Consider the following 72,089-nt stretch of genomic DNA (forward strand, 5'->3'; position numbering starts at 1 on the left):
TGCAAAGTGCACACGGATCTGAATGTAGCAGACCCGCTGACTAAACCTCTTCCATGGCCAAAACATGATCGACACCAGAACTGTATGGGTGTTAGATTTATTACAATGTAATTCACATGGTGATGTGAGGGCTAGATTATTGACTCTAGTGCAAGTGGGAGACTGTTGGAATTATGCCCTAGAGGCAATAATAAATGTATAGTTATTATTATAATTCCTGTATCAAGATAATAGTTTATTATCCATGCTATAATTGTATTGAATGAAGACTCATTTACATGTGTGGATACATAGACAAAACACCGTCCCTAGCATGCCTCTAGTTGGCTAGCCAGTTGATCGATGATGGTCAGTGTCTTCTGATTATGAACAAGGTGTTGTTGCTTGATAACTGGATCACGTCATTAGGAGAATCACGTGATGGACTAGACCCAAACTGATAGACATAGCATGTTGATCGTGTCATTTTGTTGCTACTGTTTTCTGCGTGTCAAGTATTTATTCCTATGACCATGAGATCATATAACTCACTGACACCGGAGGAATGCTTTATGTGTATCAAACGTCGCAACGTAACTGGGTGACTATAAAGATGCTCTACAGGTATCTCTGAAGGTGTTGGTTGAGTTAGTATGGATCAAGACTGGGATTTGTCACTCCGTGTGACGGAGAGGTATCTCGGGGCCCACTCGGTAATACAACATCACACACAAGCCTTGCAAGCAATGTGACTTAGTGTAAGTTACGGGATCTTGTATTACGGAACGAGTAAAGAGACTTGCCGGTAAACGAGATTGAAATAGGTATACGGATACTGACGATTGAATCTCGAGCAAGTAACATACCGAAGGACAAAGGGAATGACATACGGGATTATACGAATCCTTGGCACTGAGGTTCAAACGATAAGATCTTCGTAGAATATGTAGGATCCAATATGGGCATCCAGGTCCCGCTATTGGATATTGACCGAGGAGTCTCTCGGGTCATGTCTACATAGTTCTCGAACCCGCAGGGTCTGCACACTTAAGGTTCGACGTTGTTTTATGCGTATTTGAGTTATATGGTTGGTTACCGAATGTTGTTCGGAGTCCCGGATGAGATCACGGACGTCACGAGGGTTTCCGGAATAGTCCGGAAACGAAGATTGATATATAGGATGACCTCATTTGATTACCGGAAGGTTTTCGGAGTTACCGGGAATGTACCGGGAATGACGAATGGGTTCCGGGAGTTCACCGGAGGGGGGCAACCCACTCCGGGGAAGCCCATAGGCATTTGGGGGGGTCACACCAGCCCTTAGTGGGCTGGTGGGACAGCCCACCAATCCCCTATGCGCCAAGAGAGAAAAAATCAAAGGAAAGAAAAAAAAAGGAAGAAGTGGGAAGGGGGAAGGACTCCCTCCCACCAAACCAAGTAGGACTCGGTTTGGGGGGGGAGAGTCCTCCCCCCTGGCTCGGCCGACCCCTTGGGGATCCCTTGGACGCCAAGGCAAGGTCCCCCTCCCTCCTCCTATATATATGGGACTTTTAGGGCAGATTTGAGACGACTTTCTCACGGCTGCCCGACCACATACCTCCATAGTTTTTCCTCTAGATCGTGTTTCTGCGGAGCTCGGGCGGAGCCCTGCTGAGATAAGATCATCACCAACCTCCGGAGCGCCGTCACGCTGCCGGAGAACTCTTCTACCTCTCCGTCTCTCTTGCTGGATCAAGAAGGCCGAGATCATCGTCGACCTGTACGTGTGCTGAACGCGGAGGTGCCCTCCGTTCGGTACTAGATCGTGGGACTGATCGCGGGATTGTTCGCGGGGCGGATCAAGGGACGTGAGGACGTTCCACTACATCAACCGCGTTCTCTAACGCTTCTGCTGTGCGATCTACAAGGGTACGTAGATCACTCATCCCCTCTCGTAGATGGACATCACCATGATAGGTCTTCGTGCGCGTAGGAAAATTTTTGTTTCCCATGCGACGTTCCCCAACATCCTCGGGCAAACCTGCAAGCTTAAATAAACCACAAACTTCGTCTACATAGATCAGATGCAAGTCTGGATATGAAGATCCATCTCCTGTGAAAGGATTAGCCAACAGTTTCTCAAGCATACCCGAAGGAATTTCATAAAAGATATTTTCAGTAGGTACCTCAGGTTGAGGAACAATTCCTCGTGCTTCCGTTAGTGGTGAAGATACCCCGTACAAACTCCTCAAAGGAACAGTTTCCATAGTGACAAGTGACAATAAATTTCAGCACAGTATATAAATGTTTCCTTACCAATTTCCACTTACCAAAGGCGCTTCACTCCCCAGCAACGACGCTAGAAAAGAGTCTTGATGACCCACAAGTATAGGGGATCAATCGTAGTCCTTTCGATAAGTAAGAGTGTCGAACCCAACGAGGAGCAGAAGGCTCTGATAAACGGATTTCAGCAAGGTAATAAATGCAAGCACTGAAAGTAGCGGTAACAAGTGATTGTGTAGTGAGGTGAAATGTAGCGAGCAAAAAGTAACAAGTAACAAGTAGTAGCAATGGTGGAGCAAGTGGCCCAATCCCTTTTGTAGCAAGGGACAAGCCTGAAGAAAGTCTTATAGGAGGAAAAACGCTCCCGAGGACACACTGGAATTTCTGTCATGCTAGTTTCATCATGTTCATATGATTCGCGTTTGTTACTTTGATAGTTTGATATGTGGGTGGACCGGCGCTTGGGTACTACCCTTACTTGGACAACCATCCCACTTATGATTAACCTCTCTCGCAAGCATCCGCAACTACAAAAGAAGAATTAAGACAAAGTCTAACCATAGCATTAAACTAGTGGATCCAAATCAGCCCCTCACAAAGCAACGCATAGACTGGGGTTTAAGCTTCTGTCACTCCAGCAACCCATCATCTACTTACTACTTCCCAATGCATTCCTCTGGGCCCAAATATGGTGAAGTGTTATGTAGTCGACGTACACATAACACCACTAGAGGAAAAGACAACATACAACATATCAAAATACCGAACGAATATCAAATTCACATGACTATTATTAACATGACTTATCCCATGTCCTCAGGAACAAAAGTAACTACTCACAAAACATAATCATAATCATGATCAGAGGTGTAATGAATAGCATCAAGGATTTGAACATAAACTCTGCCACCAAGTAATCCAACTAGCATCAACTACAAAGAGTAATCAACACTACTAGCAACCTTACAAGTACCAATCGGAGTTGCGAGATGAAGATTGGTTACAAGAGATGAACTAGGGATTGGAGAGGAGATGGTGTTGATGAAGATGTTGATGAAGATGCCTCCCCTCCGACGAGAGGAGTGTTGGTGATGACGATGGCGACGATTTCCCCCTCCGGGAGGGAAGTTTCCCCGACAGGATCGTCCTGCCGGAGCTCTAGATTGGATCTGCTCAAGTTCCGCCTCGTGGCAGCGGCGAAACCACGAAAAAGCTCTCGTCTTATTTTTTTTCTGGACCAAGACCCTTCATATAGCAAAAGAGGGGGGCTAGTGGGTCGTCAGGGAGCCCACAAGCCCCCACTCCGCCACCAGGGGGGTGGTGGCGGTGGCAGGGCTTGTGGCGCCCTGGTAGCCCCCCTCCAGTACTTCTTTCGCCTAGTATTTTTTATATAATCCCAAAAAAATCCACGTAACTCTTCAGGGCATTTGGAGATGTGCAGAATAGTGGACTAGGATTTGCTCCTTTTCCAGTCCAGAATTCCAGCTGCCTGAATTCTCCCTCTTCAAATAAACCTTGCAAAATAAGAGAGAAAAGGCATAAATATGGTACCACAAGTAATATGACAGCCCAAAAAGCAATAAATATCAACATGAAAGCATGATGCAAAATGGACGTATCATGTGGCTGTAAGCTTTATGTTATACTATCGCCAGATGGCAAGTGTATGCCCTACTTGTCATTCTTTAGTTATGTAATGTTATGATTATCTCGCTTGCGAAACGTTTAGATGCGCCCCTTTCCCTTTTGAGGCATCGCCCCCAAAATAGGAAAGGGTCGCATCTTAGTCGTTACACCTATGAAGATGCACTTTTCCGCTTCGGGTTCCAGCTTTTCAGGCTGAAGCTTTTTGACATAAGCATCACATCCCCAAGCTTTAAGAAACGACAACTTTGGCCTCTTGCCATACCACAGCTCGTATGGTGTCGTCTCAACGGATTTTGATGGTTCCCTATTTAAAGTGAATGCAGCTGTGCTACGGCAACAGACAACAGTGCCAGAAATTGACACGTTGACGGAGGCTGGGCTTGCGTTTGTTTTTCCCTTGAAGAGGAAAGGGTGATGTAGCACAGGAGAAGTAAGTATTTCCCTCAGTTTGAGAACCAAGGTATCGATCCAGAAGGAGGGTCTCGTCAAGTCCAGAGTACCTGCGCAAACACAAACAAGCTTGCACCCAACACTTCACACGGGTTGTCAATCCCTTCAAGATTGTTTGCAAAGTGAGATCTGAAGGCGGAAAGTGCAACGAAGTAAAAAAAGTGTAAGGCTGAAAATATGGTGTGGATTAGACCCCGGGGCCATAGTGTTCACTAGAGGCTTCTCTCAAAATAGCAAATATCACGGTGGGTGAACAAACTACTGTCGAGCAATTGATAGAACCGCACAAAGTCATGACGATATCTAAGGCAATGATCATACATATAGGCATCATGTCCGAGACATGTAGACCGATACTTTCTGCATCTACTACTATTACTCCACACATCGACCGCTATCCAGCATGCATCTAGTGTATTGAGTTCATGACGAACAGACTAACGCCTTAAGCAAGATGACATGATGTAGAGGGATAATCTCAACCCAATGATGAAAACCCCATCTTTTTACCCTTGATGGCAACAACATGATGCGTGCCTCGCTACCCCTTCTGTCATTGGGTGAGGTCACCAGACGGTATGAACCGAAAACCAAGCACTTCTCCCATTGCCAGAATCATAGATCTAGTTGGCCAGACAAAACCCACAACTCGAAGAGAATTACAAGGATATGAAATCATGCATAAGAGAGATCAGAAGAAACTCAAATAAGATTCATAGATAATCTGATCATAAATCCACAATTCATCGGATCTCGACAAACACGCCGCAAAAGAAGATTACATCGGATAGATCCCCATGAAGATCATGGAGAACTTTGTATTGAAGATCCAAGAGAGAGAAGAAGCCATCTAGTTACTAGCTATGGACCCATAGGTCTATGGTGAACTACTCACGCATCATCGGAGAGGTCATGGTGTTGATGAAGAAACCCTCCGTGTCCGAATCCCCCCTCCGGCAGGGCACCAGAACGTGCCTCAGATGGGATCTTGCGGAGATAGAAGCTTGCGGCGGCGGAAAAGTACTTTCGATGATCTCCTGATTTTTTTTGGGATTTTTAGGGAATATATAGGCGCAACCCCTAGGGCAGAGGGCGTCCAGGGGGCCCACAAGCCTGTGGGCCGCGGCCTCCCCCTGGCCGCGGGGTGAGGGCTTGTGGGGCCCGTGGGCCCCCCTGCCTTGGCTCTCAAGTCTCCTGACCTTCTTCCGTTACGGAAAAATTGTTTTCGGGGAATTTATTCCGTTTGGACTCTGTTTCAAAATCTCCTCTAAAAGGGGTCAAAAACATGGAAAAAAATAGGAACTCGCACTTAGCACTGAGTTAATAAGTTAGTCCCAAAAAATATATAAAAGGCATGCAAAACATCCAAAGTCTGACAAGATAATAGCATGAAACCATCAAAAATTATAGATACGTTGGAGACGTATCAAGTAGTCTCTAATGCATAACCCCAAAACGATAACGGCAAATCAGTAAGAGACATCATAGATTGCACCATTTCTAACAAAGTACGATTACGACGTTCGGACACACCATTACGCTGTGGTGTTCCAGGCGGTGTTAAATGTGAAAAGATTCCACATTGTCTCAAGTGAGCACCAAACTCGAAACTCAAATATTTACCCCCATGATCAGAACGTAGGAACTTGATCTTCTTGTTACGATGATTTTCAACTTCACTCTGAAATAACTTGAACTTCTCAAACGCTTCAGACTCCTGCTTCATCAAGTAGATATAACCATACCTACTCAAATCTTCAGTGAAGGTGAGAAAATAACGATATCCGCCGCGTGCCTCCACACTCATCGGATTGCACACATCGATAAGTATGATCTCCAACAAGTCACTTGCACGCTCCATTGTTCCGGAGAACGGAGTCTTAGTCATCTTGCCCATGAGGCATGGTTCGCACGTGTCAAGTGATTCAAAATCAAGTGACTCCAAAAGCCCATCAGAATGGAGTTTCTTCATGTGCTTTACTCCAGTATGACCTAAGCGGCAGTGCCACGAAAACATGGCGCTATAATTGTTAACTCTACATCTTTTGGTCTCAATGTTATGTATATGTGTATCATCACAATCAAGATTCAATATGAACAATCCTCTCACAATGGGTGCATGACCATAAAAGATATTACTCATAGAATGTGACAGCCCGAGACCGACGCTCCAGAAGATTCCCCCTTTATTCCGTTTCCGTCGTGTGGCTATTTTATATTGTTGGTTGCATCATCATGTAGTTTGCATCATGGCATTATGCATGGCATCATGTCATCCGTGTTATTTGTTGGTGTTGCTTGTTGCCGTGTTGTTGGGTGTTAGTGCTTTGTGAGTGGTGTTGTTTTGGAGTGATGAGAGTGGGTGAGTTAGAGCCACCTCAAAGCCATGTTTCACCGCGAACCTCTCCCCTCCTCTCCTCTTGTATTTGTTTTTGCGGTTTGCTAAAGTTTCCATTTTAACCCCTACTTAAAAAAGGTTTGTCTTCTTTTAAAGAAAATCCTTTTATTAAATGTGGGGGCAACCCTTGGGTTTTTATTTTATTTCTCCTTGTGTTTTATTTTAAAACTGTCTCATTTTATTTTCTCTTTTAAAGAGCTTTATTTTATTCTTTAAATAAAAGGGGTTTGGTTTTATTCTTTTGTAAGAAAAGGGTTTATTAATTTCTACGAAAAGGTTTCATTTTTTATTTCTTTCAAAATGCCCAATCTATTTCTTATAGTTGGGGTATGTTTTTAAGGAGTCAAAAGGTATTTTTTTTATTTTGTTTAATTCTTTTCTTTGTGTGAGTTTTCTGTTTAAAAAAACAAAAGAAAGGGTTGAGGAGGAGCCCAGCTAGCCTGCCAGAGCCGGCCCAAGGCCTAGCTCGCCTCCCCTCCAACCTAGCGACAAGGGCGATCCCTCTCGTTCCCCCCGCGCCATCATCCTCCCTCTCGATCCCGTCCTTCTCCTCCGAGCGACCTGCCATGGACCCTCGTCCCTCCCCACGTCAGCCATGTCGCGGCTCCCCTTGTCGCCCTGGCCTCCCGCAACTTGCCTCGCCCCGTGCCTCGCCTCCTGGCCTCCCCTGCCGGAGCGCCCGCCGCGCCGTTCTCGCGCCCTGCGACCTCGCCTCCCGCAGCCATGGCCTGCCCCGGCTTGCTGCGCCGCCTCGTATGCCAGCCCCCTGCCACTGTCCCGCCATGGCCCGACCTCCTCCTCCGCCGAGGCCCTCTGCCGCGCCGCTCGCCCTGCTGCCGCCGTTCGCCCTCGCCCCTCCTCCTCGCGAGCTCGCCGCGCCGCTTCGCTGCCATCACCGGAGGTCCCCCGCGCCGTCCCGCCGTGGACGTCGTCCCTCGCCCTCGGTCTCGCCTCGCACCGCCATGGTGTTCCTCGGGCGCCTCCCCGAGCTGCCGCCATGGCCTTGCGCCGGCGTCCCTCGTCCCTCGCCCCCTATCCGCGCCGGCTTGCTGAGCCGCCGGCGTTACCCGGCCTCCTCCTCCTTGTCGCCCGCTGCCGTGCCGAGTTGCTGTTGCCTGATGGTTGTTGTGCTTGCTAGTTGCCAAGCTGCTGCTGATGTGCTTGCTTGCTGTAGCCGCATGCTGCTGCTGCCGCCTTGGCCTCTCCCATGCTGTGCCGTAGCGTAGCCTGGTTGCTGCTGTGTTGGTTGCTGCTGCCATGTTGCATGTTGTGTTGCTGCCGCCGAGCTGTGTCGTTGCTCGTTGCTTGCTTGTGTTGCTGCTGCCTGATGCTTTGCTAGTTGTTGGTAGCTAGCCGATGCTTGCCTGCTACTGCTGTTGTTCCTGCTGCCTGCTAGTTGATATGCTAGCTGCTGTAGTTTGTTGCTTGTTGTTGCCCTGTTGCCGATGCATCGTGCCGCTGCCTGTGCTTGCTTGCCTGCATGTGCTGTTGTTGTTTGCCTTGCTGGCTTTGCTAGATGCAGCTAGGTGTAGTTGCTAGGCTAGGTTATTGTTGCTAGTGCTAGTTGCCGCTTTGCTAGTTGAAGTTGCTGATGTGTCGCGTGCTGTCGCCGTGTGCACCATCCCCGCTGTCGTGGGTCATCGACAAGATTCACGATCACGACGACGTCCTCGACGACCCCCGGAACCGTGTTCAACTCCCGACACCGAAGACCGTGAACCACGACGTCGAGCGAACGACTACCGTCGACAAGACCCGAGTACCACGACTTCCACGACGACCACGACTTCCACGACGTCCGCTACGAACCGATCCGCTCCGTTATGCACGCTTCAAAGGTATACCGATGGAACGTTGTCGTGAACCGGACGAATCTGATGTATGAGTTGAATGTATGTTGCACCGTATGTATGCCCGTTGCACGTTGTCTTTTGTTGTGCCCCGACACATGGGAACCCGATATACGGGATCACCCCATCGTTATATTAGCATTCCCGCACACGCTTCCTATTCGTTGGCACGTTACCTCGATGAGTTATCGGGATAGGAACGTTGCCGTGGAATCGTTTCTGACTTGTCGCCATGGTTCCCTCTCGCTCGCCGTGGCGACACTTGTTTCTGTCTCTTCTTGCCGTGGTGTTGATGAACTCTCAAGCATGACACATTCATGGCATATTTTCTTGTGTTGCATGTTCTTGTGTTGTAGCTCCGTTCTATGTTCCGTGAGTTAAACCGACTAGGATGACACGTAGGATCATCGCTTCACCCCTTGCCATGTTAACAACATTTAATATTGCGTGTTAAATAATCGGGAGTGAAGTAAATAATCAATCATGGAGTTTCGTCGATATGCAACCCGTTGCATATCGAGCTTCATTTAATGTGTAGTGTTTGAGTCAGGTGAATTTCCATGCCATCCCTTGCATGTTGAAATGATCATGTATCATATTAGGGTGTGCATCATGTCTTGCATTTGCCGTGGTGAATATCTGTGTTGATGTTGTTTCCGGTTTGCCCGTCTCGATAGAGTTCCGCAAGCGTGTCGGAATGTGAGGACCCGTTCGACTACGTTGGTTCGCCGACTCCACGGAGTTGTTCTTCTTCCAAGCGGGATCTCAGGCAAGATGACCATTTCCCCAGATACCATTACTATCATTGCCCTGCTAGTTTTATCGTTTCTATCGATTATGTCTCGTTGCCTACCACATGTTAAATATCAGCCTCTCAACAATGCCATGATAACCTTCAACCTGTTCGACCTAACAAACCACTGATTGGCTATGTTACTCCTTGCTTAACCATGTTGTTAGCGTTGCTAGTTGCAGGTGCTTTGCTTCCATGTGATAACATGGGTTCCTTGTCATATCACCATATATAAATGCTATTTAATTTAATGCACCTATATATTTGGTAAAAGGTGGAAGGCTCGGCCTTTCTAGCCTGGTGTTTTGTTCCACCTTCGCCCCCTTAGTTTCGGCTACCGGTGTTATGTTCCATAAATGAGCGCTCCCAACACGATCGGGGTTGTTATGGGGACCCCCTTGATAATTCCTTTTAGATTAAAGCTGGTCTGGCAAAGCCCAACTTTGTTACTACATTTGCCTAATAACTAATGAACTGCATAGGGAGTAATTAACCCGAGGATAATTTAATCAACCCTCGGGCCAGTGCTCCTCGTGAGTGTTGGTCCAAATTGGCAGACTACGGGGCCACCGTGGTGCAACCCGAGGTTTGGTATCTCCTAGTGTGACCCATCCGTCGTGTCCCGAGAACGATGTACGCGACTCCTATCGGGATCGTCGACACGTCGGGCGGCCTTGCTGGATTAGCTTTACCTTTGATGAGATATCTTGTGCATCGGGATTTCGGTGATCTTTTGGGTAATCTCAGAGTTGAGGTTTTCCACTAGGGAATCCGACGAGATCGCGAGCTTCGTGATTGAGGATTTCTATGCGGCTTGTGGTAATTTGTGATGGACTAGTTGGAGCACCCCTGCAGGGTTAAATCTTTTCGGAAAGCCGTGCCCACGGTTATGTGGCAACGTGGAAAACTTTGTTTAACACTGGTTCTAGATAAGTTGAAGTTAACTTAATTAAAATATGCCAACTGTGTGCGTAACCGTGACTGTCTCTTTCGTGAGTTCCTTCTCCGATCGAGGACACGGTGGGGTTATGTCTGACATAGGTAGGTGTTCAGGATCATTCATTTGATCATCAGTAGTTCACATCCGTTATGCGTAGATCATCCCCCTCTTATTTCTTGTACTCGTAAGTTAGCCACCATATATATGCTTAGCCGCTGCTGCAACCTCACCACTTAACCATATCTCACCCATTAAGCTTTGCTAGTCTTGATACCTTTGGAAATGAGATTGCTGAGTCCCCTGTGGCTCACAGATTACTACAACACCAGTTGCACGTACAGGTAAAGGTTACTTGACGCGAGCGCGTTGATTGTTCATTTGGAGTTGCTTCTTCTTCTTCTTCATCGATCTAGGATGGGTTCCAGGCCGGCAGCCTGGGATAGCAAGGATGGACGTCGTTCTTCTTTTCTCGTTTGTTTTCGTCCATAGTCGGACCTTGCTCTTACTCTTGATGATTATGTAATGTACTGATGTGATTCTGATGTAGCTTGTGGCGAGTGTAAGCCAATTCTATATATATATATATATATATATATATATATATATATATATATATATATATATCTTCTTTTAAGTACATGTACTTGTAACAATATCCATTCTTGCGACACGACGAGATGCGCTTCTATCCCTGACGAGGCCTTCGTGTCAAATTTAGGATAGGGTCGCATCTTGGGCGTGACAACTTGGTATCACAGCAGTACCGACCTAGGAGCCCCCTTGATTGATCGAACTTGGCCGAGTCGAGTCTAGTGAAAAAACTGCTTTGAGTCTAGTCATATATCGGAGAGTAGGATTCTTTTTTTCTCCTCTTCTATGCTCTGGTGAGGAATCTTGACGTAATAATTTAATTCTACTCCTCTTCTCACTCAAAAAAAATTTAGGATCACGCGGATATTTTTGGAACCTATATGATGCCGATGTGACGGAGTTCTGTCTTGGTGCCTCCTATCTGCTTTGAGTTTCAGGGGAGTTGAGCTCTAGGGGATTCTTGAGCACATCGTTATCATTCAGATTTCTTAGTATCTCAGAACGAAGGATGTTCGTAATTGCTTCAATACTAGTAGTGGCGAGATAACCCCGATGTCCCCAGTACTGGTGCAGATTGTTCGGGAGTACTGCCATACTTTGTATAGTTGTGATCACGAGGGTCTGTTGTAGATGAAGGTCCGAGATTCTGGTTGTGTGTTGACGGATGTGATACAGGTGACGGGTTAGTATAGGAGTTGTGTGAATATTACTCCTTGTATCCGTGCACCAGATTGCATGACCAGATATTTCGGGAATTCATAGGTGGGAATTCAAGTAGTTGCTTATAGGACAATCTTCCAACAAATGCATGATGTTAGGTTGGGGTTCGACATCTAGTGGATTCGTTTGTTCACGGTCGACTTACAGCGGTACACGTTGTATCTTAAAGAGTCCTTGTAGCTTGCTACGACTCGGGGACGCTTCGTATGTCGGGTGCACTGCCTTGCATTTGATGGCTACTGTAAAATCGAGCCCGTGCGATCCTGTCCACAAAAATATCGGAAGAAATCTTTCTCATGAGTTTGTTCTGGCTTGTTTCATAAGCCGCATCCTTTGTTTTGTCGAAATATGGTAATTTGTGTTGCTTCGATGTCAAGTGGTGATTTTAGATCTTTTCTAAGAGGTGTTCTCATATTTTTATGTGAGAATGCAAATTCTTTTGTTCGTTCATTTGTCATGTCAATTCTTGTCAACCGGAGTTGTCATGTCATTTCCTTTTCAACCGGAGTCATCGTATCAATTCTTTTCCACCGGTGTGCTTCTCTTCAACTGAATTCAATCCTCTCTAAATTGTTGCAGATCATTCTCTGAATTCTTTCCGGAGTTATCTCATCTGTCACTAGTTGTCTTTGTTTTACCCCGCCCTCCCACCCGTTTTCTTCAATGATTCAATTTTCATCCAAGAGTTTTCTTTTCATTGTGCTTCCGCTGTCTGTTCTTTTCTCTCTTACCCGGTGATTCGTTGTGAAGATTCTCAGGAGATTCGTGTCATATTTGTTCATTCGTATCATCCTTAACGGTGAATTTAATTCAGCTATCCGTGTTCATCATATCCCAATTATCCTTGTAATTCTTTTTCATGTTGGAGATTCTTTTCAGCCTATCTTGGTTATTCATTCCTCTCTTTTCTCTCCGGAGTTTTGAAGATATCTCGGAAGTTTCGTCTTTTCAATTCTTTTAATTATTTCGAGGTTCTCAACCTCATTTAGTTCTCTTCATACCGGTGCAATGTCTCTCTTCTAAGCAATCTTTTCTAACGGTGGTTTCTTTGAGTGGGCCCATAACCCACAGGTTTTCCCAGGATCTTTCCTGGCTCTTTTAATCTTTTCCAGAGACCTCTAAATCTTTTCAACTATGGTGTAACTATGATTTCCATCAGTCATATTACTTCTTCAAGAGCTATTTGAATTAAATCTCATATTTGGCTCAACCTTTCATTCTTCTCTATTCCGGAGTGTCTCGGTAATTCTTGGTGTTGTTCTCGTCATCATTCTCAGCTTGCAATTCGAAGGAGTGTTTCTCTCAAATCTTGGTCCGTGTTTTTTTAAGATTCATCATTTTAGCTTTGTGCCATCACCTTATTTGTTCCAATCATGAGTAATCTCTTTCTTGCTACCCGGTGCATTTCTCAGTTGTTTTTATTTCTCGTTCCTCCGAAGGCCATCATTTCAGAAGATTCTTCGTTCTCAGCTTTCAGTCTTCATCCTCGATTCTTCTCAATTGTTGTCTCTTCGTTCGTCTCTCGATTATCTGGTGCCTTGTTCTAGTTTTTCTCTCGGGTGGCTTATGATCTCTTTATTCTCATGTTTCTCCACTGATTCTTGGTTTTCCATTCAACTGTGATTTCTTACCGGTGCTTCCTTCAATTATGCCTCAAGTGGTGCTTATCTCTCTGCCTCTTCAAGATTCATTTCTAGTAGAATAAGTGATATGCTAAATCCGTTGCTTGTCATCATTTAAACTTGATGAAGGATAAGCATAACATAATTCTTATTCTTGTTCTTCCTTCTTCCATAGTGGTTTCAATTCTTGTTCCGGAGTGGCTCATGATATCAATTCTTTTCTCAAGTGCTTATCTTTCTTTTCTGAAGTTCCAAGTCTATCAGTATCTCTTCGTGAAGCTTCATCGAAGTCTTGCAAGGCTTCAATCTTATTCTTTCATCCTTCTTATCTTTGCATCATCCTTTTCATACGGAGGCTCGTCATGGTGATTCTTCAAGGGTGTGATTTTTTCTCAAGTGTTCTTCAACATTCCTGTTGGACAACCTCAAGCATTCTTTCCCTTACATTTCATATGCATTTCTTCTCCTTTATTCTTTGAGGTGGTATTATAGCATTCTTGTTAGTGTAGGAGCCTCGAAGAGTTTTCCTTTCAAGAATGAGATAATTAAACCCACCAATTCTTTGATGATGAGATATTTTCAACCCATGATTTCTTCATTGAGCTATTTTGGGCTGGATTTCACCTAAAGCTTTTCCTATGGATTATGTTATCATGGTGCTTGTCATTGATCCAAGTTCTCAAGGTATCCTCTTGGTGTAAGAAATTGTTCATATCTTGTTTCTCCAAATCTATCCTTGTTTCTTTTAGTGGTTGGTTGTCACCTCATATATGTTGAGATGATCTTCATAAGCCCACTAATATCTTGTTCTTTTCGTTGTTGGTTTTCCAACCACTACATCAATTCTTTGTCCGGAGGCTCTTCAATTCTATTGTGATGATAGTTGGCATTCTTTCTTCATTCTCTTCTTCCGCTTGAGCTAGTTCATATTCTCTTGTTTCGGAGGCATTGGGATGTTGCTCTTTTGGGTCTATTATGTTGTTCTATCAAGATCATGGTGCTCCCTTGTTCTATTTACTTGTTTGTTGTGAATTCTGTCTAATGATCTCTTCTTATCGAATTTTTTGTCCCTTTTTCCTACCGAAGTGCTGCCGAAATTTTCGTGAATTCTTGCTTCTTTCTCATATCAGTCCTCATCTCTTTGCAACCTTCAAGGATTGTTGGTTTCACTCGTTTGTCAAAGAAGCGACTAAATTTTACCTCTTGTTCCTTCTCATCCTCTCCCCCCTTTCATTCTTGGATCTCGGGGCGAGATCCTCTTGTAGTGTAGGAGAGTTGTGACAGCCCGAGACTGATGCTCCAGAAGATTCCCCCTTTATTCCATTTCCGTCGTGTGGCTATTTTATATTGTTGGTTGCATCATCATGTAGTTTGCATCATGGCATTATGCATGGCATCATGTCATTCGTGTTATTTGTCGGTGTTGCTTGTTGCCGTGTTGTTGGGTGTTAGTGCTTTGTGAGTGGTGTTGTTTTGGAGTGATGAGAGTGGGTGCGTGAGAGCCACCTCAAAGCCCTGTTTCACCGCGAACCTCTCCCCCCCTCTCCTCTTGTATTTGTTTTTGCGGTTTGCTAAAGTTTCCATTTTAACCCCTACTTAAAAAAAGGTTTGTCTTCTTTTAAAGAAAATCCTTTTATTAAATGTGGGGGCAACCCTTGGGTTTTTATTTTATTTCTCCTTGTGTTTTATTTTAAAACCGTCTCATTTTATTTTCTCTTTTAAAGAGCTTTATTTTATTCTTTAAATAAAAGGGGTTTGATTTTATTCTTTTGTAAGAAAAGGGTTTATTTATTTCTATGAAAAGGTTTCATTTTTTTTATTTCTTTTAAAATGCCCAATCTATTTCTTATAGTTGGGGTACGTTTTTAAGGAGTCAAAAGGTATTTTTTTTATTTTGTTTAATTCTTTTCTTTGTGTGAGTTTTCTGTTTAAAAAAACAAAAGAAAGGGTTAGAGGAGGAGCCCAGCTAGCCTCCTAGAGCCGGCCCAAGGCCCAGCTCGCCTCCCCTCCAACCTAGCGACACGGGCGATCCCTCTCGTTCCCCCCGCGCCGTCATCCTCCCTCTCGATCCCGTCCTTCTCCTCCGAGCGACCTGCCATGGACCCTCGTCCCTCCCCACGTCAGCCATGTCGCGGCTCCCCTCGTTGCCCTGGCCTCCCGCAACTTGCCTCGCCCCGTGCCTCGCCTCCTGGCTTCCCCTGCCCGAGCGCCCGCCGCGCCATTCCCGCGCCCTGCGACCTCGCCTCCCGCAGCCATGGCCTGCCCCGGCTTGCTGCGCTGCCTCGTATGCCAGCCCCATGCCACTGTCCCGCCATGGCCCGACCTCCTCCTCCGCCGAGGCCCTCCGCCGCGCCGCTCGCCCTGCTTCCGCCGTTCGCCCTCGCCCCTCCTCCTTGAGAGCTCGCCGCGCCGCTTCGCTGCCGTCACCGGAAGTCCCCCGCGCCGTCCCGCCGTGGACGTCCTCCCTCGCCCTCGATCTCGCCTCGCACCGCCATGGTGTTCCTCGCGCGCCTCCCCGAGCTACCGCCATGGCCTTGCGTCGGCGTCCCTCGTCCCTCGCCCCCTATCCGCGCCGGCTTGCCGAGCCGCTGGCGTTACCCGGCCTCCTCCTGCTTGTCGCGCGCTGCCGTGCCGAGTTGCTGTTACCTGATGGTTGCTGTGCTTGCTAGTTGCCAAGCTGCTGCTGCTGTGCTTGCTTGCTGTAGCCGCATGCTGCTGCTGCCGCCTTGGCCTCTCCCATGCTGTGCCGTAGCGTAGCCTGGTTGCTGCTGTGTTGGTTGCTGCTGCCATGTTGCATGATGTGTTGCTGCCGCCGAGCTGTGTCGTTGCTCGTTGCTTGCTTGTGTTGCTGCTGCCTAATGCTTTGCTAGTTGTTGGTAGCTACCCGATGCTTGCCTGCTAGTGCTGTTGTTCCTGCTGCCTGCTAGTTGCTATGCTAGCTGCTGTAGTTTGTTGCTTGTTGTTGCCCTGTTGCCGATGCATAGTGCGCTGCATGTGCATGCTTGCCTGCATGTGCTGTTGTTGTTTGCCTTGCTGGCTTTGCTAGATGCAGCTAGGTGTAGTTGCTAGGCTAGGTTATTGTTGCTAGTGCTAGTTGCCGCTTTGCTAGTTGAAGTTGCTGATGTGTCGCGTGTCGTCGCCGTGTGCACCATCCCCGCTGTCGTGGGTCATCGACAAGATTCACGATCACGACGACGTCCTCGACGACCCCTGGAACCGTGTTCAACTCCCGACACCGAAGACCGTGAACCACGACGTCGAGCGAACGACTACCGTTGACGAGACCCGAGTACCACGACTTCCACGACGATCACGACTTCCACGACGTCCGCTACGAACCGATCCGCTCCGTTATGCACGCTTCAAAGGTATACCGATGGAACATTGTCGTGAACCGAACAAATCTGATGTATGAGTTGAATGTATGTTGCACCGTATGTATGCCCGTTGCACGTTGTCTTTTGTTGTGCCCCGACACATGGGAACCCGATATACGGGATCACCCCATCGTTATTTTAGCATTCCCGCACACGCTCCCTATTCGTTGGCACGTTACCTCGATGAGTTATCGGGATAGGAACGTTGCCATGGCATCGTTTCCGACTTGTCGCCATGGTTCCCTCTCGCTCGCCGTGGCGACACTTGTTTCTGTCTCTTCTTGCCGTGGTGTTGATGAACTCTCACGCATGACGCATTCATGGCATATTTTCTTGTGTTGCATGTTCTTGTGTTGTAGCTCCGTTCTATGTTCCGCGAGTTAAACCGACTAGGATGACACGTAGGATCACCGCTTCACCCCTTGCCATGTTAACAACATTTAATATTGCGTGTTAAATAATCGGGAGTGAAGTAAATAATCAATCGTGGAGTCTCGTCGATATGCAACCTGTTGCATATCGACCTTCATTTAATGTGTAGTGTTTGAGTGAGGTCAATTGCCATGCCATCCCTTGCATGTTGAAATGATCATGCATCATATTAGGGTGTGCATCATGTCTTGCATTTGCCGTGGTGAATATCTGTGTTGATGTTGTTTCCGGTTTGCCCGTCTCGATAGAGTTCCGCAAGCGTGTCGGAATGTGAGGACCCGTTCGACTACGTTGGTTCGCCGACTCCACGGAGTTCTTCTTCTTCCAAGCGGGATCTCAGGCAAGATGACCATTTCCCCAGATACCATTACTATCATTGCCCTGCTAGTTTTATCATTTCTATCGATTATGTCTCGTTGCCTACCACCTGTTAAATATCAGCCTCTCAACAATGCCATGATAACCTTCAACCTGTTCGACCTAGCAAACCACTGATTGGCTATGTTACTCCTTGCTTAACCATGTTGTTAGTGTTGCTAGTTGCAGGTGCTTTGCTTCCATGTGATAACATGGGTTCCTTGTCATATCACCATATATAAATGCTATTTAATTTAATGCACCTATATATTTGGTAAAAGGTGGAAGGCTCGGCCTTTCTAGCCTGGTGTTTTGTTCCACCTTCGCCCCCTTAGTTTCGGCTACCTGTGTTATGTTCCATAAATGAGCGCTCCTAACACGATCGGGGTTGTTATGGGGACCCCCTTGATAATTCGTTTTAGATTAAAGATGGTCTCGCAAAGCCCAACTTTGGTACTACATTTGCCTAATAACTAATGAACTGCATAGGGAGTAATTAACCCGAGGATAATTTAATCAACCCCCGGGCCAGTGCTCCTCATGAGTGTTGGTCCAAATTGGCAGACTACGGGGCCACCGCGGGGCAACCCGAGGTTTGGTATCTCCTAGTGTGACCCATCCGTCGTGTCCTGAGAATGAGGTACGCGACTCCTATCGGGATCGTCGACACGTCGGGCGGCCTTGCTGGATTAGCTTTACCTTTTACGAGATATCTTGTGCATCGGGATTTCGGTGATGCTTTGGGTAATCTCAGAGTTTAGGTTTTCCACTAGGGAATCCGACGAGATCGCGAGCTTCGTGATTGAGGATTTCTATGCGGCTTGTGGTAATTTGTGATGGACTAGTTGGAGCACCCCTGCAGGGTTAAATCTTTTCGGAAAGCCGTGCCTGCGGTTATGTGGCAACGTGGAAAACTTTGTTTAACACTGGTTCTAGATAACTTGAAGTTAACTTAATTAAAATATGCCAACTGTGTGCGTAACCGTGACTGTCTCTTTCGTGAGTTCCTTCTCCGATCGAGGACACGGTGGGGTTATGTCTGACGTAGGTAGGTGTTCAGGATCATTCATTTGATCATCAGTAGTTCACGTCCGTTATGCGTAGATCATCCCCCTCTTATTTCTTGTACTCGTAAGTTAGCCACCATATATATGCTTAGCCGCTGCTGCAACCTCACCACTTAACCATATCTCACCCATTAAGCTTTGCTAGTCTTGATACCTTTTGAAATGAGATTGCTGAGTCCCCTGTGGCTCACAGATTACTACAACACCAGTTGCAGGTACAGGTAAAGGTTACTTGACGCGAGCGCGTTGATTGTTCATTTGGAGTTGCTTCTTCTTCTTCTTCATCGATCTAGGATGGGTTCCAGGCCGGCAGCCTGGGATAGCAAGGATGGACGTCGTTCTTCTTTTCTCGTTTGTTTTCGTCCATAGTCGGACCTTGCTCTTACTCTTGATGGTTATGTAATGTACTGATGTGATTCTGATGTAGCTTGTGGCGAGTGTAAGCCAATTCTATATATATATATATATATATATATATATCTTCTTTTTAGTACATGTACTTGTAACGATATCCATTCTTGCGACACGACGAGATGCGCTTCTATCCCTGACGAGGCCTTCGTGTCAAATTTAGGATAGAAGCGTACTACAACACCAGTTGCAGGTACAGGTAAAGGTTACTTGACGCGAGCGCGTTGATTATTCATTTGGAGTTGCTTCTTCTTCTTCTTCATCGATCTAGGATGGGTTCCAGTCCAGCAGCCTGGGATAGCAAGGATGGACGTCGTTCTTCTTTTCTCGTTTGTTTTCATCCATAGTCGGACCTTGCTCTTACTCTTGATGGTTATGTAATGTACTGATGTGATTCTGATGTAGCTTGTGGCGAGTGTAAGCCAATTCTATATATATATCTCTTCTTTTCAGTACATGTACTTGTAACGATATCCATTCTTGCGATACGACGAGATGCGCTTCTATCCCTGACGAGGCCTTCGTGTCAAATTTAGGATAGGGTCGCATCTTGGGCGTGACATAGAAATAGAACAATCATTATTCTCTAACTTAAACGAGTAACCGTCTTGCAATAAACAATATCCAGATATAATGTTCATGCTTAACGCACGCACTAAATAACAATTATTTAAGTTCATAACTAATCTTGATGGTAACTTAAGTGAGACTGTGTCGACGGCGATTGCATCAACCTTGGAACCATTTCCCACGCGCATCGTCACTTCATCCTTCGCCAACCTTCATTTATTCCGTAGTTCCTGCTCCGAGTTGCAAATATGAGCAACAGAACTGGTATCAAATACCCAGGCACTACTATGAGAGTTAGTTAAGTACACATCAATAACATGTATATCAAATATACCTGATTTTTCTTTGGTCACCTTCTTATCATCCAAATACTTGGGGCAGTTGCGCTTCTAGTGACCCATCCCCTTGCAATAATAACACTATGTTTCCGGCTTAGGTCCAGCCTTGGGTTTCTTTGTCGGATTGGCAACAGGTTTGCCGCTCTTGTTGGAGTTACCCTTCTTGACTTTGTCGTTTCTCTTGAAACGAGTGGTTTTATTGACCATCAACACTTGATGCTCTTTCCGGAGTTCTGACTCTGCGACTTTCAGCATCGCGAATAACTCGCCGGGTGACTTGTTCATCCCTTGCATGTTATAGTTCAACACAAAGCTCTTATAGATAGGTGGTAGTGATTGAATAATTCTGTCAGTGATAGCCTCTTGCGGGAGTTCAATCCCCAGCTCAGCTAGACGGTTTGAGTACCCAGACATTTTGAGCACATGTTCACTTACAGACGAATTCTCCTCCATCTTGCAAGCATAGAATTTATCGAAGGTATCATACCTCTCGATCCGGGCGTTCTTATGAAAGATAAACTTCAACTCCTGGAACATCTCATATGCTCCATGACGCTCAAAGCAACGTTGAAGTCCCGGTTCCAAGCCATACAAGACTGCACATTGAAATACTGAGTAGTCCTCCTTACGCGATTGCCAAGCGTTCAAAACATCTTGGTTAGACGTAGCGGGTAGTTCATCTCCTAGCGCAGCATCAAGGACATAATTCTTTTTCCCAGCTCGTAGGATGAGCCTAAGATTACGTGCCCAGTCTACAAAGATGCTTCCATCATCTTTCAACTTAGCTTTCTCTAGGAACGTATTGAAATTCAGGGTTTCTACTGTGTGAGCCATTGATCTACAACATAAAATATTGCAAAGTGGACTTAGACTATGTTCAGAATAATTAGAGTTTAACTAATCAAATTACTTAATAAACTCCCACTCAAAAAGTACAAGCTCTAGTCATTTGAGTGGTACATGATCCAAATCCACTAACTCAAGTCCGATCATCACGTGAGTTGAGTATAGCTTCAGTTGTAAGCATCTCTATGCTAATCATATCAACTATACGATTCATGCTCGACCTTTCGGTCTCTTGTGTTCCGAGGCCATGTCTACACAAGCTAGGCTCGTCAAGTTTAACCCGAGTGTTCCGCGTGTGCAACTGTTTTGCGCCCGTTGTATGTGAACGTTGAGTCTATCACACCCGATCATCACGTGGTGTTTCGAAACGACGAACTGTCGCAACGGTGCACAGTCGGGGAGAACACAATTTCATCTTGAAATTTTTGTGAGAGATCACCTTATAATGCTACCGTCGTTTTAAGCAAAATAAGGTGCATAAAAGGATTAACATCACATGCAATTCATAAGTGACATGTTATGGCCATGATCTTGTGCTTCTTGATCTCCATCACCAAAGCACCGGCACGATCTTCTTGTCACCGGTGCCACACCATGATCTCCATCATCGTGCCGCCATCGAGGTTGTCATGCTATCTATGCTATTACTACTAAAGCTACGACCTAGCAATATAATAAACGCATCTGCAAACACAAACGTTAGTTTAAAGACAACCCTATGGCTCCTGCCCGTTGCCGTAGCATCGACGTGGAAGTCGATATTAACTATTACAACATGATCATCTCATACATCCAAGATATCACATCATGTCTTTGGCCATATCACATCACAAGCATACCCTGCAAAAACAAGTTAGACGTCCTCTGATTTGTCGTTGCAAGTTTTACGTGGTTGCTATGGGTATCTAGTATGATCGCATCTTACTTGCGCAAAAACCACAATGGAGATGTGCAAATTGCTATTTAACCTCTCTCCACGGACCGCCTCGGTCAAATCCAATTCAACTAAAGTTGAACAAACCGACACCCGCCAGCCATGTTTATGCAACGAGTTGCATGTCAGTCGATGAAACCAGTCTCTCGTAAGCGTACGAGTAATGTCGGTCCAGGCCGCTTCAATCCAACAATACTGCTGAATCGAGAAAAGACTAAGGAGGACAGAAAATTGAACATCAACGCCCACAAAACCTTTTGTGTTCTACTCGAGATAACATCTATGCATGAACCTGGCTCTGATACCACCGTTGAGGAACGTTGCATGGGAAACAAAAAATTTCCTACACACACGAAGACCTATCATGGTGATGTCCATCTACGAGAGGAGATTAGATCCACATACCCTTGTGGATCGCTAAGCGGGAAGCGTTAAGAAACGCGGTTGACATAGTGGTACAGCTTCGTGATTCAAATCACCATCGTCCCACGATCCGTTCTGATCTAGCGCCGAATGGACGACACCTCCGTGTTCAGCACACGTACAGCTCGATGACGATCTCAGCCTTCTTGATCCAGCAAGAGAGACGGAGAAGTATATGAGTTCTCCGGCAGCGTGACGGCGCTCCGGTGGTGGTGATCATCTACTCCTGCAGGGCTCTGCCCGAGCTCCGTAGAAATCCGATCTAGAGGAAGAACTACGTGGTATAGGTTTGAGTTGCATGTGGCAAAGTTGTTTCTCAAAAGCCCTAAAACCACCAATATATATAGGAGGAGGGGAGGGGCTAGCCTTGGGGCTCAAGGGAGCCCCAAGGGCGCCGATCGATTGGGAGAGGTGGACTCCCACCCCAATTCGGTTTGGGGGAAGGAGTCCACTCCTTCCTTCTGACCTCCCTCTTTCCTTTTTTCCCTTTCCTTTGGTATTTTTCCCTTGTGGCGCCATAGCCCTCTTGGGCTGGCCTCACCAGCCCACTAAGGGCTGGTGCGCCACCCTAGGGTCACTGGGCTCACTCCCAGGTGGGTGGCCCCCTCCCGGTGAACATCCGGAACCCATTCGTCACTCCCGCTACATTGCCGGTAATGCCCGAAAACTTTCCGGTAACCAAATGAAACCATCCTATATATCAATCTTCGTTTCCGGGCCATTCCGGAAACTCTCGTGACGTCCATGATCTCATCCAGGACTCCGAACAACCTTCGGTAACCACACATATAACTCAACTATACTAAAACATCATCGAACCTTAAGTGTGCAGACCGTGCGGGTTCGAGAACTATGTAGACATGACCCGAGACAATCCTCGGTCAATATCCAATAGCGGGACCTAGATGTCCATATTGGATCGTACATATTCCATGAAGATCTTATCGGTTGAACCTCTTTGCCAAGGATTCATATAATCATGTATGTCATTCCCTTTGTCCTTCGGTATGTTACTCGCCCGAGATTCGATCGTCGGTATCCGTATACCTATTTCAATCTCGTTACCGACAAGTCTCTTTACTCGTTCCGTAATACAAGATCCCGTGACTTACACTTGAGTCACATTGCTTGCAAGGCTTGTTTGTGATGTTGTATTACCGAGTGGGCCCTGAGATACCCCTCCGTCACACGGAGTGACAAATCCCAGTCTTGATCCATACTAACTCAACGGACACCTTTGGAGATACCCGTAGAACACCTTTATAGTCACCCAGTTACGTTGTGATGTTTGATACACACAAGGTATTCCTCCGGTCTCAGTGAGTTATATGATCTCATGGTCATAGGAATGAATACTTGACACGCAGAAAACAATAGCAATAAAATGACACAATCACATGCTACGTTCATAGTTTGGGTCTAGTCCATCACATGATTCTCCTAATGATGTAATCCAGTTATCAAGTGACAACACTTGCGTATGATCAGAAAGATTAACCATCCTTGATCAACTGGCTAGCCAACTAGAGGCTTGCTAGGGACATTGTTTTGTCTATATATCCACACATGTATCTATGCTTTCATTCAATACAATTATAGCATGGATAATAAACGATTATCTTGAAACAGGAAATATAATAATAACTATATTATCATTGCCTCTAGGGCATATTTCAAACAGAACTGGGTACGCTATCCATTCATGTGTCACGCGTCCCTAGCATAGCGAACATGAAACATTTCCATCCTTTTTGCGTGTTCGATAGTAGCTAGAGACCCGGGAAATATAATCTGATATTTTCTCGGTTTGACTATGACGGATGATACTACGTTAGCTCATGCCTAGCCGTGCATATTTCCATGTCATGCTTAGTGTTGCACATGTGTTTATATTTATTGTTTCTCCCCCCTTCTTACCGCTAGATCCCGAGACTGATGCTATTGCCGGGTACAACTACCCTTCTGACGACCAACCCTTTGTCGTAGAGCAACAAGGCAAGCAAACCCCCCTTGATCATCCCTATATCGCCTATTTCTTTCTCCCTCTTGCTTGCATTAGAATTTTTCTACTGTTGTAGATAGATCCTATTCTGATTAGCCTGTTTTTGATGAACTGCTACTTTACTGTACCGCAATCTAAACTGTTTAGTATAGGTGGATCAGTCATCCCCTTTTCCCCCTTAGTCCAGTTGCCCCTGCTTTATCGTCAAGTCTCGATCACTGATCGACGAGCCAAGACCCGACACAGCACTCACAGCCCCCTTAGTTGTAAGATGCTGCAGAGCTACTATAGAGTACCGAGGTGACACCTCGTTATGTACTCCGATGTTAGCGTCGTAGTGTAGTTGACCGGCGGTGGTTCTCGGAGGGTGAATCCTCGTTCACCACTTCCGATAACGACTCTGTCGTACAACCCATCAAGCGTGGCCCATCGAGGGTGATTCCTCCTTGGCCATCTTGACGGTTAAATCGTTCGGAATCCAACGAGGGTGATACCTCGGATCCCCTGGTGTTACAACCACACAGTTACTTGACCGTGTTACTGGGAACATTGATGAATAATGTTTGGCGGGTGGATTCCCGCGTGTATGTGTGATTTAATTAAAATGCTAAGGATTTGGGTATTTGATCTGGGTTGGTCGGAGACCTTTTCGCACTAACCGGCTACGCGGGAGAAGTTATGGGTACTCAACGTCGTGGTATCAGCCGAAGCTCTTCAGACGTTAGCAATGGAGCGGCGCGCCCGAGTGGTCTGGATTATAACTGTTCTTGTATAGGAGGTGCCAGGACTGACATCGGCCTCCCTCGCATCGTGCAGGAGCGCAAAGGATGATGGGCCCATGACCCCTGCGTGCTTAGGATTTAGACCAGCGGGCTGGCCTCTCTGTGAGTCTAGGTGGGGCTGCGACGTGTCGATGTTTCGAGGCCGGGCATGACCCAGGAAAGTGTGTCCGGCCTGAGTTTATCGAGCGTGACGGGAAACTTGGTGCATCCCTACAGGGAAGAAATTAACTATTCGAATAGTCGTGTCCACGGTTACACGACGACTTGAAGTTGTGCCCCGATCTTATACAACTACAACTGTTACTTAACTGGAATGTTTGCTCCGGGATTGCTTCCTCGTAGGGAGTCGAGGAAGAATCTCTGGGCGTGACTTTAATTAATATTGCCGCAACAATATGACTATTAATTGTGTTACTTGCTCTACTCTCGTCTATTGCTGCAAGACCCCTGAAGATGCTAGTTTTCGATAGGACTAGGCCTTCTCTCTCTATTCTCGCATTGCTGCAGTCAGTTCACATATAACCCCTTCCCTTGATACTGATGCATACTTAATATAGTTTTGATGTCAGTCTGGCGAGTACTTTGGATGAGTACTCACCGTTGCTTTGCTCCTCCTTTTCCCCTTGATCCGTTGCTGCGACCAGATGATGGAGCCCAGGAGATGGCATATCCCGCCGCCGACGACTGCTACCCCGATGGTGCCTAGTACTACGTGGAGGCCGCTGACGACCGGGAGTAGTTTAGGAGGTACCCAGGCAGGAGCCCTCGCCTCGTTCAATCGTGTATCTTTTGTCCTAGTCTTCTCTAAGGAACCTCATGTTTCATGTATGTACTCAGATATTTGTTGTTTCCTCTGACTTGTGTGTTTATCGAACTTCCGTATTCTAGCCCTCGAGGCCCCTCGCTTATAATATGAAGCTTGTATGTTTTTTTATTTGCGTCTAGAGTTGTGTTGTGATATCTTTCTGTGAGTCCTTGAGCTTGGTCGTACGCATTTACGTGTATGATTAGCGTACGATGAAATCGAGGGCGTCACACCAGGGCTAGGCCTACCCTGACGATGAGGGGCCTCGCGAGGTAGCTCCTCACGAGGCGGCTTCTTCCGTAGCGGCCATGGCCAAGCCATCTCGTGCGGGCCGGCCTAAATGTCGTCTCCTGGGTCAGTGACAGACTGACCGTGGTATCCCGGTTCTTATTGGACCGACACCTACTATAACTACAAATATTTCGATATAGAATGCATTTGAACGTCAACTAATTTCAGACGGAAAAAGTAATTTTTTTTTCTCTCTCTATATATTTCAAAAAAGGCTAACATACAGATACTCCCTCCGTTTCATAATATAAGACGTTTTTTGACACCACATTTATGTCAAAAAGAAAAGTCTTACATTAATGTCAAAATTTTAAACGCCACTTGCTCCGGATCGATCAATCAATCGGCCTAGATTACTCCTAGAGCCGTAGAGCGTAGCAACCGATTTCAGTTTCAATTTCAATCACAGCCCAGCAAAGTCGGCGAGAACGCCGCCCCCGCTTTCAAAAACCCACCCCGGTAACAAACACCGTACCTCTCCTCCCCCCCCTCCTTCGCCGTCCCCTTCCTCCTCCCGCTCCTCCCCTTTCAAATCCTCTCCCCTCTCCCTATAAACCTAGGGGAGGGAGCGGCCGCAGACCACTCCCAGAGCCCAGATCTATCTGGCCCCTCTTCGATCGCCCCGGCTTCCTCGTCCATGGCGACTCCGCCGTCGCCGCCGCCGCCCACGCGCGCCTCCTGCGGCTCCTTTCTCCAGGAACTGCAGGTACGGTTCCGCCCCTCCTGTGATTCCAGTTCGTGGCGCTCGATTTACTGCTAGTTTCCCGGGGAAAGGGCCGACCGGGTCTTCGTCTCGTCGCGTGCTGTGATGCGTTGTTTGCCGGAAAGTTGTGGCGAAGGCGGTTCTAGGCGCGGCGGACGGAAATCGGCTTTCTTGGTTCTTGCTTGAAATGGGTGGACGTGTGCTCCGGTTCAGAATGTACGTCTGTGCGAGGGATCGAGTTCCTATTGTTTTGTTTTTCGGTTCCTAACGGTGGATCCTAAGGACGTGCTGCAATCTGGGGTCGATTTTGTGTTTCTTTATGCTTTTCTTGGTAATAAAAGATCTTGGTTATTGCGCTGCTTAGTCCTCGAATTCGGTTGTGCCATAGGCATCCCCCGGTGCTTATTTTATGCTTGTGGTAGTTAATTGCGCCGTGGTTATGATTCTGGCAAGCCGTTGTCTAAAATTACCCCCCTTTTATATTCATGCTTGCGTCAGTACACATGCAGTGTGGTAGTTAACTGGGCCGTGGTTATGATACTGGCAATCCGTTGTCTGAAATTTCCCTTTTTATATTCATGTTTTGCCCCAGGATCAGTATCTTCAGGTGTTAAGTATCCTTATGTTTCTTTATGCATCACATCTCATGTAGTTGCCGTATGTACTATATCAACCTTCTGCTAAAGATTGCATTTGTTGATTCAGGAATTATGGGGAGAAATAGGCCCGGATGAACTAGAGAGAGATAGGATGATCTTGCAATTGGAGGAGGACTGCCTCAATGTTTACAGGAAGAAAGTGGAACAAACTAGAAAGCAAAAGACAGACCTGCTTCAAGTGATGTCCTTGGGTGAAGCCGAGATAGGAAAGATCCTTTCTGCTCTAGGAGAGCGTGAATCCTTTTCCAGGGTCAGTGAATTTCTTTTCTGACCCTTTAAAATAATAATTCTTTCCTGATCCTTTCCATGCTTTTTGCTGATACCATGCTCCAGTCTTATGTGTCATTGCTGGCTTTTGTTCTTTATTTGTTTATTAGGCGGAGAAGCTCGGGGGTACATTAATGGAACAACTTGCAAAACTGGAACCAGTTCTGGACGATCTGAGACGGCGGAGAGACGAGCGCATAAATGAGTTTTTGGCTGTTCAGCTGCATATTGTTCGTCTACAAGCTGAGATTTCAGGAACCATTAATCACGGGGATCCTGCAGCTCCTTTAGTGGATGAGACTGACCTATCTACAGGAAGACTGGCTGAACTGAAAACTCAGCTTAATGAGCTCCAGACAGAAAAGGTTAAGCACCTGGTATAAGCCTCTCATTTCCTGAATCTTTCACCTCTGACGCTTAAATTGTTTGTCCTGATGTTTTCAGAATCTCAGACTGCAAAAGATTGATGGTCAGATCAAGTGTATTAATGAAATGTGCAACATGATGTCTCTTGATCTTAAGAAGACATTATATGAAGTCCATCCCAGCTTTGTTGAATTGGAAAGAATCAAAGCCATGAGTATAAGTGATAGCACACTTGATAGGCTTGCAGGAAAAGTTCATGCACTAAACCAAGAAAAGAAACAGAGGCTCCGGAAGGTACTGATGTTCACTGTTCATGTTATAGTCATTTAATAGAAGTATGGGTCTGTGTGTATCTTTAATGTATTCACCTTAGTGTATATGTTTTACTGTTGACCTTTGGTATGGGCCTGATATTTGATTTGAGTACTTGACCTGATAATGTGATTCAGCTTAGCAAATCATATCATGATTCTTTTTTCTGAACTGTTGAATATCTTGTCTTGGTTGTCAGTCTGATTCATTGTACCTGTACATTTAATAAAAGCATGAGTCTGCATGTATCTTACTTCAAAGCTTTCACCTTGGTGTATATTGCTTTACTATTTGACCTCCAGTATGCCGGGCATTGAATTTGAGACTTGACATTATAATCTGATTCAGCTTAACAAAGCATATCATGATTTTTTTCTGAACCTTTTGTAGTACGATTTCTTTGGTTTTGTGTATATACACTATACATGGCATTGCCATATATCTATTTGTTTATTGGGCAATGCTTAATATCTTCAATCAATCATTGATTCATACTGTAATTGCCATCCTAATTCAGCTTTATTCCTGACCAGTGCATGGTTAACCGACTTTACTGTTTATATGATTTCTCCCAATAATGTAAGATGTGCTTGTGCATTTTAGCATGCTTTCCTTTCCACTTCTGCTAAATATTATCCCATATTTATTTGTATCGAAGATCCACATTGTTGAAATCTGCATTGTCTATTGCAGCTACAAGATCTTGGAAGCACACTCATTGAGTTATGGAGTCTAATGGACACACCATTACATGAACAGAAATGCTTTGATCATGTTACTTCTTTGATTTCAGTCTCACCCAATACAGTGATGCCCCAAGGATGCCTTGCACATGACCTTATTGAGAAGGTTATAATTTATTGTGTCTTTATTTTTTTTGGATTCTCTATCAAGCTAATTTCTTTAAATTATATTAATTTTGATGTAAAATTCCTTTGCCCCCCTAATTTAGGTAGAGGTTGAGGTTAAGAGACTGAAGCATTTGAAAGCTAGTAAAATGAAAGAGCTTGTCTTGAAGAAAATGACTGAGCTTGAAGAAATCTACAGAAGTGTTCACATGGATATTGATAGCGATCATGAGTGGCGGATTCTCACCGAACTTATTGATTCTGGTCCACTTCTTTCCCATGCCTTTCATCCTGAAAATACACAACTGAAGTTATTATATGCACTTTTGTTTTCCATTAAGTCCCACCTGATGCATGATTTAACTGGTGTTCCTTAGTTATATTACGTTGCCATTTCTGTCTCACCTTAAAATTCTGAATTTCATGGTTAAATGCAATGCTAGTTTCTGCAACTGTCTTTCAACTTTGTATCTTCTAGTATCAGCTTGTATACATAGACAGATCAATTTGACAGAAAAATTGAATAAGCTCTTGCGAAAAACAAAAGATTGGATAAGCTCTTGCCATTTCTGTCTCACCCTAAAACTCAGTTATGTCACTTCTAACATATCCATCATAGCAGCTTATTTCCCTTGGCAACTGACCCACCATGATTACATAGTTCTACTAGACTCTGAGCAACTGTGCATTGAATCTACTTGATCGGAACATTAAGGCATAAAAGTTATGGAGCTTTAATCATGGTCAAAAACATCTCCAGAAACTAGTGGAGTTATCATCAAAATAGTCAATGGTAATGTAGAAAATATCATAGAGATATAAAAAGTCAATAGGCAAAAAAAATGGCAATGCTCAATTCTAGAAGTAAATGCTGATAATACTCAAAGTGCCATTTCTTGTAATGCTACTGTATTACATAGTTCTACTAGACTCTGAGCAACTGTGCATTGAATCTACTGGATTGGAAACTAGTGGATTTGATCATCAAAATAGTCAATTGTAATGTAGAATATCATAGACATATAAAAAGTCAATAGTCCAAAATAAATGGCAATGCTCAATTGTAGAAGTAAATGCTGATAATATTCGAAGTGCATTGAATCTACTGGATTGGAACATTAAGGCATAAAAGTTATGGAGCTTTAATCATGGTCAAAAACATCTCCAGAAACTAGTGGGTTTAATCATGAAAATAGTCAATGGTAATGTAGAAAATATCAGACACATAAAAAGTCAATAGTCCAAAATAAATGGCAATGCTCAATTCTAGAAGTAAATGCTGATAATACTCAGTGCCATTTCTTGTAATGGTAGTAACATGAGTGCTATTTTTTGAAGTACTCAGTTGTTTTTACTAGGTATTTCAATAGTAGTTTCCTTAAGGAAGATATATTACTGTTACCAAATTGTTCTTAGCTTATTCCTTAGTAGCACTGTACTGTTATCTGTTGAATTTGACAGTGTATGAACTTTGTTGTGTAGGTAGAGCAGATCTCTCAGAGCTGCTTACGGATATGGATGACCGAATTACAGAAGCAAGAGATCTTGCTCTAAGCAGAAAGGACATTCTAGAAAAGGTGGAAAAATGGACATTAGCAACTGAAGAGGAGGGTTGGCTCGGTGAATATGAGGGGGTAACTTGACATTTTCTCTTACCATTAAATGCTCTTTTGCCTTTTCAAATGGTTAATCGATCAGCTAGTTATCTTTAGTCAAAGTATTGCATTGTTGCATCTGCTATAGACCATTTATATGGTTTCAACTTCAGGATCAAAATCGCTATAATGCTGGTCGAGGAGCTCACATAAATCTCAAGCGTGCGGAGAAGGCAAGGGTATTGGTCAGCAAAATTCCATGTAAGCGTGTATATTTTTGTGTGTTTCTACTAGAAATTTCTACTGTTTGGATGAGCGTTCATGTGATTATTGTTTTGGATTGCTTGAATTATACTCCATCCGTTCACAAATATGAGAAGTTTTGGATATTTCAATGTGGACTCATACGGACTGAAATGAGTGAACAAACACACTAAAACGTGTCTATATGCATCCAATTCAGAAAAAATAGAACATCTTATATTTATGAACGGATGGAGTAGCTGTGAGTTGGACGTAACTGAAGCTTTATTTAAAATGTTAAACAATGTGAAATCTTCTAGAAACATGCTTATGGGCCATTTGATGTGCCTGTTAGCCATGATACACCCAGTTAGTTAAATTTACAATGAGCATGGTAATTATAACATTTTAACTATCTCCGACACTCACTTTCTTTCTGTTTTCTGGTGTTTGGCCTACTGATGTTTAGGTTTGATTTCACTAACAGAAGTTTTTGTTGATATGTTTCTCAACTTCATTATATTTTACCATGTAGCCCTGCTGGAGAATTTGACTGCTAAAGTTAGAGCTTGGGAAAAGGAGAAGGGCGCGCCATTTCTGTATAATAAGGCAAGTTCAGTTAGCCAATGCTCTTCTCAAATGAATACGTTTCAATTTGCCAATTTCATCTTAATTATATTTTAACATTTGCCGCACACGTTTACAGATGAGGCTTTTGGATAGCTTGGACAAATACACCTCTGAAAGGCAACAAAAGGAAGAGGAAAAACGCCGATCACGGGTTGGTTCATATTTTCCATGCCTCTTGTTCCACTCAATCCTTGTTCATCAGTGTGTCCGGTCATTGTGGATTGCCTCCTTTTTTAGCTTTCTGAACATTTCTGGAGATATATTCTAACCTCTTGTTCCACTCAATCTGTCACAAGTACAAATGATACAACATGGAAGTAATAGTTGGTTCATATTCTCCATGCCTCTTGTTCCACTCAATTTGTCACACTCATCAGTGTGTCTGGTGTCATTATAGGTTCCCTCTTAGAATTCTCATTCGCCATATCACATGTTAGATGTTTTGCTCTCTTCCCCTCACCACTTACTTGGGGAGTTGATAGGAGAGTTAGGATAGGTGTTTTACCATGTAGGTTGGTTTTCCTGCTACGAATTTCAACTCTAATGGGTTGCTGAAATGTTTTAACTATCTTCAGGAACTTAAGAAACTACAAGAGCAGTTTGCAGCAGAACAAGGTGCAACCTATGGAGCGAAGCCTAGTCCTATGCGCCCGCTTTCGGCAAGGAAACCTCTTGGGCAGAGTACTAATGTCAACATTGTTGGTGGAACTCCTAACAACCGGCGTGTGTCTACCCCAATTTCACGCAAGGGAGGCTTGTCTTGTGGAAAGATGAAGGACACTGGCAAGACAGCTGCTTCTATACCGGCAAATTATGTTTCTCTTCCCAAGGATTGCTCCGACAATTCTTGCATGTGAAAATGTAATCACCCATCCGACAAGTTGGTCTCTAGCTTGTAATTTCATACGTTTGATCTGATATAGGTTTAACTGCTTGTTAATGCTTGAATTGTTGATCTTAACTTCTGATGCAAAACCTGTGCTGCTTTCAGCTTTCTGCAGAATAGCAATTTGATCCATGTCTCAGATATTTGCGCACAAGGAGCTTTCTGTTTTATATGATATTCATTATATATAGCTATTTGCCCACAGTTCTTGCTGGTCCAGTCAGGGTCAGGATTCAGGAGTTTGTTGCCTTATCCAAAAGCCTTCTAGTGGGAATGTTTAGTGACTTTGGGAAAATTTGGAAATACGGCATAGTGAATTTGAGATTTGCCATTACATGGACCGGATAATCTCATGTTCCTTCTGAGTCGTGGATCTTTACTCACATGCACAGCCTGTTAGTTGCCCGTGCTTAGTACCACCAGTATAATGATCTCACTCAAGCACACTACCTGTTAGTGTGCCTTGCCGGATCATTCCATTGACTGAAAAGGCAGTTTTGGTGCTTCATGTCTACTCCCCTCTTTGCTCTCTTGCTGCTATTCCAGCGGGTAAAGTCACAGTAAATCTCCAGCTAAAGAATTCAGTGACATAAGCCCACAAGATCCGATCCCAAAGTAGCATTGATCTAGTCGGCATTTTAGTTGAAGTTATGGGTGTTCCTTCAGTGCAAAACCTAATATAATGTGACCCTGGAACCAAGAATAGTGCTCATTGTTAATTACCACTAGGTTTCAACTTAGAAATTGGAAGAAATTACCCCTTCCCCCACAAGACGACTACCTACCGACTTTTTAAAAGACAACAGTGATGTTAATCATCGAGAAATACTCAACTGAAAGTGCTTTCGATGTTAGTTAAAGTACTGAGCATAAGTTGTTCTAGTCATTTTCACAAAGTTAAATTACGAAGACTCCTAGTAGACGATGTTACTTGCTAAGTTAAAAAAAACCAGGTGTTGGTTAAAGTACAAAAGCTCTATCCTTGTTGAATGTTCGCCTAGTCATCTACGAATCTCTTCTTTTATTGGCTCTGGGTGATACTGATTTTACAATAACTGCATCTCCGCAGCTGTGCTGGAGCTTATGGCACACCAGACATGCACGCTGTTTGAAACACTCCTGGTGCCTGCTCATAACATATCAAGAGATAAAAACCAAGGGGATTCGGGTTTATGGGTATCGTATATTTTGCAATTTGAGGTGGTCATGGTTTGGCCTCTGGCATATCACCATCTGACGATTCGTTGTTATTTTTATGCCCATGCCGTATCATTTTCTGGTTTGGAACAAGGTATCTTAGTAAGGTCACGACCTCGTGTAACGCTCTTTATTCTATTAGCATTTCTGCCCCTGTTTTTAGCATTCTGCTGAGGTTACCTACCTGCCACACAGCAAGTTTCATTGGTTTTCGAAGATTAAGCGAATTGTTGCGTGTAGGCTGAGTGTAGAAACACTAATTTTATGAGTGTGGTTGGCTTTATGCTAAGCATTGCCTCTCTACACATACATGGCTTTCTGTTATTCCAAGACGTTGACAGATGTTGGTTGGCACACATTCCCTGGCTGATTACAGGGGGATAAGCTCAGAGACTCGCTAATCGTCTCCTCAAAACCAACTGGAGCAAGCATCTTATACGCTAAGTAGCCAGACATGTTACAAGTGTGCGTTTTTTCTTTGGTGCTGTCTTAGTTGAAAAAAGGAGCTAATAAAGCAGAACTGCAATTTGAAACTTATCTTGCATATGTGTAGGCATAGGTAATGCGTTTTCAGACAAATCGAACATGCATTTTTTTGTCGTCTTCTAATGTCTTCCCAAGATGCTATATCGATCGATCATCACGCGTTGTGTGATTAGAAACTTGTCATTATATGTACTGTTATTGTTGTAGTTCTTCTTCTTCTTCTTCTTCTTGAGGTAATGATCTGTCTGAAAACATGAACCACAGCCAGGACAAGGAGTGATATACACCCATCACCTTGGGACAATTCACATTAAGTAGCAAGCGATGCAGAACCCGTTAACTTGCATTGGCCGTGCCGAGGATTGAAACGACGAGAAGACAGAGCATGGGAATTTTGCTTGGGAAAGGTGGAGGAGGAGGAGGCAGGCAGGCAGGGGGCACATGATTCAGATGACTGTTCTTGTTCCTGGCCCCGGGGCTTTGGGGCGCCAACTTGCTCGGGGATGGGACCTCGGATTCCAATCTTTATTCCCGGCTAAAAGAGATTCATGCTGGTTTAAGACTTGACACTGAATCTTTGCGAGTGCGCGCTAACTAGGATTCCATGCCTTTTCTTTTCTGGGGGAATGTTTATTCCTAGCTCCCGTCACCAGTTAACCAATCCTGCTTCTTTAAGGCCGTAGTTGCCAATTACTTAAGACAGAGGGTTCTTGGAATCACTACCACATACTATCACATGTATGGTGGGAGCATTATCTTAACCTCTCAAGATGCAATGGGGGCAAAGTTCCTGAATAATGTAAGATATATGGCTATGCGCCAACCGCCGCATCCGCAACGATACGTAGCGAAAACGCACATTTGACAAATATATAGAATTGAAAAGATATGGAAAATGCAGAAAGAGATTTTATTTTATGGCGTAGTGTCACTGTGTTATTGCTCTTTCAGAGTTTGAGGAGTGCTGCCTGCCTGCCTGCCCACAAACCCCACGTCCAATCAATCATGTGAGCCCAAAGACTATGATTCCTTTTGTGCACTAGGCATGAAGTTAGGAAGCACAGGATAGCCTGACATGATCAAGCACTTTCCTCATATAGGATTGGGAGAGCTGAGGTATAGCATAATCATGGCTCATATATATGTCATAATTAACTTCTGATGGGGGTAGCTGATACAAGAGATGCAGAGTAGATAAGACATGCTACCGCAGACTGAAAGCATGGGCTTATAATTAGCTAGAGTGGTTACAAAGCTCTCCCCTCAGCCCTCACAGCATATATATTACCAGGGCACCACCAGCTATACTGTTACTGTTTACTACCACCACTGCTTAGACCACCACAACACCACGCGCATCAAGATCCACGGATCAGTTCTCGCCGTCGACGCGCTGCATCGGGGCTTCGCCGGCGCCGGCGGGCATCGAGATGGTGACCGCCTTGCCGTTGGCCTGTGCCTTCTCCAGCTCCACCTCGTCCAGCTCCACAATGTCCATGATCCTGCCGTTACCCTCGACGCCCTTGATCGCCACGGGGATCTCCGTCGCCTCGATCTCCTTCTTCTCCACGTTCTCCTTGTGTTTCCCCCAGAGCACCGAGTAGAGGCCGGCCACGATCAGGACGGACCCGATGATCCTGAAAATACCAAACAGCAAGAATAATGTAACTGACTGATGCTCGATCTTACCTCTCATGGAGACGAGGATTGATGCACGTACCCTCCGAGGTAGATGTTCTCGGAGAGGATGAAGGAGCCCATGATGGCCACCACGATCATCATGAGCGGGCTGAAGGCCGAGGCGAAGACCGGGCCCCGGCTCTGGATCACCAGCCCTTGCACGTAGTAGGCAATGCTCGACGTCACAATACCCTGCACAACTATACCTGATCAGTATACTATGCCATGTTTGATTGATGTCTCTGATGGCGCTACCATGCAAGTATGGTTTGTGATGAGGTTTACGTACGGCGTAGGCGGCGGCGAGGAGGTTCATGTCGAAGCCGATCTTCCAGACGTCGGTGGTGTGCTCCATGGCCAAGGTGACCACGATGGCCTGCAGGGTGCCCACGAAGCAGATGAGCGTCGTCAGGGTCAGCGGCGCGTTGTACCTCGTCAACGTCGGGCCCTGCATGCACGAAACGCCAACTGTTAGGATTCTCGGCTCAGCTCATGCATGCATGATGCATGGTCGCATGGGCGGGAGGGAAAGGTGAAGCCAGCTAGCTACGGAGTATATATGGACCTGGAGGATGAAGAGGGAGGCCCATGCGAGGGTGGCGATGATGAGGAATATGGAGCCCTTGAACCAGTCCTTGGCGGCGGCGGCGGCGTCCTGGTGCGGGCCGGCGGGGAGGTGCGCGTGCCTGGACCAGACCATCTGGACGGCGCGGCCCTTGTAGAGCGTCATGAGCATGGCGCCGGCCACGGTGACGAGCGTGCCGGCCACCTTGGCCAGGCACCTGGCCTTCTTGAGGTCCACCTTCTCCATCCGGAAGATGACCGCCATGACGAAGGTCATGGCGGGGAGCATGTTGCTCATGGCGCAGGAGAAGGTCGGGGAGGTGTACTTGAGCCCCGCGTAGTAGAAGTTCTGGTCTATGACGGGGCCCATGAGGGCGAGGAGGAAGATGTTGAGGAAGACGAGGGGGGTCATCCGCGGGCGGACCTTGCTGCGCTCCAGGACGAGCGCGAAGGGCGCGATGGAGAGGGTGGCGAAGGCGTGGCGGTACACCACCAGCACGTAGTGGCTCATGCCGTGGTTCAGCGACACCTTGGTGATCACGTTCATCCCGGCGTACCCGAACTGCAGCGAGATCATCGCCACGTACGGCTTGCACCGCTGCATCAGCGTCTCCCCCTCGCCTCCCTGCTGCTGCATCGCCATCGCCATTGCTGGCTAGGTACGTGAAGTGCTGGCGGGGAGTGGAGTGGAGTGGAGTGGAGTGGAGCGGAGGAGCTAGTGTGGCCGTTGCTCCTTCGCCTGAGGAATTAATGGCAAGCGGCGCGGGCTCGTATTTATAGCCGCCGTTCCCCTGGGTTGTGGGGGCCGGAGCTTACGTACGTAGGTGGCGGGGCCGGCCGCCGGCGCCGGTCGGCTTCGCTCGCTGCATGGATGCTCTTATTCGTCCCCACACTGGTGCAAGTGCTCGCGTGCCACGTACTGGTGCGTGGTGACTCGCTAAGCGTTTTTGCTACTGCCTGAATGGAAGAAGGTGGATCACTTGATCGATCGGATGAACTTATCCATATATATGCAACTTCAAGTAGCAAACATATCCAATTTCATGTGCATTTCTGCTTCACTTTTCGCTAACTGCATCATCTTTTATGTTGTTGCGAAATAATCATCTGATCCACTTCCTAGTGGAACTTTTAAAAAAATTTATATTTAGGAACGAAGGGAGCAGTAACAAGAGTAACAACAGCAAAAAGAAAAAACCAATTGGTAACAAAAATTACAACCACATACATGGAGTCCAGAAGAGATTGCGGTAGACGACCAAGTCGATGGTGCACGGACGCACAACCGACCATGACAACTACAAATAGACATCTGCCCGATGAGGAGAGGACAGCTCGGGGGATTACAACAGGACGTCCAAGATGTGGGACATTATAAGGAACTAGATGATGCCCGCACGATGCAGCGAGAACTATGGTAAAAGAAATGAGTAAATAATTGCTACAAAATAACTAAAACTAATATGAAACACATATATGTTTAAGTTTTTTACAAATATGAAGCATATAAAAATTAGTTTTTAAGTTGTAGTCAAATAATGTTAAATATGTATGTTGCACTACATTAGTGTATGATATCGCTCAACACATATACTTTCAATATGAAATAGAATGAAAAATAATAAAATATGTGTCAACGCTGCATATACATGCATACATAAATACATAAGGTGTAATGTAATTGTACTAACATGCATGACTTGCTCGTGTGGCATGTTTGCATGTCTAGCAAAATTAGGTAGTGGGTTTTAACTATTTAGAAATAAAAGATAAGAATCTTCAAAACCCAAGTATCCATGAAAAACACTTTGTACACCACCATTGATATAATATGTGATACAATCCAATATAAAGCAGAAATAGGGTTGTCACTCGCATCACGAAGGTCTGAACTTGGGCGAAATCAAGGTCCCGTCTCCTTGGTCTAACATGAAATAGAAACTAAAATATATCAAAACACATAAGTATACAAGAAAGAATGAATTAGTGGCATTAGTATTATCCTTTAAGAAGAAAACAAATGAAATAAAAACTAACAAAATCAATGGCATTGATATTACCATTGAATAAGAAGAAAATGGAATAAAAACTAAGATAAAATCAAAATAATGAAGATTTACTAAAAAGAATAAAATAAATAACTAAAAGGAAATCAAAATAATGAAGTTTACTAAGAATTAATGAATTAGTGACATTGGTACCATACATTAAAAGGGAAAAAAGAGGAGAAAAAAGAATGACATAATTTGCAGAAAGTTGACTCCCAAATTATTTTTTATAATATGCAAGAAAAAGCGATAATAGTGAAGTTTCGGTTTAAAAAGTTTCTTAGTAAGGATTGAATTAGTGGCATTGGTATTACCCATAAAGAATAAAGAAAATGAAATGAGAACTTAACAAATCAAAATAATGAAGTTTATTTAAAAAAGAATGAATTAATGTCACCTTTCAAGAAAAGTAAATAAAAACTAAAACAAAGTAAATATAGTGAGGTTTTTCAAGGAAGACTGAATTAGTGGCATTGATAGTACCCTTTAATAAGAAAGAAAGTGAATTAAAAACAATGGCACTATTTGCGCATAATATACACAAAAAATTACGCTTTTACTAATATACAAGAGTAAAGATAGTATACTAGTGATTTTTTTACAAAATAAGTTTTCTAAAGAGGAAAATTAGTGACATTAGTATTAAACTTAAAGTAGAAAGAAACTAAAACAATAACTGAAAAACAAAATAATGGGATTTTATAAGGAACAATGATTTAGTGTCATTGGTATTACTCTTTGAAAAGAAATAAAATGAAAACAATATAATAGAACTTTCGCACAACCTTGGAGTAAATTGCAATTTTTTTGAAAGTATGCATAGAGTAATCATATAATAATGCATTTTTCATATATTTTATAGTACATTTTGTATACATTTACACTCACCTAAAATCCCAAAAGTACCTGGAAAATAAAAAAATGACTAATTAAGAAAAAATAATTAAAAATATAAGAACAATGGGATAGAGGTGATGGGTCGGTCGCATGGATAACGGCTTCAGTCCGTTAAGAAATTGACTGACCAAAATATGTGATGATTTTTCAAAAAACCCAGTCCAAAACAACTCACAGAACATAACAGAAAAATGAGTATGAATCTGAAAGCAAAAATCAATGGCCAAAGAAATTTACAGATGAAAATTTATTTTTAGTAGACTTACATATAGCTAATGCGAGACCAAAATATCCACCAAAGAAAGGAAAAACAACTAAAATTTAAAAAAAATCAAAAGAAAAAATGCATACGAACAAAAAAACATGCAACGAGTTACACCAAACAAGGGCAAGTCTAAAATTCAGCTTAAGATTTTTTTTTGACTTACCCCAAACATGGGCAAGTCAAAATTCAGGCCTAAAAACCTACTTACAACAAATAGGGACAAGTTAAAAATCCAGCCAAAGGAAATTTGACTCACTCCAAACAGGGACAAGTCAAAAATCTGCCTAAGTAGTTTTGAAAGAACACAAGAAAACAAAACACAAATCATAAAACAAAAAACGAATGTTTAAAAAATTGACTTAACCAAATTTAAAAATCAGACGATTTACATACAGCTAAAGTGGAAAACAAAGAGCCCAAATAGTTCTTTCACATTCAAATTTTGCTTTTTTCTGTCACGATCTCATAGGATGTTCAAACTGCATGAAAGTTTAGACGCATATATAGCATTCTATCTTTTTTGATGCCCATATATATTTGAACCTTTTTGTACTTAATTTGAATTTACAGTTCATGCCCGTAGAAGATGGCTAGATAAGAGCATCTACAGCCGGACCCATCATACCTTCCTTAAACGTCCGGACACGGCGTGTAGCCATTGATCGGTCAAGAAATTTCGACCCAACCGAACCTCTCAAACCGGACTCAAACGTCCGGACTGACCGACACCTCTCGTATACAACCCAAATATGGGGCGGACATGGGAGATCCGGGCACGCTCGCCGGGCCCGCGCTGGCCCGTATCGACCCACATATATGCATCTCCATTCGCTCACTGGACCAAACCCTAGCCAATTCACTTCATTTCCCTTCACTCCCATACGTCACCCCAAGCTCACCTCCGGCGAACTCCGGCCTTCTCCGGCATGACGGGCAACGGATCAGAGTCCTTCACCTTCAGATCCGTCAAACACGAGCTCATCCCATGGGACCTCGAGGAGGAGATGATTGTCCGTCTTGCGCTCCACCGCTCCCGGGAGGCAGCCGCCCTTTGAAAGCACTCCCACTCGCAATATCGAAAATCCATTGCGTCGATACATCCGGCGCCTGGATCCGGTGTCACTGCCTCACCAGAGGCGGTGCGGTCCGTCTAGTGTTCGAATGTCGTGGTGGATGCGCGACCCCTCCGTTTGTGGGATCATTAAAAGAGATGTCTAGAGGGGGGGGGGGTTGAATAGACTACTTGCATAAATTAAAACCTATCATTTTCCTAATTTTAATTGTTGGAAGATTTTACCAATTCTAACAAGTCTAGTGCACCCTACACATGCTAATGACATTGCACATGTAAAGTAAGAAGTAGAGTTTAGGAAGATCAAACACAAAGATGGACACGATGATTTTTGGCATGGTTCCGATAGGTGGTGCTATCGTACATCCACGTTAGTGGAGACTTCAACCCAGATAGGGTAACGCCTGCAGGAGTCCACCGAGGTCCCCACCCACAAGGGGTCCACGAAGAAGTGGCCTTGTCTATTCCACAATAGTTTACGTCCATGAAGGACTAGCACCATGACTCCTCGCTGATAGCGTTGGTTTTCCTCCAAGCTTAAAGGGTGATGTAGCACATCAACGACAAGTATTTTCCTTAGTTATCAATCAAAGGTATCAATCTAGTAGGAATATCCACAAGACTATGTAAGAGGTACCTACACACAAATAACAAATCCTCGCAACCCGCGTGCGTAGGGGTTGTCAATCCCTCGTGGCTAAAGTATAAGTATAGATTGATAGATGCAAATAAAGTGATGAGAAATAAAATGCAGCAATTTTTTTGGGTTTTTTGATAATATAGATATGAAAATAGAAGAGAAAATAAAATGGAAACATGAATAGCAAAATAGAGATTGCAAATAGATGGTGTGGAATAGACCAGGGGCGTAGGTTTCACTAGTGGCTTGTCTCGAGAAAATAGCAAACGGCGGGTAGACAAATTACTGTTGGGCAATTGATAGAAGAGCAAATAATTATGACGATATCCAAGATAATGATCATGTATATAGGCATAACGTCCAAGACAAGTAGACCGACTTATGCCTGCATCTACTTCTATTACTCCACGTATCGACCATTATCCAGCATGCATCTACTGTATTAAGTTCATGGAGAAACGGAGTAATGCGTTAAGAACGATGACATGATGTATACATGATCTTTTCGTGTAGGAATAGAACCCATCGTTTTATCCTTAATAGAAACGATACATGCGTGTCATGTCTCCTTCTATCACTGAAATTGAGCACCGCAAGATCGAACCCATCACAAAGCACCTCTTCCCATTGCAAGATAAAATATCAAGTTGGCTAGACAAAAACCAAATATAATAAAATAAATACCAGGCTATAATAATAAAGAATGGGTATAATTTCATAGAACTGATCACAAACTCACAATTCATCGGAGCCCAACAAACACACCGCAAAAGAATGGGTTACATCAAAAAGATCTCCAAGAGACCATTATATTGCGAAGCAAATCGAGAGAGAGAGAGAGCCATCTAACTAGTGCCTACGGACCCGTAGGTCTGATATGAACTATTCACGCATCATCGGAGGAGCACCAATGAGGATGATGAACCCCACCGTGATTGTGTTCCTCTTCGGAACGGGCTCTAGATTGGATTTCGTGGCTTCTGGAATTTGCGTCGCCTAAAGCAATTTTTCATCACCTCCTCTAGGGTTTCTGGAATATTGGGGTATTTATAGAGCTCACAGGTCGTGGAGGAGGTGCCCGAGGCCCCCACTAGCCACCAGACCATGCTAGGGCCCCTCGACGCGCCCTAGTGTCTAGTGGGCCGCGTGGGCCTCCTCTAGTGATCATCCTTGGTCCCCAAGTTTCCTTCTGGTCCAAAAAAATCTCCAAAAAGTTTCATGGCATTTGGACTTCATCTGGAATTGATTTTTTGCGAAGGAAAAAACAGCAACTAGCACCGGGCACTATGTCAATAGGTTAGTGCCAAAAAATGATATAAAGTTGCTATAAAATGATCATAAAACATCCAACAATGATAATATAACAGCATGGAACAATCAAAAATTATAGATACATTGGAGACTTATTAGCATCCCCAACTTTAATTACTGCTCGTCCTCGAGTAGGTAAATGAAAAAAACATAATTTTTGTTGTGGAATGCTGCCTAACATGTTCATCATATTCTTTTTTCTTTTTAGAAGGACATATGGACTTGTAGATGATGCAAAGCAATAGTCTATAATTTGACATGAAAACTTCAATACTCAAGCATATCAACAAGCAACCAAGTCTTTCAAAATATCAACGCTAATGAACGTTATCCCTAGCCCATCATGCTCCATCATTGATCCATTCATGCAACACACCCAAATATTAGCTACACCCAATGCTCAAGTATGATAATAGTGTTCCTTAGTTGGTGCTTTATAAGAGAAGATGGAGACTCAAATTCAAAAATAAAAATTGCATAAAGTAAATAGACAGGCCCTTCGCAAAGAGAAGCATGGATTTGTAGAGGTGCCAGAGCTCAAAGTGAAAAATTTAGAGATAAAATATTTTGGGTGGTATGCTTTTCCTATGAACAAAAACGGCTAGGAGTTTACAATATCTCCCATGCTAAAAAAAATCATAGGCGGTTCCCAAACCGAAAATAAAGTATATTCCTTTTCCACCATTCTTTCACATTCCACGGCTAGCCGCATCCACGGGTACCGTGCATACCAACACTTTCCAAGGAATTTATTATTTGACAACATAAAATAATTTTTCTTTGCATTTTGGGACTAGGAATCCATATTACCGCGTGAAAGGACGTGGATGTCGCCTAGAGGGGGGTGATGAATAGGAGCTTTAAAATAGTTATGGTTTAGGCTTGAACTAATGCGGACTAAAACTAACGTTTAATTTGTCAAGCACAAAACCTAAAACAACTAGGCTCACCTATGCTAAGAAAGATAAACAACTAAGTGATAGCAAGATATACAGCGAGAAACTATATAGCTATCACAAAGTAAAGTGCATAAGTAAAGGGTTTGGGTAAGAGATAACCGTGGCACACGGAGATGACGATGTATTCCGAAGTTCACACCCTTGCGGATTCTAATCTCCGTTTGGAGCGGTGTGGAGGAACAATGCTCCCCAAGATGCCACTAAGGCCACTGTAATCTCCTCACGCCCTCGCACAATGCAAGATGTCGTGATTCCACCAAGGGACCCTTGAGGGCGATCACCGAACCCATACACACATGGTTGGGGAAATCTCCACAACTTAATTGGATTCTCCCAACAACACCATGAAGCTTCACCAGAATGGCATATGTCTTAGAGGTGACCACAAATGCTCGGGGCAATCTCCACAAGTTAATTGGAGACCACGACGCTTTCCCGGAGCTTTAAACCTCAATGATTGAGCTGTGAGGCACCACAAAGCTTTTAGGATACCAAAGCATCCACGAAGAACAATCTCTAGGGGTACCAAGTACCCAAGGGAAATAAGCTTCTCAACTTCTCACTTCCACGAATCACCGTGGAGAACTCAAACCGATGCAACTAATGCAATGGCAAGAACACACGAAGTGGTCAAGTCCCTGACACTCAAATCCCTCCACAACAACAAAAGCTATGGAGAAATATGAGAGGAAGAACAAGGAGCTGACAAAGAACTCCAAGATCAAGATCCAAGGGGTTCCCCTCACATAGAGGAGAAAGTGATTGGTGGAGATGTGGATCTACATCTCGTCTCTCTTTTCCCTCAAGAACTAGCAAGAATCATTGGAGGGATTGAGAGTTAGCAAGCTCTAAGAAGGTCAACAATGCGGGAAGAACACGAGCTCAACAGATGGACAATATCCAATGGGGGAAAGAATATGACCATTACCCCCACTCATAGCCCGAGCAGAGCGGTACTACCGCTGCTAGGAGCGGTACTACCGCACGGTAGGTTCACAAACCACGGTAGTAAAAAGTTACTACCATGCCTACCACTGCTGAGGCAAAAAGATGCGCAAAAAGTCCGAAGGAGTGGTAGTAAAAAACTACTACCGCTCAGAGAGCAGTAGTAAAAAACAACTACCGCTGGCCACTGAAACTGCCACAACTTTCGCATACGAGCTCCGAATCAAGCTTGTTGGATTGAGGATGACAAGACCTATCCAAACAGCGACTGTAAATCTTAAGAACATGCAACAATGAAAATGGCAATGATATAGAGATGTGAAACCTCTATGAATAATGAACCGGCAAAAACTTCCAACATTCAAAAAAAAATAGAAGATGCATATGGACACCGTTTTCGATGAACTCGAGCTTGTCATGAAGATGACCATAAGCTCTAAAACTCACAAAGAGAAACACCAAAGAAGTACTAAGAAATATGATGCAAGGTTGCAAATGGTTTGAGCTCTCAACGAGCGATATGATCAAGCTAATCACTTGAGATCACCCCTTGACAGTAAGCAATCTATCCTAAAACAGAAAACCTATCAAGGGCAAACCTATACCTTGCACCTAGTCCTCTTGAGCTCGATGATGATGATATTGGCTTCCTCAAGATGGACCGCCTTTCTTCATTGCGTCGGTTTGATGAAGACTAGTTGATTGCTCCCCCATACTCACTATGGGTGAGCCACTCTTCAACACATCTTCACAAGTCCATTGCCACCAAAATGGACGGCAAGCTTCAAGCATGATATCTTCGTGATGTTCCACTTGAACTGGCACACTATCTTGATGACGATCACCACTTGATGTCATCGTTCATAGGTTGAATGAGATCTTCCTCTTGACGCAAACCCATGGAAACACACCCAACCCCACATAGAACTCTCACAAAGACCATGGGTTAGTACACAAAAGCGTTATGGACAATGCTTACCATACCATGGGATCACTTGATCCCTCTCGGTACATCTTGTACACTTTGTGTGTTGATCATCTTGATTTAGTCTTTGCTTAGTCTTGATCAACCTTGTGTTTTCATGACCAATCTTTGGATAATACTTTGAATACCACCTTGGTCATCATATAAACTCCTTGAAACCAACAGATGGACTTCAATAAGTGCCTATGGACAAATCCTTCAAATATAACTCAATGCAACCATTAGTACATAGGAATTGTCATTAATTACCAAAACCACATACAGAGAAATATGCTCTAACACCGCCATAATCTCGTGCGATGACATGTGAATAAATACTCATCTTGAGAATAACCTATTTAACATGGAAGATACCGGCTACTCCTTGCCGCTTCATGAGCGGTAAGAGCACACAAAACAACAATTTATTTTGAACATTAGAGTTGGCACTTGCAAATTTACTTATAACGACAATGAAATACCGCATATTGGTAGGTATGATGTACTCATTTGGCACAACTTTGGGTTTAGGATTTGGATGCACTAGCAGTATTCCGCTTAGTACAAGTGAAGGCTAGCAAATAGATTGAGAAGCGCCCAACGAAGGAACAAAAATCATCATAAGAGAACATTAAACATAACTAACACCGAATAATGCAACACAAGTAGGATGTAATTTCATAGCATAATTATTGACTTCAAGTGCATGCATAAGGAATCACAAACCTTAACACCAATATTCCTACTAAAACATAATTACCCATCAACATAACTCACTTATCACTATCTTCATTTTGCAAAACTATTGCAAAGAATCAAGTTTAATATCCAATGATCATCGTGAAAGTTTTTATTATATCTCCCCTGGATATCTATCACTTTGGGACTGATTTTCATTTAAAGCAAATTTCCATTGCAAATAACAAGCTCTCAAACAAATATAAGTGAAGAACGAGCGCTCAAGTTTCTTTAAAATTTTCAACTCTCAAAATAATATAAGTGAATCAAGAGAGAATTTATTCAAAATTTGTACTAACTCTGAAAATAATCTAAGTGAAGCATGAGAGCAAATTTATTCAAAATAAAAGCACCACCGTGCTCAAAAAGATATAAGTGAAGCACTAGAGCAATTCCATGGCTCTAATTTTTTTAAGTGAAGCATAAAGAGCGATTCTAACAAATCATAGCATAATTTGGCTCTCTCAAATAGGTGTGTCAAGAAAATACTGGTATAATACAAGACGCTCCAAGCATAACTCATGATATGTGGCGAATAAAAATATAGCTCCAAGTAAAATTACCGATGGTTGGTAGAAGAAAGAGGGGATGCCTTCCGGGCATCCCCAAGCTTAGTTGCTTGGTACTCTTTGGATATTACCTTGGGGTTCCATGGGGCATCCCCAAGCTTAGGCTTTTATCACTCCTTATTCCTTCATCCATCGTGATCTCACCCAAAACTTCAAAACTTCAATCACACAAAACTCAACAAAACTTTCCTGAGATCCGTTAGTATAAGAAAAGCAAACTTTACTTTAGGTACTATTGAAATCCCATTCCAATTTTTGTTTTTCATTATACCTAATGTATTCTAACTATACCATGTCTTATACCCCCTGATACAAACCGTAGACTCATCAAAATAAGGACACGCCGCAAAGAAAACAGAATCTGTCAAAACAGAACAGTCCGTAAAGATTTGAATTTTACTCATACTTCTGTGACTCCAAAAATTCTGAATAATTAGGACAACATAGGGAATTTGTATATCAATCCTGTGTAAAAACTTTAGACACTTTTGACTCTTCTATGATTTATTTGAATTATTTCTACTGAACACAAAAGTTTGTGTTTTTCAACAAGATTAAAGCAACTAACACCCCACATGATCCTAAAGACTTTAATTGGCACAATCACTAACTAAAACATTAAAAAAGCAATCATAACAGTAGCATAATTTTGCAAATACTCAAGAACATAAAGCAAAAGTGAAATATAAATTTTATTCATTGGGTTGCCTCCAAACAAGCGATATCGTTTTACACCCCCTAGGTAGGCATAAAGCATAAATTTCAAGTATTGTCATCTTTAGTGATTGATCCATAGGTTTCCCTCATGATTGATTCATATGGTAATTTAATCTTAGTTCTAGGGAAGTGTTCGATACCATTTCTTAGTGGAAACTGAAATTTAATATTCCCTTCTTTCATATCAATCACGACCCCTATAGTACGCAAGAACGATCTACCAAGAATTATTGGACTAGGCGGATTGCAATCAATATAAAGAACAATATAATATATGGGCAAATAATTTCTGTTTGCAAGAATAAGAACATCATTAATTCTTTCCATAGTCTTTCTAATAGTAGAATCCGCCAAGTGCAAATTGAGAGAACATTCTTGAATATTGGTAAGACCAAGCACATCCCAAAGATATTTTGGAATTGTGGAAACACTAGCTCCCAAATCACATAAAGCATAGCACTCAATTTTTTTACTATTTATCTTAATGGTGGGTTCCCATTCATCATATAATTTTCTAGGACTTGAAATCTCCATTTCTAACTTTTCTTCCAAATATTTTATTACCGCATCCGATTGTTTTAGTAAAAGCTTCTTTTGTTCATAGGAATTTGGTGAAGTTATCATTGATTGCAACACAGAAATACACTTAATCAAAGAGAAACTATAAAAAATTATATTTCTATAATCCTAAATAGTGGGTGCATCACTAGCTAAAGTTTTGACCTCTTTAATCCCACTTTTATCAGTTTTCTCAATAGGATTTTCACCCTCCAAATCATGGGAATGCCCTCTAGCTAAAGTTAACTATTATTTAGCTCCCTCATCATTAATTTTAATATTATTAAATTGGGAATCAATAGAAGAAACACCAATCATTTTAATTTCTTCATCATTTTTATGAAAGCAATCAGGAAACGCTCTTTCTAGAAATTCTCTTTTAGCTCTAAGCATAGCGGTTCTTTTCTTACTTTCGTCTATGGGAACATATAAAACTTTAATTGATTCATTAATATCAACCTTAGGAAAAATTGTATTCTTGAGATTTTCTACATCATGTGAAATTCCACCAATGCTTCTACACATATCATCAATCTTATTCAACTTTTCTTCTATCGTAGTATTGAAAGCTTTTTGTGCATCGATAAATTCCTTAATATTACTCTCAAGATGAGAGGGTATCTTAGCATTATTATTATGAGAATTACCATAATTATTTGAAGAACTTCCAGGGTACGGTCTAGGATTAAAATTGTTCCTATAAACATTATTATTAAAGTTATTTCGCGAGACAAAATTCACATCTACATGATCTTTGTTTTGCACGATCAAAGTAGACAAAGGCACATCATTAGGATCAATTGGAGCATGTTTACTATCAACCAATTTCATAAGAGCATCAACTTTATCACTCAAAGCATTAATTTCTTCAATAAAATTAACTTTTTTACTGCTAGGAGCCCTTTCAGTATGCCATTATGAATAATTAGCAATGATATTATCAAGAAATTTAGTAGCATCACCCAAAGTAATTTCCATATAAGTACCACCCGCGCCGGAATCTAAAGGATTTCTAGAAAGAAAATTCAATCCCGCATAAATTTTTTGTATGGTCATCCACAAATTGAACCCATGAGTTGGGCAGTTTTTTTATCATCAATTTCATCCTTTCACAAGATTGGGAAAGATGCTCATGATCAAGTTGTTTAAAATTCATAATCTGATTTCTAAGAAAAATAATTTTCACAGGAGGAAAATACTTTGTGATAAAAGCATCTTTGCACTTGTTCCAAGAATCGATACTATTTCGTGGAAAAGAAGAAAACCAAATTTTAGCACGACCACACAAAGAGAAGGAAATAATTTCAACTTGACAATATCACTGTACACATATTTATTATTTTGCATATCACACCATTCTACGGAAGTGTTTAGATGGGACGCGACATCCTCATTAGGAGTATCGGAAAATTGCTCCTTCATAACAAGATTCAGCAAAGCTGCATTAATATCATAAGACTCCCACTAGTGGCGGGAAGAGCAATCAGGGTGCTAATAAAATCATTCTTATTGGTGTTGGAAAAATCACACAACTTAGTTTTTTCTTGAGTCATCATGACTACGCAAGCACGAACGCAAACAAACAAGAGACCCGGCAAGGCAAATAGAAAGGAAATTTTTGTGAAGTGGGGGAGAGGAAACGAGAGGCAAATGGAAAATAATTTAATTGCAAGGAGATGAGAGTTCATGTGTAGGAACCTGATTGATCTTGAGTTGATCTTCCCCGACAACGGCGCAAGAAATCTTGACTCCTCACTGATTGCGTTGGTTTCCCTCCAAGCTTAAAGGGTGATGTTGCACATAGACGACAAGTATTTTCCTCGGTAATGAAACCAAGGTATCAATCTAGTAGGAAGATACACAATACTATGTAAGAGGTACATACACACAAATTACAAAACCTTGCAACCCAACACACGTAGGGGTTGTCAATTCCTCGTGGGTAAAGTAAAATGATAGATTGATAGATGCGGATAAAGTGATGGCAAATAAAATGTAACAAGGTATTTTTTGGTTTTTTGATAATACAGATCTGAAAATAAAAGAGAAAATAAAATGGAAACACGAATAACATAATAGAGATTGCAAATAGATGATGTGAAATAGACCTGGGGGCCGTAGGTTTCACTACTGGCTTCTCTCAAGAAAACCATGGGTAGACAAATTACTATTGGGCAATTGATAGAAGAGCAAATAATTATGGCGATATCCAATGTAATGATCATGTATGTAGGCATCATGCCCAAGTCAAGTAGACCAACTTCTGCCTGCATCTACTTCTATTACTCCACACATCAATCGTTGTCCAGCATGCATCTAGTGTATTAAGTTCATGAAGAAACGGACTAATGCTTTAAGAACGATGAAATGATGTAGACAAGATCTATTTATGTAGGAATAGACCCCATTTTTATCCTTAATAGCAACAATACATCTGTGTCATGTCTCCTTCTTTCACTGAGATTGAGCACCGCAAGATCGAACCCATCACAAAGCACCTCTTTCTATTGAAAGATAAAAGATCAAGTTGGACAGAAAAAAAATAAATTATCAGAGAAAATATGAGTCTATAATAATCGAGAATGGATATAATTTCATAGATCTGATCGTAAACTCACAATTCATCGGATCCCAAGAAACACACCGCAAAAGAATGAGTTACATCAAATAGATCTCCAAGAGACCATTGTATTGAGAAGCAAAACGAGAGAGAGAGAGCCATCTAGCTAGTTCCTATGGACTAGTAGGTATGATATGAACTACTCACGTATCATTACAGGACCACCAATGAGTATGATGAACCCCTCCGTGATTGTGTTCCTCTCAGGAACAAGCTTTAGATTGGATTTCGTGACTTTTGGAACTTGCGGCGGCTGGAATGATTTTTCGTCACCTCCTCTAGGGTTTATGGAATATTGGGGTATTTATAGAGCTCACAGGCAGTGGAGGAGGTGCCCGAGGCCCCCACTAGCCACCAGGCCGTGTCACGGGCCTTGGGCGCGCCCTGGTGCCTAGTGGGCCGCCTGGGCCTCCTCTCTTGATCATCCTGTTGGTTCACAAGTTTCCTTCTGGACCAAAAAGAATCTCGAAAATGCTTCGTGGCATTTGGACTTCATCTGGTATTGATTTTCTGCGAAGAAAAACCCCCAGCAAAAAACAGCAATGGTACTACGCACAATTTCAATAGGTTAGTCCCAAAAAATGATATAAAGTTGCTATAAAATGATCATAAAACATCCAAGAATGATAATATAACAACATGGAACAATCAAAAATTATATATATGTTGGAGACGTATCACCGCACTCGGGGTAGATCTTCACGAAGTAGACGATCTCCTTGCGTGTACAAACTTCTTGGTTCAACTCCACAACATGAAGTAGGAGGCTCCCAAGCGACACCAAACCAATCTAGGAGGACCACCCTCCAAAAGGTAATAGATGTGGTAGAACAAGGAACTCCTTGCTCTTGTGCTTCAAAGCATAGTCTCCTCAACACACAATCACCCTCTCACAGATTTAGCATGGGTAGAAGAGATTGATTGGGTGGAAAGCAACTTGGGGATGCTAGAGATCAAGTTTCAAATGGATAGATTGGAGGATCTCAACACATGAGTAGGTGGCTCTCTCTCAGAAATATGGATATGGAAAGTGTATGTGTGTTCTGAGTGCTTTCTCTGTGAATGAGAGGTGGTGGATGGGTATATATAGGCATCTCCAAAAATACTACCGTTACAACATTATTTCCCAACTCAGTGAAACTGAAGTGAATCTCACCGTCACGATTTGCACAAAATATGGAAACTTTTGAATTCTCAGTGAGACCGATATAGGAATCTGGGTGGTACCGATATGGTGACCTACGGCAGTTTCCAAATCTCGGCAAGATAGATTCCAAGACTTGGAAATTCCAATTCTTGAAAATGACACACCAGAAAGTTGGTCACTGATTTCGGTGGCACCGAAAGGAATGTTGGTGGTACCTAGATTCTAGGGTTTGGCAAACGTTTTGTCTGGTGGAAAATTGGTAGGTCCGAATGGAAATTATTTTTGGCACCGATTTTGATATTTAGGTTTTGGATAGACAAATTTTGTGGGAGAATGGCTGAGTATTTTTGGTGGATATCTCTAAGCACTTGAGCAACCAATTCATCATAGATACCTCACACCCTTTTAATAGTATTGGCTTTGCTATGGACTCAAATGTGATTTCCCACAAATATAAAATGTAGAGTCTTGTAGCTTGAAGCTTGGACAATTCTATTCCTTTCCTGGCATCAAGGGGTTCTCCACAAAATCCTTAGCCAATTCATCTTTGTGGACTATACCTAGAATATACTTGGTAAAGGTGTTAGTCCAAGAGACAATGTATGTTGACATTAATTATCAAAACCACCAATGGAGCATATGTGCTTTAAATCTCCCCTTTTGGTAATTGATGACAACATACAATCAAAGCTTCAAATAAAGATAAGTAGTAGAACATGACAACTTTGAAAGATACACGACTAATACAAGCTACCCCTAAATGTGTGGAATCCCTTTTAAGAGATGTTTGCTTTGGACTGTATGGGCACACACATGGTAGAAGAGACAAGAAAAGTCATGTGAATTTTGGCTATATGCATCGAACATATGTGAATGAAAGATTGCCATGTTCAAGACTCACTCTTGCAAATAATATGTGCAAGAGAGAAGAGATCATCTTGAACAAGGATATGATGCATGTACTTAACTTGAGGTTCTTGAGCATCTTAGGAGTAGGAGTACTCTTGGGAAAATAAATGTTAGATAACACAAGAGTATTCTATTGTAAAGATGTGAAGAGCTTCAAAAGTACCAAGATATGGAAGACATACTGAAAATAGGATTTGATGATAGATATGTCTCCAAGAATATTTAGAACTTTCTCCCCTAAGAATGAATATATACGATTTCCTCTCCCCTTGAATCATAGCATGTAGATATTGGGAGTAGGTAGGGTGAGACATGTTCAATTCGAAGTAGGAATTAGACTATCTATATCTCTCCCTCTGAATATGTAAGGTTTGATACATCTCCCCCTTTGGTAGATCTCCCCTTTTGGTACAAGCATTTAGAAGCTTTGATATATCTCCCCTTTGGCATTAATGTCCAAAAAGGTGAGAGGGTAAGGGTTCATTTAGAGTAAGGGATCCTAGATTCTTATTCTTGATAAGGGTTCCTTGATTCATCTCCCCCTTGAGTATGGATAAGGGTTCCTTGAAATTTCTCCCCCTTGTAGTATAGATAAGAGTTCCTTGAAAGTTCCCCCCCTTTCAGTAGGGATCCTAGATGTTTCTCCCTGTTTGTGGGATCACTTAGAAGTTTCTCCGCCTTTGCATGAATTTCGAGAAAAACTAAGAAAATCACAAAGAACATAGGCAGTAATGAAATTCGGAGTCTCCGAGGCAATAGGATTCAGTAGGACCGAATTTGATCTTAGGCTAGTGGGAGATTTCAATTAGATCGAGTTTCCCAGATCGGAGAGACCGAGTTGGAATTAAAAATTCAACTTCTCAACTCATATAGACAATCCAAAAGTTTTGAAAAACAAAAGAGAAAACAGTTTTTCCCTGTGTTTTTGTTTTTAAAAATATATACATACATATAGATGAGAATTGAATGGTTCCAAGAAAGCATGCAATAGAAATATGACCATACACAAATCTTCATCTAATGTTGGGAAGTGACCAAGTCACCTATATCAGAGTATATCGACTTGAAGAGCCAAGCAAGATTGCTTGATCATAGGTCATACTCATCGTTAAGAAAAAAATGTGGTTGCCATTTCTTGATTAGGAATTTTAATGTCTTCATATCGCTTGAGTTGCTTTACCTCATGACTTGGTGTAAAGCTTTATCAAGGATATGAGTACATACCCTCGAATGATGTTGATGACGTGGCATGTAGGTGAACTTTTTGTGGATGCTCAATGTTGATGAAGATCATCTTGAGTTGGCAGCTATCCTTGTCATTTTGGTTCACTTTTCATCTACATTGGTTGGTCATGCAAGGAAGAACCTAATATATCCAAATGGAAAAAGTGAATTTTATTCATTAAATAGTTGTCAAGGATATGATTTTGTTGTCTTCTTCCTTCATCTCTGAAGAAAGGGTTGTTGATACTTGGCCATGACAAGATTGCTTTTGATGTGAGTTGATAGAAATCTTGTGAAGTGTAGTTCTTCCAAGTACCTACAAAAGGTTATATGCAATACACGGGATCATAGTTTTCCAAGATATAAGATAGTGTCATATCAATAGCGTCATGGAATAATCAAGTAAGATCATGCCCTTTCATGCATCCAAGTGAGTCTAGCTCGGGTTTGAAACATCAATGATGTTCAACTCACTTCTCAAATGACAAAACACTTTCTCATCAAGTGGCTTGGTAAAGATATGAGCCAATTGTTTGTTGGTATGAACATGCTTGAGATTAATATCTCTTTTACCTACATGATTACGAATGAAATGATGTCACACTTGAATATGCTTAGTTCAAGAATGTTGCACGGGATTGTGTGTAATTTTAATAGCGCTTTCATTGTCACACGACAATAGAACATGTTTCACATGAATGCCATAATCCTTAAGAGTTTGCATCATCCATAGTAATTGCGCACAACATGATCCGACGACAATGTATTCCGCTTTGGCGGTAGATAAAGATATCGAGTATTGTTTCTTGGATGAACAAGACACAAGAGATCTCCCAAGAAATTGACATGTACCCGTGGTGGATTCTCTATCAACCTTGTCTCCTGCATAGTCCGAGTCGGAATAGCTAACGAGATTAAAAGTAGATCCCTTGGGATACCATATGCCAAAGTATGGTGTATGTACCAAGTATCACATAATTATTTTCACATCCTTTATATGACACTCCTTAGGTTCCGCTTGATATCGGGTAGACATGCAAACACTCAACATGATATCAGGGTGGGAGGCACATAGATATAGCAATGAACCGATCATTGATCAATCAATCTTTTGATCAACAGGGTTGTCCTCGTTAATGAGGTCAACAGTCCACTAGTAGGCATGGGAGTTTTCATACCTTTGCACTCTTGCATGTTGAACTTCCTGATCAAGTCCTTGGTGTACTTGGTTTGAGAGATAAACGTACCTTGTCTCGTTTGTTTGATTTGCAAACTAAGAATTTCAGCTCACACATCATGGACATGTCATACTTCTCGAACATACACCTTACAAAATTCTCAATAAAATGTGGGTTAGTAGAAACCAAAGATAATATCATCCACATATATTTGGCACAAAAATAGTTTTCCATTAAATCTTTTAGTGAATAAGGCTGCGTCAATTTTACCAATCACAAAACCTTTCCAATAAGGAACTTCATTAGACATTTGTACCAAGCATGAGGGGATTGTTGAAGACCATATAAAGCTTTACAAAGTTTGTAATCAAGATTATGTTTCTTAGGGTTCACAAAGCCGAGAGGTTGTTTGACATAAACTTCCTCCCCAATTTCACCGTTCAGAAAATCACTTTTTATATCCATTTGGTAAAGAGCAATATCATGGTGATTGACATAAGCAAGAAGAATACGAATGGCTTCAAGTCTAGCAACGGGGGAATAGGTCTCACCCTAATCCATACCTTCGACTTGCATGTAATCTTGAGCTACGAGACGTGCCTTGCTGCGGACCACTTGGCCATCTTCATCTTGCTTGTTACGAAATACCCATTTTGTACTAACGATGTTGTGCTCATCCTTGGGCTTTTCCACGAGTGTCCAAACTTCATTACTATGGAAGTTGTGTAGATCTTCTTGCATCCCATTCACCCAATCCAGGTCTTGAAGTGCTTCTTCTACCTTCATAGGCTCAATGCTAGAGATGAACGAGTAATGCTCACAAAAGTTAGCTAAACGAGTTTTAGAGCGAGTTATTGTCTCGCTTTGTATGTCACCAAAGATTTGATTCAGCGGATTATCCTTGTCCACTCTTGCTCAAATTAGTGAAAGCTTTTTTGTGTTGGATGGTGGAGCTTCCTCATCATCATTTTCTTCTTCGTTATTGTTGAAGGTCTCATCTCCTTGAGGTGGTGGTGTAGGTGGTTGAGGTGGATCATGGTGCACTTCTTCCTCCTCTTCATCATGTCGTGTACCACTTGTGGATGCCTCCATGTCGTTTTGTGGTTTGCCTTGATGCAAAGTAGGAGCTTCCACTTGTATTGATGAAGTACTTTCCTTCACCTCCATGGGAAGAACCTTGTCGATGGGCAAGTCTTGGATGGCTTCCGAAGGTTCCTTATCTCCTACATCATTTGGCAATTCTTCGACTTGTGAACCATAAGATTCATCAAACTTAACATCTACTGTCTCTTCAGCTTTTCGAGCGATGTTGTTGTAGACACGGTAAGTGTGAGAGTTTGATCTGTAACCAAGTAGGAAACATTCATGAGATTTAGGAGAAAATTTAGAACGACGATGCTTATCAAGAATGTAGCACTTAGAGGCGAATACTCGAAAGTATCCAACTTGGGGTTTGTTACCAGTGAGTGCTCGTATGCCGTTTTACCGAGAAGTTTGTGTAAGTAGAGTCAGTTTGTGGCATGACAAGCTGTTTCCACGGCTTCAACCCAAAAGTGTCGTGGCATCTTGTATTTGTCAAGCATCGTTCTAGCCATCCCTAGAAGATTCGGTTCTTCCTCTCAACAACTCCATTTTGTTGAGGTGTGTACGTTGCCGAGAACTCATGTGAGATACCCTCTTCGTCAAGAAAAGTATCCACATTTGTGTTCTTGAACTCCGATCCGTTGTCGCTCCAAACTTACTTGATCTTCACTTCAAACGGATTTCGAGCTTTCCAAGCAAAGTTCTTGAAGAACTTTTGTACCCGCAACTCGTCATCAAGAAAGAATACACACGTAAACTTGGAAGAATGATTAATAATAAATAGACCAAAAGAATTTCCACTAAGGCTCTTGTAAGCATTGGTACCAAAGATATCCATGTGAAGCAGCTCGAGTGGCCTTCTAGTAGTCATGATATTCTTCACGGGATGACTTCCACCGACTTGTTTTCCTGCTTGACAAGCACTACAAAGTCTATCTTTTTCAAAGATAACACCTTTAACACCAATAATATGACCACCTTTGATAAGCATGTCAAGATTACGCATACTGACATGTCCTAGCCTTCTATGCCATAACCAGCCTTTAGAAGATTTTGCAATAATACATGTACGAGGTTTGGATCTTTTAGCGAAATCAACAATGTATAGGTCACCTCTATGAAAACCAGTAAAGACCATGTTATGATTATGACGGCAAAACACTTGGCAGTCAACTTCCGTAAATAGCACATTGAAACAAAAATTCACTAATCTCGATACGGAAAGAAGATTGTAGCCAAGAGATTCAAAAAGCATGACATTTTGAATGGAACTATCATGAGATATGGCGACCTTACCAAGACCAAGTAACTTACCCTTGGAGTTGTCCCCAAAAGTCACATACCTTTGTGGTCCATGATTTAGTCTGATCTCATGAAACATGTTTTTATCTCTCGTCATGTGATCGGTGCATCCACTGTCGAGTATCCACTCCTTTCCTCCGGCCACGTAGTCTCTGAGGTTTTCCATAAGACTTAGGCTCCTCATGGTCTTCTCATACTCGATGTCGGGCTCTTCGTCTTCATCGTAGTAGCCATGCTCCACATTGTCATCGTTAGATGGAATATCATCGCCACAAAAATCAAGAGAATCGTGAGAATTCGACTATGAGAATGTTTATGTTTATGCATGCGAATGGCTTAATTCATGATGTTATTAATGGTAATGACGTCTCCTTTAGCATGCATGAGGTCACGAAGCTCAAATAAATATTTATCAAAATTTGGATCATTTGGCTTCATTTTGTGAAAGACAATAGATTTTTGGAGAATGACATCAAGATTTTTGAGGAGTAGTCGGGATTTATTTTCTCCAAATCTTTCCACAATGTGTAAGAACATTCAAAGTTCTTCATTTGATTAAGTTCATATTTTGGCAGTCCTCTAATGATAAGATTAAAAGTTTTAAAATTGCCAAGCATATTAACTTCATCGTCATGGGAAGGATGTAAAGGATCAATGGGAGGCACATAGGGATATTCAACATGTTTTGTCAAATGGAATTGATCAAATATATCAAGAAATCCATCTTTCCATTGTTTATAATACTCCCCATTAAGAATATGCACTCTACAACTAAGATTCCACAAACTAGACACATCCATCTTTCTCCAATGGTGATAAAAACAAGGCTATGAAGACCAAAGCTCTCATACCAATTGTGGGATCACTAGAAGGGATGTCTAGAGGGGGGTTGAATAGACTACTTGCATAAATTTAATCCTAGCCTTTTCCCAATTTTAATTGGTGGCAGATTTTAGCAAATCTAACAAGTCTAGTGCACCCTACACATGCTAGTCAACATATATGGTATCGGAAAGTAACAACATTGCACATGTAAAATAAGGAGTAGAGTTTAGGAAGACCAAACGCAAAGATGGACACGGTGATTTTTGGCATGGTTCCGATAGGTGGTGCTATCATGCGTCCATGTTAGTGGAGACTTCAACCAATAGAGGATAACGTGTGCGAGAGTCCACGGAGGGCTCCACCCACAAGGGGTCCACGAAGAAGCGGCTTTGTCTATTCCACCATGGCTTACGTCCATGAAGGACTAGCCTCATTCAGGATAGATCTTCATGAAGTAGGCGATTGATACGTCCATTTTGCATCATGCTTTCATGTTGATATTTATTGCTTTTTGGGCTGTTATATTACTTTTCATACCATATTTATGCCTTTTCTCTCTTATTTTGCAAGGTTTATTTGAAGAGGGAGAATTCAGGCAGCTGGAATTCTGGACTGGAAAAGGAGCAAATCCTAGTCCACTATTCTGCACATCTCCAAATGCCCTGAAAATTTACGTGGATTTTTTATGGAATATTAAAAATACTGGGCGAAAGAACTACCGAAGGGGGGCCACCAGGGCCCCACAAGCTTGCCCACCGCCACCACCCCCTTGTGGCGCAAGGCAGGCTTGTGGGCTGCCTAAAGGCCCACTAGCCCCCTCTTTTGCTATATGAAGCGTCCTGGTCTGGAAAAAAAAAATCAATCGGGAGCTTTTTCATGGTTTCGCCGCCGCCACGAGGCGGAACTTGAGAAGATCCAATCTAGGGCTTCGGCAGGACGATCCTGCCAGGGAAACTTCCCTCTCGGAGGGGGAAATCGTCGCCATCGTCATCACCAACACTCCTCTCGTCGGAGGGGAGACATCTTCATAAACATCTTCATCAGCACCATCTCCTCTCCAATCCCGAGTTCATATCTTGTAATCAATCTTTGTCTCGCGACTCTGATTGGTACTTGTAAGGTTGCTAGTAGTGTTGATTACTCTTTGTAGTAGATGCTAGTTGGATTATTTGGTGGAAGAGTTTATGTTCAGATCCTTGATGCTATTCATTACACCTCTGGTCATGATTATGTTTATGTCTTGTGAGTAGTTACTTTTGTTCCTGAGGACATGGGATAAGTCATGTTGATAATAGTCATGTGACTTTGATATTCGTTCGGTATTTTGATATGTTGTATGTTGTTTTTCCTCTAGTGGTGTTATGTGAACATCGACTACATAACACTTCACCATATTTGGGCCTAGAGGAAGGCATTGGGAAGTAGTAAGTAGATGATGGGTTCCTGGAGTGACAGAAGCTTAAACCCCGGTCTATGCGTTGCTTCGTGAGGGCCTGATTTGGATCCACTAGTTTAATGCTATGGTTAGACTTTGTCTTAATTCTTCTTTTGTAGTTGCGGATGCTTGCGAGAGAGGTTAATCATAAGTGGGATGCTTGTCCAAGTAAGGGCAGTACCCAAGCGCCGGTCCACCCACATATCAAACTATCAAAGTAACGAACGCGAATCATATGAACATGATGAAACTAGCATGACAGAAATTCCCGTGTGTCCTCGGGAGCGTTTTTCCTCCTATAAGACTTTGTTCAGGCTTGTCCCTTGCTTAAAAAGGGATTGGGCCACTTGCTGCACCGTTTCTACTACTTGTTACTTGTTACTCTTTGCCTTCTACGTTTCACCTCGCTACACAATCACTTGTTACCGCTACTTTCAGTGCTTGCAGTTATTACCTTGCTGAAATCCGTTTATCAGAGCCTTCTGCTCCTCGTAGGGTTTGACACTCTTACTTATCGAAAGGACTACGATTGATCCCCTATACTTGTGGGTCATCAAGACTCTTTTCTGGCACCGTTGCCGGGGAGTGAAGCGCCTTTGATAAGTGGAAATTGGTAAGGAAACATTTATATAGTGTGCTGAAATTTGTTGTCACTTGTCACTATGGAAACTCTTCCTTTGAGGAGTTTGTTTGGGCTATCTTCACCACGAACGGAAGCACGAGGAGTTGCTCCTCAACCTGAGGTACCTACTGAAAATATCTTTTATGAAATACCTTTGGGTATGCTTGAGAAACTGCTGGCTAATCCTTTTACACGAGATGGATCTTCACGTCCAGACTTTCATCTAATCTATGTAGATGAAGTTTGTGGTTTATTTAAGCTTGCAGGTTTGCCCGAGGATGAGGTAAAGAAGAAAGTCTTTCCTTTATCTTTGAAGGATAAGGCGTTGACATGGTATAGGTTATGTGATGATGCTGGATCATGGGGCTACAATCGGTTGAAATTGGAATTTCATCAAAAGTTCTATCCTATGCATTTAGTACATCGTGATCGGAACTTTATTTATAACTTTTGGCCTCGTGACAGGGAAAGCATAGCTCAAGCTTGGGGGAGGCTTAAATCAATTCTATATTCATGCCCCAATCATGAGCTCTCGAGAGAAATCATCACTCAAAACTTTTATGCTCGACTTTCTCATGAAGATCGTACCATGCTTGACACTTGTTGTGCCGGTTCTTTTATGAAGAAGGATATTGATCACAAGTGGAATTTATTGGAGAGAATCAAACACAACTCTGAAGATTGGGAGCTGGAGGAAGGTAAGGACTCAGGTATGAATTTCCAGTTTGATTGCGTTAAATCTTTTGTTGAGACAAACACTTCTAGAGATTTTAGCGCTAAGTATGGACTTGACTCTGAGATAGTAGCTTCTCTATGTGAATCTTTTGCTGCTCATGTTGATCTTCCCAAAGAGAAGTGGTTTTAATATCATCCTCCTATATAAAGCAACATAGCCAAAACCAATCTAGTTGAGGAGAAAATCATAGCTTTTACTGATCCTGTTGTTCCTTGTGCTTACACTGAGAAACCACCATACCCTGCTAGGATGAAGGATTATTCGAAAGCTCCAACTGTGATACGTAGGGGTTACATTAGACCACTTGCACCCCCTGAGGAGATTAGAGTTGAACCTAGTGTTGCTATTATCAAAGATCTCTTAGCCGAAGACATAGATGGGCATGTTATCAAATTCTGTGAGGACTCCGCTAGAATTGCTAAAGCTCAGGCGAAAGACAAGCACAAACCTGTAGTTGGCCTGCCCGTTGTTTCTGTTAAGATAGGAGATCACTGTTACCATGGTTTATGTGATATGGGAGCTAGTGTTAGTGCAATACCCCGTTCTCTGTATGATGAAATCAAAGATGAGATTGCACCTGCTGAGTTAGAACCCATTCATGTCACTATTGTGTTAGCTAATAGAGACACTATCTGCCCTCTGGGAATTGTGAGAGACGTAGAAGTCCTGTGTGGTAAGACGAAGTATCCTTCTGATTTCCTCGTCCTTGGTACTGCACAAGATAGCTTTTGTCCCATCATATTTGGTAGACCCTTTCTCAACACTGTCAATGCTCACATTGATTGCATTAAGCAGACTTTCACAGTAAGTTTCGAGGGTGCGTCTCATGAATTTAACTTCTCCAAGTTTGGAAGACAAACCAATGAAAGAGAGTCGTCTGGTAGAGATAAAATCGTTGCTCTTGCCTCTATTGCCTTACCTCCTACGGATCCTTTAGAGCAATATCTTATTGAGCATGAAAATAATATGCATATGGAGGAGAGAGATGAGAGAGATAGAATTGTCATAGAACAACATCCTATTCTCAAGAATAATCTGCCTGTTGAACTGCTTGGGGATCCTCCCCCACCAAAGGGTGATCCTGTGTTCGAGCTTAAACAGTTGCCTGATACTCTTAAGTATGCCTATCTTGATGAGAAGGAGATATATCGTGTCATTATTAGTGCTCTCCTCTTAGAGCGCGAAGAGAAGAAGTTACTAAAAACTCTGAGGAAGCACCGCGCTGCTATTGGATATACTCTTGATGATCTTAAGGGTATTAGTCCTACTCTATGTCAGCACAAGATTAAAACCGATCCTGACTTTAAACCAGTTGCTGATCATCAAAGGACATTAAATTCTAAGATGAAAGAGGTCGTTTGAAAAGAAATATTAAAGCTTCTGGAAGCAGGAATCATTTATCCTGTTGCTCATAGTGATTGGGTAAGTCTAGTACATTGCGTACCTAAGAAGGGAGGTATCACCGTCGTTCCTAATGATAAGGATGAACTAATCCCACAAAGGATTATTACTGGCTATAGGATGGTGATAGACTTCCGGAAACTGAAGAAGGCAACCAGGAAAGATCATTATCCTTTGTCATTCATCGACCAAATGCTAGAAAGGCTATCAAATCACACACACTTATGCTTTCTAGACGGTTATTCAGGTTTCTCGCAGATACCTGTTGCACAATCTGATCAAGAGAAAACCACTTTCACCTTCCCTTTCGGTACCTTTGCCTATAGACGTATGCCTTTTGGCTTATGTAATGCACCTGCCACCTTCCAAAGATGTATGATGGCTATATCCTCTAACTTTTGTGAAAAGATTGTCGAGGTTTTCATGGATGACTTCTCCGTTTACGGGTCTTCCTTTGATGATTGCCTCAACAACCTCGTCTTGAATTGGGAGAAGTGCCACTTTATGGTTAATGAAGGTATCGTCTTAGGACACAAAATCTCTGAAAAAGGCATTGAAGTTGATAAGGCTAAGGTTGATGCAATTGAGAAAATGTCGTGCCCCACAGATATCAGAGGTATACGAAGTTTCCTAGGTCATGCTGGTTTCTATAGAAGGTTTATTATAGACTTCTCTAAGATTTCTAGGCCTCTTACCAACCTCTTGCAGAAGGATGTTCCTTTTGTTTTTGATGAGGATTGTGAGGAAGCTTTCGAAATACTTAAGAAGGCTTTGATAACCGCACCTATTGTTCAACCACCTGACTAGAACTTGCCCTTTGAAATCATGTGTGACGCTAGTGATTATGTTGTTGGTGTTGTTCTAGGACAAAGAGTTGACAAGAAGTTGAATGTCATTCACTACACTAGTAAAACTCTAGACAGTGCTCGAAGAAACTATGCCACTACGGAGAAGGAATTTTTAGAAGTCGTGTTTGCATGTGAAAAGTTCAGATTTTACATAGTTGACTCCAAAGTCACTATTCACTCTGATCATGCTGCTATTAAGTACCTCATGGAGAAGAAGGACGCTAAGCCTAGGCTGATCAGATGGGTTCTCCTGCTATAGGAATTTGATTTGCATGTCGTTGACCGAAAGGGTGCTGACAACCCTGTAGCAGATAACTTGTCTAGGCTAGAGAATGTCCTTGATGACCCACTACCTATTGATGACAGCTTTCCTGATGAGAAATTAAATGTCATCCGCACTTCACTTAGTGCACCATGGTATGCCGATTATGCAAACTATATCGTAGCCAAATACATACCACCCAGTTTCACCTATAAACAAAAGAAGAAATTGTTCTTTGAATTGAGACACTACTTTTGGGATGATCCTCACCTTTATAAGGAAGGAGTAGATGGTGTTATTAGACGTTGTGTGCCTGAACATGAACAGGGATAGATCCTGCAGAAGTGTCATTCCGAAGCCTACGGAGGACACCATGCTGGAGATAGAACTGCCCATAAGGTATTGCAATCAGGTTTCGATTGGCCCACTCTCTTCAAGGATGCCCGTAAGTTTGTCTTGTCTTGTGACGAATGCCAAAGGATAGGGAACATCAGCAAGCGTCAAGAGATGCCAATGAACTATTCACTTGTCATTGAACCATTTGATGTCTGGGGCTTTGATTATATGGGACCCTTCCCGAGTTCCAATGGGTATACTCACATCTTAGTTGTTGTGGATTACGTTACTAAGTGGGTAGAAGCTATCCCCACTAAAAATGCTAATCACCACACCTCTATTAAGATGCTTAAAGAAGTCATATTCCCAAGATTTGGAGTCCCTAGATACTTGATGACTAATGGCGGTTCACACTTCATTCATGGTGTTTTCCGGAAGATGTTAGCTAAGTATGATGTCAACCATAGAGTTGCATCTCCTCATCATCCTCAGTCCAGTGGTCAAGTTGAGTTGAGTAATAGGGAGATCAAGTTGATCCTACAAAAGGCCGTCAATAGATCTCCAAAGAACTGGTCTAGCAAACTTGACGATGCACTATGGGCTTATAGGACTGCTTATAAGAATCCCATGGGCATGTCACCGTATAAAATGGTTTACGGTAAGGCCTGTCATTTACCTCTTGAGCTGGAACACAAAGCTTATTGGGCAATCAAAGAGCTCAACTTTGATTTCAAACTTGCCGGTGAGAAGCGGTTGTTTGATATCAGCTCGTTGGATGAATGGAGAGCCCAGGCATATGAGAATGCCAGGTTGTTCAAGGAAAAGGTTAAGAGATGGACCGACAAACGAATACAGAAACGAGAGTTCAACGTAGGTGATTATATCTTGCTATACAATTCTCGTTTGAGATTCTTTGCAGGCAAGGTTCTCTCTAAATGGGAAGGTCCCTATGTTGTCGAGGAAGTATATCGTTCCGGTGCCATCAAAATCAATAACATGGAAGGATATTTTCCTAGAGTGGTAAATGGGCAAAGAATCAAGCATTACATCTCTGGTACTCCTATAAATGTTGAGACCAATATCATCAATGTCATAACTCTAGAGGAGTACATAAGGGATGTTTATCAGCTTGTTTTAGACCTTGAAAACAAAGATGTATCTGTTTCGGCAAGAAATTGGACTCCGATACTTTTCCAATAGAAAATTTCCTCAGTTTTGGAATTTTTGGAAAATTGGAAAAATAAGAAGCAGTCCGGAGAGCAAACGAGGCATCCACAAGGGCCCACTCCGCCACCACCCCCCGGTGGCGGTGGGCAAGCTTGTGGGCACCTCGTGTGCCTCCCGGACTCCATTTTCTTGCAGAGGATTCCTTCTGGCCTAGAAAAAAATCAATATATAGTCGCTCGAAGGTTTTGATCTCCGTATCGCGTAGTTTTCCTCTGTTTTCTTTTCGAGCTTGTTTCTGCCGCAGATCTAGATCATCATGACTTCCCCAAACGCTCCTAAGGACAAGATCTTCGAGAAGGTCATTAATCCCTACCTCACAGTAGTGTTGAAACACCCTCAATCTATCAAGATGAGCGAGGGGATGTTGCACATCCGTGATGTTGAGGGGCCTAAGAAGACCGGAAGCATGGAGACGAGGCTCGAAGCATTGGAGCAACAAGTCTTCAAGTGCCAAGGGATGGTTGAGCGTGGACTCAACGCCAACCACACGATGATCACGGAGTTCACTAGCAATCACAAGATGGATGCCATTGATATTGGGAAACACCTCTCCAGGCTTTACGATAGGGTTGACCAACTTCAGGGCCAGATCTATGACCTGCAGAATCAAAACTGTGAGTATGAGTACATATTTAAATCAATAAGGTTGGCTGCAGATTTGAGGATTCCGGCGACTCGTTGATCCTGCCATGATGGAGCACCTATGCCTTGGAAGACGGAGGATCAGACTACTCCAACAACAACACCATCACCACCAAAGGAAGACAACTAAGCATTGGTATGGGCAATCCCCTTGGCTTCTGCCAAGCTTGGGGGAGTTGCCCCGGTATCGTATCACCTTTATATCTTTTGCTTTTACCTTTGTTTTAGTTCTTTCCTTTTCAGTTTTTATTTCTTCTTTAGGAGGAATAAGTCTTTAGATTTTAGTTTGAGTCTTTTGCTTTTTTCTCTCCCCCGATGTATTCGAGCTTACGAGCTATATAATAAAGAGTGTCTTAGTCAAGGGCTTTGCTTTGTGCCATGATCAAAAGTATGAAAAGAACGATAGCATGAAAGATCTTGAGACGGTCTTATGGAAAGTGATAACTTCACTTATGACACGTATGATGATTGAAACTTGTTGAGAATAAATTAACATAGACCTCAGTCATTGTTGCAATTAATAAGAAGTAATAAGGAAAGAGAGGTTCGCATATAAATATTGTTGGAGAACGTCGCATGGGAAACAAAATTTTTCCTACGCGCACGAAGACCTATCATGGTGATGTCCATCTACGAGAGGGGATGAGTGATCTACGTACCCTTGTAGATCGCACAGCAGAAGCGTTAGAGAACGCGGTTGATGTAGTGGAACGTCCTCACGTCCCTCGATCCGCCCCGCGAACAATCCCGCGATCAGTCCCACGATCTAGTACCGAACGGACGGCACCTCCGCGTTCAGCACACGTACAGCTCGACGATGATCTCGGCCTTCTTGATCCAGCAAGAGAGACGGAGAGGTAGAAGAGTTCTCCGGCAGCGTGACGGCGCTCCGGAGGTTGGTGATGACCTTGTCTCAGCAGGGCTCCGCCCGAGCTCCGCAGAAACACGATCTAGAGGAAAAACTATGGAGGTATGTGGTCGGGCAGCCGTGAGAAAGTCGTCTCAAATCTGCCCTAAAAGCCCCATATATATAGGAGGAGGGAGGGGGACCTTGCCTTGGGGTCCAAGGGATCCCCAAGGGGTCGGCCGAGCCAGGGGGGAGGACTCTCCCCCCCCCAAACCGAGTCCTACTTGGTTTGGTGGGAGGGAGTCCTTCCCCCTTCCCACTTCTTCCTTTTTTTTTCTTTCCTTTGATTTTTCTATCTTGGCGCATAGGGGATTGGTGGGCTGTACCACCAGCCCACTAAGGGCTGTGTGACCCCCCCAAATACCTATGGGCTTCCCCGGAGTGGGTTGCCCCCCTCCGGTGAACTCCCGGAACCCATTCGTCATTCCCGGTACATTCCCGGTAACTCCGAAAAACCTTCTGGTAATCAAATGAGGTCATCCTATATATCAATCTTCGTTTCCGGACCATTCCGGAAACCCTCGTGACGTCCGTGATCTCATCCGGGACTCCGAACAACATTCGGTAACCAACCATATAACTCAAATACGCATAAAACAACGTCGAACCTTAAGTGTGCAGACCCTGCGGGTTCGAGAACTATGTAGACATGACCCGAGAGACTCCTCGGTCAATATCCAACAGCGGGACCTGGATGCCCATATTGGATCCTACATATTCTACGAAGATCTTATCGTTTGAACCTCAGTGCCAAGGATTCGTATAATCCCGTATGTCATTCCCTTTGTCCTTCGGTATGTTACTTGCCCGAGATTCGATCGTCAGTATCCGCATACCTATTTCAATCTCGTTTACCGGCAAGTCTCTTTACTCGTTCCGTAATACAAGATCCCGCAACTTACACTAAGTTACATTGCTTGCAAGGCTTGTGTGTGATGTTGTATTACCGAGTGGGCCCCGAGATACCTCTCCGTCACATGGAGTGACAAATCCCAGTCTTGATCCATACTAACTCAACTAACACCTTCGGAGATACCTGTAGAGCATCTTTATAGTCACCCAGTTACGTTGCGACGTTTGATACACACAAAGCATTCCTCCGGTGTCAGTGAGTTATATGATCTCATGGTCATAGGAATAAATACTTGACACGCAGAAAACAGTAGCAATAAAATGACACGATCAACATGCTACGTCTATTAGTTTGGGTCCAGTCCATCACGTGATTCTCCCAATGACGTGATCCAGTTATCAAGCAACAACACTTTGTTCATAATCAGAAGACACTGACTATCATTGACTAACTGGCTAGCCAACTAGAGGCATGCTAGGGACGGTGTTTCGTCTATGTATCCACACATGTAAATGAGTCTTCATTCAATACAATTATAGCATGGATAATAAACTATTATCTTGATACATGAATTATAATAATAACCATACATTTATTATTGCCTCTAGGGCATAATTCCAACAGTCTCCCACTTGCACTAGAGTCAATAATCTAGCCCTCACATCACCATGTGAATTACATTGTAATAAATCTAACACCCATACAGTTCTGGTGTCGATCATGTTTTGGCCGTGGAAGAGGTTTAGTCAGCGGGTCTGCTACATTCAGATCCGTGTGCACTTTGCATATATTGACGTCCTCCTCCTCGACGTAGTCGCGGATGAGGTTGAAGCGTCGTTTGATGTGTCTGGTCTTCTTGTGAAACCTTGGTTCCTTTGCTAAGGCAATGGCACGAGTGTTGTCACAGAATAAGGTTATTGGATCCAGTGCACTTGGCACTACTCCAAGATCCGTCATGAACTGCTTCATCCAGACACCCTCCTTAGCCGCCTCCGAGGCAGCCATGTACTCTGCTTCACATGTAGAATCTGCTACGACGCTTTGCTTGGAACTGCACCAGCTTACTGCACCCCCATTAAGAATAAATACGTATCCGGTTTGCGACTTAGAGTCGTCCGGATCTGTGTCAAAGCTTGCATCGACGTAACCTTTTACGGCGAGCTCTTCGTCACCTCCATACACGAGAAACATCTCCTTAGTCCTTTTCAGGTACTTCAGGATATTCTTGACCGCCGTCCAGTGATCCACTCCTGGATTACTCTGGAACCTACCTGCCATACTTATGGCCAGGCTAACATCCGGTCTAGTGCACAACATCGCATACATGATAGAGCCTATGGCTGAAGCATAGGGGACGGAGCGCATATGCTCTCTATCTTCATCAGTTGCCGGGCACTGAGTCTTACTCAATCTCGTACCTTGTAACACCGGCAAGAACCCTTTCTTGGACTGTTCCATTTTGAACCTCTTCAAAACTTTATCAAGGCATGTGCTTTGTGAAAGTCCTATCAGGCGTTTTGATCTATCCCTATAGATCTTAATGCCTAGAATGTAAGCAGCTTCTCCTAGGTCCTTCATAGAGAAACTTTTATTCAAGTAACCTTTTATGCTCTCCAAAAGCTCTACGTTGTTTCCAGTCAGTAATATGTCATCCACATATAATATTAGAAACGCCACAGAGCTCCCACTCACTTTCTTGTAAATACAAGATTCTCCAACCACTTGTATAAACCCAAATGCTTTGATCACCTCATCAAAGCGCTTGTTCCAACTCCGAGATGCTTGCACCAGTCCATAAATGGATCGCTGGAGCTTGCATACCTTGTCAGCATTTTTAGGATCGACAAAACCTTCGGGTTGCATCATATACAACTCTTCCTTAAGGAAACCGTTAAGGAACGCCGTTTTGACATCCATCTGCCAGATTTCATAATCGAAAAATGCAGCTATTGCTAACATGATTCTGACGGACTTAAGCATCGCTACGGGTGAGAAGGTCTCATCGTAGTCAACACCTGGAACTTGTGAAAAACCCTTTGCCACAAGTCGAGCTTTATAAACGGTCACATTACCGTCAGCATCCGTCTTCTTCTTAAAGATCCATTTGTTCTGAATAGCCTTGCGGCCTTCAGGTAGTATCTCCAAAGTCCACACTTTGTTCTCATACATGGATCCTATCTCGGATTTCATGGCTTCTAGCCAGTTGTTGGAATCTGGGCCCACCATCGCTTCTTCATAATTCGCAGGTTCATTGTTGTCTAACAACATGATTGACAAGACGGGATTACCGTACCACTCTGGAGCAGCGCGTGATCTCGTCGACCTACGTGGTTCAACAGAAACTTGAACTGGAGTTTCATGATCATCATCATTAACTTCCTCTTCAACCGGTGTAGCAACGACAGAGGTTTCCCCTTGCCCTGCGCCACCATCCAGAGGGATGAGAGGTTCGACAACCTCGTCAAGTTCTATCTTCCTCCCACTCAATTCTCTCGAGAGAAACTCCTTCTCGAGAAAAGTTCCGTTTTTAGCAACAAACACTTTGCCCTCGGATTTGAGATAGAAGATGTACCCAACTGTCTCCTTTGGGTAACCTACGAAGACGCACTTTTCCACTTTGGGTTCCAGCTTTTCAGGCTGAAGCTTTTTGACATAAGCATCACATCCCCAAACTTTAAGAAACGACAACATTGGTCTTTTGCCATACCACAGTTCGTATGGTGTCGTCTCAACGGATTTTGATGGTGCCCTATTTAAAGTGAATGCAGCTGTTTCTAATGCATAACCCCAAAATGATAACGGCAAATCAGTAAGAGACATCATAGATCGCACCATCTCTAACAAAGTACGATTACGACGTTCGGACACACCATTACGCTGTGGTGTTCCAGGCGGTGTCAACTGCGAAACAATTCCACATTGTCTTAAGTGAGTACCAAACTCGAAACTCAGATATTCACCCCCACGATCAGACCGTAGGAACTTGATCTTCTTGTTACGATGATTTTCTACTTCACTCTGAAATTGCTTGAACTTTTCAAACGTTTCAGACTTGTGCTTCATTAAGTAGACATAACCATATCTACTTAAATCGTCAGTGAAGGTGAGGAAATAACGATATCCGCCGCGTGCCTCCACGCTCATTGGACCACACACATCGGTATGTATGATTTCCAACAAGTCACTTGCACGCTCCATTGTTCCAGAGAACGGAGTTTTAGTCATCTTGCCCATGAGGCATGGTTCGCACGTGTCAAGTGAATCAAAGTCAAGTGACTCCAAAAGTCCATCAGCATGGAGTTTCTTCATGCGCTTTACACCAATATGACCCAAACGGCAGTGCCATAAAAATATGGTGCTATCATTGTTTACTCTAACTCTTTTGGTCTCAATGTTATGTATATGTGTATCGCTATCAAGATTCAATATGAACAATCCTCTCACATTCGGTGCATGACCATAAAAGATGTTACTCATAGAAATAGAACAACCATTATTCTCAGACTTAAAAGAGTAACCGTCTCGCAATAAACAAGATCCAGATATAATGTTCATGCTCAACGCAGGCACTAAATAACAATGATTTAAGTTCATCACTAATCCCGATGGTAGCTGAAGTGACACTGTGCCGACGGCGATTGCATCAACCTTGGAACCGTTTCCTACACGCATCGTCACTTCGTCTTTCGCCAGCCTTCGTCTATTCCGCAGTTCCTGCTTCGAGTTGCAAATGTGAGCAACAGAACCGGTATCAAATACCCAGGCACTACTACGAGAGTCGGTTAAGTACACATCAATAACATGTATATCAAATATACCTGATTTTTCTTTGCCCGCCTTCTTATCTGCCAGATACTTGGGGCAATTGCGCTTCCAGTGACCCATACCCTTGCAATAGAAGCACTCTGTTTCAGGCTTAGGTCCAGCCTTGGGTTTCTTCGGCGGATTGGCAACAGGCTTGCCGCTCTTCTTCGAATTGCCCTTCTTGCCTTTGCCGTTTCTCTTGAAACTAGTGGTCTTGCTCACCATCAACACTTGATGTTCTTTACGGAGTTCAGACTCTGCGACTTTCAGCATCGCGAACAACTCGCCGGGAGACTTGTTCATCCCTTGCATGTTGTAGTTCAACACAAAGCCTTTATAGCTTGGTGGCAGTGATTGAAGGATTCTGTCAGTGATAGCTTCTTGCGGGAGTTCAATCCCCAGTTCAGCTAGACGGTTTGAGTACCCAGACATTTTGAGCACATGTTCACTGACAGACGAGTTTTCCTCCATCTTGCAAGCATAGAATTTATCGGAGGTCTCATACCTCTCGATCCGGGCGTTCTTCTGAAAGATAAACTTCAACTCCTAGAACATCTCAAATGCTGCATGACGCTCAAAGCGACGTTGAAGTCCCGGTTCTAAGCCATACAAGACTGCACATTGAACTATTGAGTAGTCCTCCTTACGCGCTAACCAAGCGTTCTTAACATCCTGATCAGCCGTAGCGGGTGGTTCATCTCCTAGCGCAGCATTAAGGACAT

At 43.0% G+C, this 72,089-nt stretch overlaps 2 protein-coding genes across 2 annotated transcripts; one reads left to right on the forward strand and one right to left on the reverse strand.

Moving 5' to 3' along the window:
- The first annotated feature begins 26,266 nt into the window (after positions 1-26,266).
- LOC123442480 (65-kDa microtubule-associated protein 5-like) lies at positions 26,267-32,535 on the forward strand. Its single transcript, XM_045118536.1, has 11 exons — positions 26,267-26,593; positions 27,296-27,499; positions 27,627-27,881; positions 27,961-28,176; positions 28,888-29,043; positions 29,147-29,306; positions 30,525-30,676; positions 30,811-30,898; positions 31,416-31,489; positions 31,587-31,661; positions 32,086-32,535. The coding sequence occupies exons 1-11, from the start codon at positions 26,525-26,527 to the stop codon at positions 32,365-32,367; spliced, it is 1,731 nt and encodes a 576-aa protein (XP_044974471.1). The 5' UTR covers positions 26,267-26,524; the 3' UTR covers positions 32,368-32,535.
- Positions 32,536-35,291: 2,756 nt separating this feature from the next.
- On the reverse strand, positions 35,292-37,055 carry LOC123412735 (WAT1-related protein At5g07050-like). Its single transcript, XM_045105674.1, has 4 exons — positions 36,325-37,055; positions 36,049-36,207; positions 35,800-35,951; positions 35,292-35,716 (listed from the first exon to the last, which is right to left on the reverse strand). Exons 1-4 carry the CDS (start codon positions 36,970-36,972, stop codon positions 35,452-35,454), a joined length of 1,224 nt encoding a protein of 407 aa, XP_044961609.1. The 5' UTR covers positions 36,973-37,055; the 3' UTR covers positions 35,292-35,451.
- Between the last annotated feature and the right edge of the window lie 35,034 nt (positions 37,056-72,089).

This window comes from Hordeum vulgare, chromosome 1H (genome assembly GCF_904849725.1).
Source record: "Hordeum vulgare subsp. vulgare chromosome 1H, MorexV3_pseudomolecules_assembly, whole genome shotgun sequence".
Lineage (NCBI taxonomy): Eukaryota > Viridiplantae > Streptophyta > Magnoliopsida > Poales > Poaceae > Hordeum > Hordeum vulgare.

What these genes read in the sequence shown, in the direction of transcription:
- LOC123442480 (XM_045118536.1), top strand. Translation starts at nt 26,525, where the DNA reads ATGGCGACTCCGCCGTCGCCGCCGCCGCCCACGCGCGCCTCCTGCGGC. An exon ending in AGAAACAGAGGCTCCGGAAG is followed by an intron (nt 28,177 to 28,887) that starts GTACTGATGTTC and finishes TGTCTATTGCAG; the next exon opens with CTACAAGATCTTGGAAGCAC. An exon ending in ATTGGTCAGCAAAATTCCAT is followed by an intron (nt 30,899 to 31,415) that starts GTAAGCGTGTAT and finishes TTTACCATGTAG; the next exon opens with CCCTGCTGGAGAATTTGACT.
- LOC123412735 (XM_045105674.1), bottom strand. Translation starts at nt 36,972, where the DNA reads ATGGCGATGGCGATGCAGCAGCAGGGAGGCGAGGGGGAGACGCTGATG. An exon ending in CCTCCCTCTTCATCCTCCAG is followed by an intron (nt 36,208 to 36,324) that starts GTCCATATATAC and finishes TCGTGCATGCAG; the next exon opens with GGCCCGACGTTGACGAGGTA. An exon ending in TCCTCGCCGCCGCCTACGCC is followed by an intron (nt 35,952 to 36,048) that starts GTACGTAAACCT and finishes ATAGTTGTGCAG; the next exon opens with GGTATTGTGACGTCGAGCAT.